The sequence below is a fragment of the Oncorhynchus gorbuscha genome, linkage group LG08 (genome assembly GCF_021184085.1).
Source record: "Oncorhynchus gorbuscha isolate QuinsamMale2020 ecotype Even-year linkage group LG08, OgorEven_v1.0, whole genome shotgun sequence".
NCBI classification, from domain to species: Eukaryota; Metazoa; Chordata; class Actinopteri; order Salmoniformes; family Salmonidae; genus Oncorhynchus; species Oncorhynchus gorbuscha.
The window spans coordinates 69,336,174-69,408,262 of NC_060180.1; the positions used below are offsets into that span (position 1 = coordinate 69,336,174).

The 72,089-nt window shown below is 42.6% G+C and overlaps 3 protein-coding genes across 5 annotated transcripts in view; 1 reads left to right on the forward strand and 2 right to left on the reverse strand.

Annotated features, from left to right (window-relative positions):
* The first annotated feature begins 6,951 nt into the window (after positions 1-6,951).
* On the forward strand, positions 6,952-17,886 carry LOC124042118 (CMRF35-like molecule 3). The gene is made up of 10 exons (XM_046360467.1): positions 6,952-7,060; positions 8,837-9,060; positions 12,151-12,274; positions 12,837-12,918; positions 14,754-14,908; positions 15,998-16,069; positions 16,178-16,289; positions 16,380-16,471; positions 16,688-16,734; positions 17,486-17,886. The coding sequence occupies exons 1-10, from the start codon at positions 7,009-7,011 to the stop codon at positions 17,561-17,563; spliced, it is 1,038 nt and encodes a 345-aa protein (XP_046216423.1). The 5' UTR covers positions 6,952-7,008; the 3' UTR covers positions 17,564-17,886.
* Positions 17,887-39,040: 21,154 nt separating this feature from the next.
* Positions 39,041-54,914, reverse strand: LOC124042119 (translocation protein SEC62-like). 2 transcript variants are annotated; one of them, XM_046360469.1, is made up of 9 exons: positions 54,804-54,914; positions 51,120-51,228; positions 47,821-47,926; positions 47,379-47,499; positions 47,217-47,333; positions 46,962-47,057; positions 46,410-46,470; positions 44,815-44,934; positions 39,041-42,982 (listed from the first exon to the last, which is right to left on the reverse strand). In XM_046360469.1, the coding sequence occupies exons 1-9, from the start codon at positions 54,837-54,839 to the stop codon at positions 42,492-42,494; spliced, it is 1,257 nt and encodes a 418-aa protein (XP_046216425.1). In that variant the 5' UTR covers positions 54,840-54,914; the 3' UTR covers positions 39,041-42,491. The 2 variants fall into 2 exon arrangements, with proteins under 2 accessions (XP_046216425.1, XP_046216424.1); XM_046360468.1 differs by having other exon boundaries at positions 47,217-47,499.
* A 5,060-nt stretch (positions 54,915-59,974) lies between these two features.
* Positions 59,975-72,089, reverse strand: part of LOC124041022 (sterile alpha motif domain-containing protein 7-like) — a 13,456-nt gene continuing 1,341 nt past the window's right edge. The window contains exons 1-7 of one of the 2 annotated variants that reach the window (XM_046358178.1): positions 67,268-67,357; positions 64,667-64,802; positions 63,248-63,572; positions 61,638-62,278; positions 61,386-61,507; positions 60,974-61,084; positions 59,975-60,789 (exon numbers count right to left, since the gene is read on the reverse strand). In XM_046358178.1, coding sequence (XP_046214134.1) covers positions 60,541-60,789; positions 60,974-61,084; positions 61,386-61,507; positions 61,638-62,278; positions 63,248-63,572; positions 64,667-64,769 — 1,551 coding nt within the window. In that variant the 5' untranslated portion in view covers positions 64,770-64,802; positions 67,268-67,357 and the 3' untranslated portion in view covers positions 59,975-60,540. Of the gene's footprint in view, positions 60,790-60,973; positions 61,085-61,385; positions 61,508-61,637; positions 62,279-63,247; positions 63,573-64,666; positions 64,803-67,267; positions 67,358-72,089 lie in introns of those variants that run through there. The other variant, XM_046358177.1, reaches the window with a different exon arrangement.

Below are 72,089 nucleotides of genomic sequence, written 5' to 3' on the forward strand. Positions count from 1 at the left end.
GGGGGCAAGGCTGCCAGCACTACACACTCTGCCACCATCATTATGCACACCTGCTTCCCTCGTCACAGGCATCAGTGATTCATTGCACTCACCTGGACTCAATCACCTGTGTTATTTCTTCCCCTATATCTGTCTGTTCCCCCGCTTCAGCATTAATTGTCGTTTGTCATTTTGTTACCCGGTTCTGGTGCTGTTCCTGTCCTGTTTTATGTCTGTGCTATATTAAATATTCACTCTCCGTACTGCTTCTCATCTTCAGCGTCGGTTCTCTGTTCAGGATTTGTTTATAAAGGTGATGTTTGGTGCACAGGAGGATGGTGGTACCTTAATTGGGGAGAACGGCTCGTGGTAATGGCCGGAGCGGAATCAGGGGAATGGTATCAAATACATCAAACACATTGTTTCCATGGTTTTCATGTGTTTTATGCCATTCCATTTGCTCTGTTCCGGCCTCCCCTCAGCAGCCTCCTGTGGTTTGGAGACATACTGTAACACAAATATAATCTTTGTATATGATCCAAGAAGTTTGCACCAACATGTCTACAGTACATTGCACCTGTGAAAATATATATTTCAAAAGTAATTGAACATATAAAATGACACCAATTATAGAATATATTCTGCATGTTGGGTTATTTTACTGGAATCTTATAGCATCCTATAAGATTGAACCATATACAGTAGGATAGAAGCCCATTGGAGTCCAATAGGACTGGTTCCCGAAATCTGATAGGATTTTTCTATTGGATTCTAATTGGATCCTTGTGTTGGAATCCTATTGGGTTATCAACTTGGTTATGCACTATAGTTACCTTGGTTATGCACTATAGTTACCTTGGTTATACACTATAGTTACCTTGGTTATGCACTATAGTTAACTTGGTTATACACTATAGTTAACCTTGGTTATACACTATAGTTAACCTGGTTATACCCTATAGTTACCTTGGTTATACACTATAGTTACCTTGGGTATACACTATAGTTAACATGGTTATACACTATTGTTAACTTGGTTATACACTATTGTTAACCTGGTTATACACTATAGTTACCTTGGTTATATATAGTTAACTATAGTTAACTTGGTTATACATGGTTATACACTATTGTTAACTTGGTTATACACTATTGTTAACTTGGTTATACACTATAGTTAACTTGGTTATACACTATAGTTAACTTGGTTTTACACTATAGTTAACTTGGTTATACACTATAGTTAACTTGGTTATACACTATAGTTAACTTGGTTATACACTATAGTTAACTTGGTTATACACTATAGTTAACCTTGGTTATACACCTATTAACTTGTTACCTTAGTTAACCTGGTTAAACATGATAGTTAACTTGGTTTTACACTATAGTTAACTTGGTTTTACACTATAGTTAACATGGTTATACACTATAGTTAACTTGGTTATACACTATAGTTAACTTGGTTATACACTATAGTTAACTTGATTTACACTATAGTTAACTTGGTTATACACTATAGTTAACTTGGTTATACACTATAGCTAACTTGGTTATACACTATAGTTAACCTGTTTATACACTACAGTTAACTTGGTTATACACTATAGTTACCTTGGTTATACACTATAGTTAACTTGGTTGTACACTATAGTTAACTAGGTTATACACTATAGTTAACTTGGTTGTACACTATAGTTAACTTGGTTATACACTATAGTTAACTTGTCTGATTAGCATATGGAGCACCCACCCTCCAAACATCTTAGACAATTACCTATAAAGGTGTCCACCTTTGGCCACATGTGAAATATAATAACATCATAAGCAAACCATATTGAACTGCCACCCTTGCCACTTGAGATGGTGACCCTGGGGAAACGTCGGCAATGTCCCCCCAGTAGCTATCCTTTGACAGCCCCAAATCCCCAGAGGTCCAAGGGACACAACGTGAGTAAACATTTGCATCTGGTCTGATTATCTTTAGGTTTCTCTTTTCCTCTCCCTATCCTAACGTAAAGAGGGTCAAATAAAAAGTACTTTTGTGTTATGTACAGCTGACTATTATTTATGAAATTAAAGCAGTGCTCATATCTTTGTGTTACTCTACCTACAAATGTATTTTCCTTGTACTTTTTATTTGCATATAAGGTGAAACGCCCCCCCACCAAAAAAAAAACTTGTGTTATTGTAACATTGTATATACGTAGTATTGTATGTTTTATTGTGATGTCTAATTCGAAGACAAGAAGTTGTATGAATAAGAATCAAATCAGAGTGAGTGTTTTGTTGAAAAAGGTGTACTGTACCGGTGGACATGAACTTGCAGACTTTAATCAGTCCCATATTGTAGTGGTGAATAAAACCAAAATGAATATAGAACAGTTGTTTCCTATCAAAGAAAATGCTGTAATTAATGTTGTTGTATTGTACTGGAACAAATGACAAGAAACTCTAATTTATTGGGTTAATTTAAGAACAAAAGTTTTTAAAAGGATTCTGATTGGTGTGACAAAATCCTACAAGACGTATAGGATCCAAACGCATTGATTTAATCTCTTATCAACATTATAAACCAATAAATGCATTTAATAAATTAAATTGTATACTTCTAATTATCTTTCCCAAATACGTTTGTATATTGTCCCATACTATAATCTGTACTCTGTATATGAGTAACTTTCGGCGCCGACAGAGATGGCTGCCTCGCTTCGCATTCCTAGGAAACTATGCAGTTTTTTGTTTTTTTACGTGTTATTTCTTACATTAGTACCCCAGGTCATCTTAGGTTTCATTAAATACAGTCGAGAAGAACTACTGAACATAAGAGCAGCGTCAACTCACCATCAGCACGACCAAGAATATGACTTTCGCGAAGCGGATCCTGTGTTCTGCCTTTCACCCAGGACAACGGAATGGATCCCAGCCGGCGACCCAAAAAAACGACTTCGTAAAAGGGGGAAACGGAGCGGTCTTCTGGTCAGACTGGGCAGACTCCGGAGACGGGCAGACTCCGGAGACGGGCACATCGTGCACCACTCCCTAGAATTCTTCTCGCCAATGTCCAGTCTCTTGACAACAAGGTTGATCAAATCCGAGCAAGGGTAGCATTCCAGAGGGACATCAGAGACTGTAACGTTCTTTGCTTCACGGAAACATGGCTCACTGGAGAGACGCTATCGGAATCGGTGCAGCCAGCTGGTTTCTCCACGCATCGCGCAGACAGAAACAAACATCTTTCTGGTAAGAAGAAGGGCAGGGGCGTATGCTTCAAGGTTAACGTGACGTGGTGTGATCATAACAACATACAGGTACTCAAGTCCTTCTGTTCACCTAATTTAGAATTCCTCACAATCAAATGTCGACCGCATTATCTGCCAAGGAAATTCTCTTCGATTATAATCACAGCCGTATATATTCCCCCCCAAGCAGACTTTATTTGACTCTTTGCAAACTGGAATCCATTTATCCGGGGGCTGCATTCATTGTAGCTGGGGATTTTAACAAGGCTAATCTGAAAACAAGACTCCCTAAATTTTATCAGCATATCGATTGAGCAACCAAAAAACCTTGGATCACTGCTATTCTAACTTCCACGATGCATATAAGGCCCTGCCTCGCCCTCCTTTCTGAAAAGCTGACCACGACTCCATTTTGTTGATCCCTGCCTACAGACAGAAACTAAAACAAGAAGCTCCCACACTGAGGTCTGTTCAACGCTGGTCCGACCGATCTGATTCCACACTCCAAGACTGCTTCCATCATGTGGACTGGGATATGTTTCGTATTGCGTCAGACAACAACATTGACGAATACGCTGATTCGGTGAGCGAGTTCATTAGAACGTGCATTGAAGATGTCGTTCCCATAGCAACAATTAAAACATTCCCAAACCAGAAACCGTGGATTGATGGCAGCATTCTCTTGAAACTGAAAACCCGAACCACTGCTTTTAATCAGGGCAAGGTGACCGGAAACATGACCAAATACAAACAGTGTAGCTATTCCCTCCACAAGGCAATCAAACAAGCTAAGCGTCAGTATAGAGACAAAGTAGAATCTCAATTCAATGGCACAGACACAAGAGGTATGTGGCAGGGTCTAGAGTCAATCACGGATTACAAAAAGAAACCCAGCCCAGTCACGGACCAGGATGTCTTGCTCCCAGGCAGACTAAATAACTTTCTTGCCCGCTTTGAGGACAATACAGTGCCACTGACACGGCCCGTAACTAAAACATGTGGTCTCTCCTTCACTGCAGCCGAGGTGAGTAAGACATTTAAACGTGTCAACCCTCGCAAGGCTGCAGGCCCAGACGGCATCCCCAGCCGCGCCCTCAGAGCATGCGCAGACCAGCTGGCCGGTGTGTTTACGGACATATTCAATCAATCCCTATACCAGTCTGCTGTTCCCACATGCTTCAAGAGGGCCACCATTGTTCCTGTTCCCAAGAAAGCTAAGGTAACTGAGCCAAACGACTACCGCCCCGTAGCACTCACTTCCGTCATCATGAAGTGCTTTGAGAGACTAGTCAAGGACCATATCACCTCCACCCTACCTGACACCCTAGACCCACTCCAATTTGCTTACCACCCAAATAGGTCCACAGACGACGCAATCTCAACCACACTGCACACTGCCCTAACCCACCTGGACAAGAGGAATACCTATGTGAGAATGCTGTTCATCGACTACAGCTCGGCATTCAACACCATAGTACCCTCCAAGCTCGTTATCAAGCTCGAGACCCTGGGTCTCGACCCCGGGTCTCGACCCCGCCCTGTGCAACTGGGTACTGGACTTCCTGACGGGCCGCCCCCAGGTGGTGAGGGTAGGCAACAACATCTCCTCCCCGCTGATCCTCAACACGGGGGCCCACAAGGGTGCGTTCTGAGCCCTCTCCTGTACTCCCTGTTCACCCACGACTGCGTGGCCACACACGCCTCCAACTCAATCATCAAGTTTGCAGACGACACAACAGTGGTAGGCTTGATTACCAACAACGACGAGACGGCCTACAGGGAGGAGGTGAGGGCCCTCGGAGTGTGGTGTCAGGAAAATAACCTCACACTCAACGTCAACAAAACTAAGGAGATGATTGTGGACTTCAGGAAACAGCAGAGGGAACACCCCCCTATCCACATCGATGGAACAGTAGTGGAGAGAGTAGCAAGTGTTAAGTTCCTCGGCATACACATCACAGACAAACTGAATTGGTCCACTCACACTGACAGCGTCGTGAAGAAGGCGCAGCAGCGCCTCTTCAACCTCAGGAGGCTGAAGAAATTCGGCTTGTCACCAAAAGCACTCACAAACTTCTACAGATGCACAATCGAGAGCATCCTGGCGGGCTGTATCACCGCCTGGTACGGCAACTGCTCCGCCCTCAACCATAAGGCTCTCCAGAGGGTAGTGAGGTCTGCACAACGCATCACCGGGGTCAAACTACCTGCCCTCCAGGACCCCTACAACACCCGATGTTACAGGAAGGCCATAAAGATCATCAAGGACATCAACCACCCGAGCCACTGCCTGTTCACTCTGCTATCATCCAGAAGGCGAGGTCAGTACAGGTGCATCAAAGCTGGAGCCGAGAGACTGAAAAACAGCTTCTATCTCAAGGCCATCAGACTGTTAAACAGCCACCACTAACATTGAGTGGCTGCTGCCAACACACTGTCATTGACACTGACCCAACTCCAGCCACTTTAATAATGGGAATTGATGGGAAATGATGTAAATATATCACTAGCCACTTTAAACAATGCTACCTTATATAATGTTACTTACCCTACATTATTCATCTCATATGCATACATATATACTGTACTCTATATCATCGACTGCATCCTTATGTAATACATGTATCACTAGCCACTTTAACTATGCCACTTTGTTTACATTGTCTACATACTCATCTCATATGTATATACTGTACTCGATACCATCTACTGTATGCTGCTCTGTACCATCACTCATTCATATATCCTTATGCACATATTATTTATCCCCTTACACTGTGTATAAGACAGTAGTTTTGGAATTGTTAGTTAGATTACTTGTTGGTTATCACTGCATTGTCGGAACTAGAAGCACAAGCATTTCGCTACACTCACATTAACATCTGCTAACCATGTGTATGTGACAAATACAATTTGATTTGATTCGATTTGATTACTTGCAGGTTACATTATACATCACGGACGGCAAGGCCCATCATTACTTGCAGGTTACATTACGGGAAATAAAGAGCGTTTAATAAGTTATTTCCTTCTCATAAAAACGTAATAATGTTTTTAATCAAAGTTAGTAGGCTACATAATTTATTTAAAATATCTTGAGAGGTTATTGATAAGAGGGGCCATCTCTGTTGCAGAGGCAGTTGCAGTGTGTTCTGTGTGGTTCATACAGTATGTTGGATTTATGGAATGTATGCGATCAAACTGTATGCATAGACGGTTTGACAGTAATGGTAGCAGAAGGTGAATGTGAACTTTATTTGCACATATATCCAGATGATAATGCGTACAGTTTTGCACAATGACACTGTAGGTGTGAGCTGGGCAGCTGTGGGACAGACAGACAGACAGACATGTAAAAACAGGGTTGACATATAGAGCCTCACTACAACTCTAACACACACCAATTCTTTATGTGCAGCAAAATTACGCATTAAAAAAGAAACGTTTGATGCATTTTAAATGCTAAGTATGAGACTTCAACAAGAGATTAAATTATACAACTGTACAATTTTGGGCTTCATGTTGCAAAACAAAAAAGGAAAAACTAAATTTTTCATGTTATGATAAAGAAACACTGCATAAAATAGGTTATTAGTAATCATCATTGGAGGTGATAGGAACTAAAACAACAGAGAACTGAAACGGTTAAATGAAACATCTGTAACATCTGTAGGTCATGTGACCAGCAGGAAGTGAAAGCTAGGGAACGGGTTGTTTTAGGAAACATTTTTTTGTTGATGAACCACTTGTCACAGCGCCATAGACTCACATAGTCACAGTCTGGAACATGATGACTCCTCTACTCTTCTTCGCCTTCCTCCTCCTCTCTCATCTGCCAGGTAAGAACTGAACTCGGGTCTGGTTTCTCCTGAGACTCAGATTAACTCGTGCTCCACCTCCTCCTGGATTAACAACATTCCTGATGGAGAATCTCTAATGACAGTGTTATGGAGTCCCGGAGAAGGCTTAATCTGGGCCTGGAGAAACATGCTCTAACTTTTTAAACTCTGTAAAAGACACATTTGCTCCTCAGGATATAATGTATATAGTATATAGTGAAGTAAAGGGTAGCTAGTTATTGATCAAACTAATTTAAATGGCTGAGAAGCTCATGTTTTGTATTGTTGAATATGAAAACCATCCAAAAACCATTCTTTCATTTCTACTTGTATAAAAACACATTGTTAGAGCATTTTGATGTTATGATCAGTAAAGTGCTGAAGGGAAGCCATATTGTTTAGATTTTCTGTGTTTTCTTGCACAATATATATATATTTTTTTTTCAGCTTTCAAACATTTCACTGGCACAAGTGTCCAAATTCATGGCATTCTCTGACAGCCAGCGGAAGTAGAAAGCAACATTCTCCTGTCTCCGTCCTAAATCTGTATTACGCCCTCAAGCAATCGTGTCCTTCTGGGTTTGAACCTGGCTTGTCTGCACACCGCAAGACTGTGTTAGACCGCAGAGCTAAACTCTAGGAAATAATCTCAGGGAACTAACGGAATATTCAGGTCTCAGGCAAGGGAGAGGGAGAGTGAGAAGTGGCAGGAGAAGTGAGAAGGCAGAGGGGGAGGGAGAGGGGATAAGGGACAGGAGAAGAGAGAAGGCAGAGGGGGAGGGAGAGGGGATAAGGGGCAGGAGAAGAGAGAAGGCAGAGGGGGAGGGAGAGGGGAGAAGGGACAGGAGAAGAGAGAAGGCAGAGGGGGGGAGAGGGGAGAAGGGGCAGGAGAAGAGAGAAGGTGGAGGAGAAGAAGGGGGAGGAAAGGGGGAAAAGAGCAGAGCTGCCAAATCTCACTCATTGACCATGAGACACGCATTTGACCCTCTTCACGCTCTCAGAATAGGGAGTAGGAGGAGGAAAAAGGGAATAGGAAGATGAGAAGGAGAGAGGGAGGACTGAGGGATGTGAAAGTGACAGTAACTGTTTTTGAGAAAAACGAAACCTGAAGTGTCTTATGAAGGCGTGCTATTCAGGGTCACATTCTGTATCCTGCTTTTTTATAGATAGGACAGTTTAGGGCTGCTGGTTAAATATCAACAGTACCAGAGAGGAACCATGACTTTTAATATCATACACATTGACAGACATGTGTTAGGACTTAATGTCAGGGTTAATGACTTCTCTGCTCCCTGCCTGTAGTGTTTTTATGTAGGGTGACCTGGCAGTTGTAGAGGGGTTAGGGGTCAGGGGTTAATGAACTTCTCTTCCTGCCTGTAGGCTCTCTCTGTAGGGTGACCACCGTGGGTGATCTAAGGGTTCTGGAGGGGGTTAGGGGTTAATATTAGGGTGAATGACATCCCTGCTCGCTGCCTGTAGGCTCTCTCTGTAGGGTGACCACCGTGGGTGATCTAAGGGTTCTGGAGGGGGTCAGGGGTTAATATTAGGGTGAATGACATCTCTGCTCGCTGCCTTGTAGGCTCTCTCTGTAGGGTGACCACCGTGGGTGATCTAAGGGTTCTGGAGGGGTCAGGGGTTAATATTAGGGTGAATGACATCTCTGCTCGCTGCCTGTAGGCTCTCTCTGTAGGGTGACCACCGTGGGTGATCTAAGGGTTCTGGAGTGGGTCAGGGGTTAATATTAGGGTGAATGACATCTCTGCTCACTGCCTGTAGGCTCTCTCTGTAGGGTGACCACCGTGGGTGATCTAAGGGTTCTGGAAGGTCGATCGGTGATGATCCCATGCCATTACGGGCCGCAATACGCCAGTTATGTGAAGTACTGGTGCCATGGCAGTGTAAAGGACCTCTGTACCAGTCTGGTTCGCAGCGATGCCCCACGGGGACCAGCTGCAGCTGGAGAAGACAAGGTGGCCATGTTTGATGACCCGGTACAGCAGGTGGGAGGATCAGATAGTCTCTATTAATATCTATTAGGATAGATACGTTATTGTACATTTAATAGAATCGGCTGGTCAGTACGATGTCTAGTAGAATTAGCTGGTCAGTATGATGTCTAGTAGAATTAGCTGGTCAGTATGATGTTTAGTAGAATTGGCTGGTCAGTATGATGTTTAGTAGAATTGGCTGGTCAGTATGATGTTTAGTAGAATTGGCTGGTCAGTATGATGTTTAGTAGAATTGGCTGGTCAGTATGATGTTTAGTAGAATTGGCTGGTCAGTATGATGTTTAGTAGAATTGGCTGGTCAGTATGATGTTTAGTAGAATTAGCTGGTCAGATGATGTTTTAGTAGAATTGGCTGGTCAGTATGATGTTTAGTAGAATTGGCTGGTCAGTATGATGTTTAGTAGAATTGGCTGGTCATGAATTTAGTAGTAGAATTGGCTGGCTGATGTCTGGTCAGTATGATGTTTAGTAGAATTGGCTGGTCAGTATGATGTTAGTAGAATTGGTCAGTATGATGCTTTAGTAGAATTGGGTCAGTGATGTTTAGTATGATGTTTAGTATGATGTTTAGAGAATTGGCTGGTCAGTATGATGTCAGTAGAATTAGATCAGTATGATGTTTAGTAGAATTGGCTGGTCTGATGTTTAGTAGAATTGGCAGTATGATGTTTAGTAGAATTGGCTGGTCAGTATGATGTTTAGTAGAATTGGCTGGTCAGTATGATGTTTAGTATGGCTGGTCAGTATGATATGTCTAGTAGAATTGGCTGGTCAGTATGATGTTTAGTAGAATTGGCTGGTCAGTATGATGTTAGTAGAATTGGCTGGTCAGTATGATGTTTAGTAGAATTGGCTGGTCAGTATGATGTTTAGTAGAATTGGCTGGTCAGTATGATGATGTGGTCAGTATGATGTTTAGTAGAATTGGCTGGTCAGTATGATGTTTAGTAGAATTGGCTGGTTAATTGTTTAGCTGGTCAGTAGAGTAGAATTGGCTGGTCAGTATGATGTTTAGTAGAATTGGCTGGTCAGTGATGTAGAATTGGCAGTATGATGTTTAGTAGAATTGGCTGGTCAGTATGATGTTTAGTAGAATTTAGTAGAATTGGCTGGTCAGTATGATGTTTAGTAGAATTGGCTGGTCAGTATGATGTTTAGTAGAATTGGCTGGTCAGTGTCTAGTAGAATTGATGTTTAGTATGATGTTTAGTTGGCTGGTCAGTATGATGTTTAGTAGAATTGGCTGGTCAGTATGATGTTTAGTAGAATTGGCTGGTCAGTATGATGTTTAGTAGAATTGGCTGGTCAGTATGATGTTTAGTAGAATTGGCTGGTCAGTATGATGTTTAGTAGAATTGGCTGGTCAGTATGATGTTTAGTAGAATTGAATTGGCTGGTCAGTATGATGTTTAGTAGAATTGGCTGGTCAGTATGATGTTTAGTAGAATTGGCTGGTCAATGATGGCTGGTCAGTATGATGTTTAGTAGAATTGGCTGGTCAGTATGATGTTTAGTAGAATTGGCTGGTCAGTATGATGTTTAGTAGAATTGGTCAGTATGATGTTTAGTATGATGTGGTTATGATGTTTAGTAGAATTGGCTGGTCAGTATGATGTTTAGTAGAATTGGCTGGTCAGTATGATGTTTAGTAGAATTGGCTGGTCTGGTCAGTATGATGTTTAGTAGAATTGGCTGGTCAGTATGATGTTTAGTAGAATTGGCTGGTCAGTATGATGTTTAGTAGAATTGGCTGGTCAGTATGATGTTTAGTAGAATTGGCTGGTCAGTATGATGTTTAGTAGAATTGGCTGGTCAGTATGATGTTTAGCTGGTCAGTATGATGTTTAGTAGAATTGGCTGGTCAGTATGATGTTTAGTAGAATTGGCTGGTCAGTATGATGTTTAGTAGAATTGGCTGGTCAGTATGATGTTTAGTAGAATTGGCTGGTCAGTATGATGTTTAGTAGAATTGGCTGGTCAGTATGATGTTTAGTAGAATTGGCTGGTCAGTATGATGTTTAGTAGAATTGGCTATGATGTTTAGTAGAATTGGCTGGTCAGATGTTAGTAGAATGATGATGTTAGTAGAATTGGCAGTATGATGTTAGAATTGGCTGGTCAGTATGATGTTTAGTAGAATTGGCTGGTCAGTATGATGTTTAGTAGAATTGGCTGGTCAGTATGATGTTTAGTAGAATTGGCTGGTCAGTATGATGTTTAGTAGAATTGGAATTGGCTGGTCAGTATGATGTTTAGTAGAATTGGCTGGTCAGTGATGAGTAGAATTGGCTGGTCAGTATGATGTTTAGTAGAATTGGCTGGTCAGTATGATGTTTAGATGTTTAGTAGAATTGGCTGGTCAGTATGATGTTGGTCAGTATGATGTTTAGTAGAATTGGCTGGTCAGTATGATGTTTAGTAGAATTGGCTGGTCAGTATATGATGAATTGGCTGGTCAGAATTGGCTGGTCAGTATGATGTTTAGTAGAATTGGCTGGTCAGTATGATGTTTAGTAGAATTGGCTGGTCAGTATGATGTTTAGTAGAATTGGCTGGTCAGTATGATGTTTAGTAGAATTGGCTGGTCAGTATGATGTTTAGTAGAATTGGCTGGTCAGTATGATGTTTAGTAGAATTGGCTGGTCAGTATGATGTTTAGTAGAATTGGCTGGTCAGTATGATGTTTAGTAGAATTGGCTGGTCAGTATGATGTTTAGTAGAATTGGCTGGTCAGTATGATGTTTAGTAGAATTGGCTGGTCAGTAGATAGAGAATTGGCTGGTTGGCTGGTCAGTATGATGTTTAGTAGAATTGGCTGGTTAGTATGATGTTTAGTAGAATTGGCTGGTCAGTACGATGCTTAGTAGAATTGGCTGGTCAGTATGATGTTTAGTAGAATTGGCTGGTCAGTATGATGGCTAGTAGAATTGGCTGGTCAGTATGTTATTACATATTGACACATATGTTGAATTCTCCAGTCAGTGGCATAATAAAAGGGTTAATAGATGTGTATTTTTCATGTTGTCACAGTGAGCATGATGGTGGTGATGATGATGATAATGTGTTATATTTTATACCCAGGTGTTCACAGTAACAATGACAGAGCTGCAGAAGGAGGACTCTGGATGGTACTGGTGTGGTGTGGAGGTGGGAGGAGTCTGGAGTGCTGATGTCACAGCCTCCCTTTACATCAATGTTATCCAAGGTGAGAGGACACAAGTCCCCCCTTCTCCCTGAAGTGTGTACTCATTTGTGCACTCGTTCACGCACAGAGTCACAGTCCCACTCCCCATTCTAACCCCTTCTCCCTGAAGTGTGTACTCATTTGTGCACTCGTTCACGCACAGAGTCACAGTCCCACTCCCCATTCTAACCCCTTCTCCCTTAAGTGTGCACTCGCTCACGCACAGAGTCACAGTCCCACTCCCCATTCTAACCCCTTCTCCCTTAAGTGTGCACTCATTGGCTGTGTTCTGATTGGCTGTGTTCTGATCTTATTCACTCCCCCTTTATGCATTTAAAAGCATTAGATTGGTGCAGGCACGGCTGGAGGGAGTGTCCACTGAACGAATGCACACTTCGTCAGAAGGGTAGAGAATTGGAAGGTGGCCATTCACATAATGTGTGCACTCGTTTGCTCCTCCTCCTTATCTGAAGCATTGGAGTGGTGTGCTGGTCTGGTGGTTGTTATAGTATGCTGTGGTAGTGAGTTGGTATGGCTAAACTACATGTTAATCGTAGCGTGTTGTTCTGGTGGTGCTGTACAGGTATGTCTGTGGTGAACAGCATGGTGAGTGGACAGGAAGGGACCAGCGTCACTGTCCAGTGTCTCTACAGCCAGGGATACAGGTACGACTTGACATCACCTCTGTAGCAGGGCTGGAGAACTGCTGTCCCTGGAGAGCTACTGTCCTGTAGGTTTCACTCCAATCCTCATCTAACGCACTTGATTCATATATTTATAAGCTGAATCAGGTTAGTTACAACTGGGGGTGGAGTGAAAACGGACAGGAACGTAGCTCTGCAGGAACAAGGTTGGAGTGAAAACGAACAGGAAGGTAGCTCTCCAGGAACAGGGTTAGAGTGAAAACCTACAGGAGGGTAGCTCTCCAGGAACAGGGTTGGAGTGAAAACCTACAGGAGGGTAGCACTGCAGGAACAAGGTTAGAGTGAAAACCTACAGGAAGGTAGCTCTCCAGGAACAGGGCTGGAGTGAAACGAATAGGAAGGTAGCTCTCCAGGAACAAGGTTGGAGTGAAAACGAACAGGAAGGTAGCTCTCCAGGAACAAGGTTGGAGTGAAAACGAACAGGAAGGTAGCTCTCCAGGAACAGGGCTGGAGTGAAACGAATAGGAAGGTAGCTCTCCAGGAACAAGGTTGGAGTGAAAACGAACAGGAAGGTAGCTCTCCAGGAACAAGGTTGGAGTGAAAACCTACAGGAGGGTAGCTCTCCAGGAACAAGGTTAGAGTGAAAACCTACAGGAGGGTAGCTCTCCAGGAACAAGGTTGGAGAGTTCTGCTCTATAGAGTACATAACCAAATCAAATCAAAGTGAATTCATTGTGCAGTTTAGCAGATGTTATAGTGCAGTGAAACGTTTATGTTTCTAGCTTCTAACAACGCCGTAAAAAGTAAAACAAGTACACAAATAATACAGTAAAGCATTTAAATCCTGAAATGTCAGAACAAATCCAATTAACCCAAATAGCCCTGTAACAGTAATCAAGATGCAGATGAATTTACACAAGATATACTAAGAATGAATGATATGTACAGCAGTAGATATACTAGAATGATATGAACAGCAGTAGATATACTAGAATGATATGAACAGCAGTAGATATACTAGAATGATATGTACAGCAGTAGATATACTAGAATGATATGTACAGCAGTAGATATACTAGAATGATATGTACAGCAGTAGATATACTAGAATGATATGTACAGCAGTAGATATACTAGAATGATATGAACAGCAGTAGATATACTAGAGAAATATGAACAGCAGTAGATATACTAGAATGATATGAACAGCAGTAGATATACTAGAATGATATGAACAGCAGTAGATATACTAGAATGATATGAACAGCAGTAGATATACTAGAATGATATGAACAGCAGTAGATATACTAGAATGATATGAACAGCAGTAGATATACTAGAATGATATGTACAGCAGTAGATATACTAGAATGATATGAACAGCAGTAGATATACTAGAATGATATGAACAGCAGTAGATATAATAGAATGAATGATATATAAGAATGATATGTACAGTAGTAGATATACTAGAATGATATGTACAGCAGTAGATATACTAGAATGATATGAACAGCAGTAGATATACTAGAATGATATGTACAGCAGTAGTAGATATACTAGAATGATATGAACAGCAGTAGATATACTAGAATGATATGAACAGTAGATATACTAAGAATGATATGTACAGCAGTAGATATACAGTATATAGAATACCCTAGTATTAGAACTCCTGCTCCCAATGTGCCTTGTGACAGAGAGAGTACATCTACAGTAGGCCTGGGATTTTGGTGCAGTTACCAGTAGGATTGTGGGTCTGTGTCTGTCTGTCTGTGTGTGTGTTGTCAGGCAGAGTGAGAACTGCTGGTGTCATAGTGACTTGTGTGTGTGTGTGTGTGTGTGTGTGTTGTCAGGCAGCATGAGAAGCGCTGGTGTCGTAGTGGTGACTGGAGCTCCTGTCTGGTGACAGATGGTGAAGGGCTGTATGAAGACCAGGCAGTAGAGATCAGAGATGACCTGACCAAGGCTTTCACTGTCACCCTGAAGGGACTGGCCCGGAGAGATACAGGTCTGGAGAATATAACTCATAATAAATAATATACCATGGTGCAGTTATGTGGATTTTGATGATGAAGACAATTATCTATATATTATACTGTATCTGCAGGCTGGTAATGGTGGTGGTTATTATTACCATGGTAATATTCTAATGTATCTGCAGGCTGGTAATGGTTATAGTTACCATGGTGATATTCTAATGCATCTGCAGGCTGGTAATGGTTATTGTTACCATGGTGATATTCTAATGTATCTGCAGGCTGGTAATGGTTATTGTTACCATGGTAATATTCTGATGTATCTGCAGGCTGGTACTGGTTATTAATATTCTCATGTGTGTGCAGGCTGGTACTGGTTATTAATATTCTCATGTGTGTGCAGGCTGGTACCGGTTATTAATATTCTCATGTGTGTGCAGGCTGGTACTGGTTATTAATATTCTCATGTCTGTGCAGGCTGGTACTGGTTATTAATATTCTCATGTGTGTGCAGGCTGGTACTGGTTATTAATATTCTCATGTATCTGCAGGCTGGTACTGGTTATTAATATTCTCATGTCTGTGCAGGCTGGTACTGGTTATTAATATTCTGGTTATTAATATTCTCATGTCTGTGCAGGCTGGTACTGGTTATTAATATTCTCATGTGTGTGCAGGCTGGTACTGGTTATTAATATTCTCATGTCTGTGCAGGCTGGTACTGGTTATTAATATTCTCATGTCTGTGCAGGCTGGTACTGGTTATTAATATTCTCATGTCTGTGCAGGCTGGTACTGGTTATTAATATTCTCATGTGTGTGCAGGCTGGCACTGGTTATTAATATTCTCATGTGTGTGCAGGCTGGTACTGGTTATTAATATTCTCATGTCTGTGCAGGCTGGCACTGGTTATTAATATTCTCATGTGTGTGCAGGCTGGTACTGGTTATTAATATTCTCATGTGTGTGCAGGCTGGCACTGGTTATTAATATTCTCATGTGTGTGCAGGCTGGTACTGGTTATTAATATTCTCATGTGTGTGCAGGCTGGTACTGGTTATTAATATTCTCATGTGTGTGCAGGCTGGTACTGGTTATTAATATTCTCATGTGTGTGCAGGCTGGTACTGGTGTGCTGCAGGACAGCAACAGGTGGCTGTCTACATCCTGGTCACTCCTCCATCCACAACAGGTATATGATTAGATATGATTGGCTGAATCAGGAGTTAGAACAAGCAGGATTAAGAAACCTGTTTTGTGTGTGTGTTTGCGTGTGTGCGTGTGTGTGTGTGTCCCGCAGCGCCTGCTCCTACAGTTACATCCCCACCAGAAGAAAGCCCTCAGTCTGTTCCTGTGTCTCCGTCTGTGTCTCCTCTTCCCAGACACGTAGCTAAAGGAGTAGACCACCACAGGTAACACTGCAGACCAGAGAGGGATAGGTAACCATGGGTAGAAATTACCACAGCTATAGGTAGCCCTGTGTGTGTGTGTGTGCATTGCAGGCCACTATGGGAGTTTCCTCTGATGGTGTGTGGAGTTTTGTTCATCTTGATGGTTCTGGTGCTGCTGCCATGGAAGATACTGGACCAATACAGTGAGTCCTCTCCTGGGTATAGTAGGTTTATAAACACACAGAAGGCATGACATGGATATCACATTGGAGGTTTCTAGTGAACAAAATGCAGGCCTTATTCATAACTAGTTCATGGAAATGTATCCTGTTACAAGTTACAATGACGCCGTCTGCTGGTATACACTGGAATGAGCATATTATATTGCTCCTAAGTTAAACCTCACCATATCTTTCCAGACAAAACCCACAGGACAAGACAGGCAGAGCTGGAAGCCAGAGTCAGTGTAAGTCCACGACAACTATCAGCTGATCCAGAGTCAGTGTAAGTCCACTACAACTATCAGCTGATCCAGACTCAGTGTAAGTCCACTACAACTATCAGCTGATCCAGACTCAGTGTAAGTCCACGACAACTATCAGCTGATCCAGAGTCAGTGTAAGTCCACTACAACTATCAGCTGATCCAGACTCAGTGTAAGTCCACTACAACTATCAGCTGATCCAGAGACAGTGTAAGTCCACTACAACTATCAGCTGATCCAGACTCAGTGTAAGTCCACGACAACTATCAGCTGATCCAGAGTCAGTGTAAGTCCACTACAACTATCAGCTGATCCAGACTCAGTGTAAGTCCACGACAACTATCAGCTGATCCAGAGTCAGTGTAAGTCCACTACAATTATCAGCTGATCCAGACTCAGTGTAAGTCCACGACAACTATCAGCTGATCCAGAGTCAGTGTAAGTCCACTACAACTGTCAGCTGATCCAACACACAAGGGGTGTATTCATTGCACCAATTCCGTTGCAAAATGTTTAGTCTGTTGCGAAACGTTTTGCAACATAAACCATTTACTCCAAACAGAAAATGCAAATGAGTTTCTATTGTACAAGGTCCCTCCTCGTTTAATTTGCTTCCGTTTGTTTCCTAAACAGTAAACAGTTTCCATAATGAATACATCCTTGGTCCCCTTGTTTTAAACACCTGTGAGTTGACTGACTGAACCCCCCCTCCCCCTCCCCTCCCCCTCCCCAGGACCCCCCAGGTGACGACTGGCAGAACACCTCTGTCGTCTTCCTCAACTCTGCCTCACAGAAGGTGTACGGTTTCTGACCCCGCCCACCCTCCAGTCACCTCTGACCTCTAACTTCCACCTTCAATTTCTGGGCACCTTTCTTCAGAGCTGGACGCCATGTTGCTGCCTCTAAATATTCCATCCATCCAACAATATGTTCAGTACCATGCTGTATGATCCTGCCCTTTGGTACAGACCTACTAAGTACCACAAATGGTAATAATGTTAGTTATTGTGATCATTACCTGACATGTTAAATAATGTTACAATGTTTACTGAAATCAGTGTGTATATAATCTACTGCAACTATTTGTTTTGTGTTACATATTTACATTTTCTATAAAAACATTTTATGAAAGAATTACAGGAAAGGAACTAGTTATTATGGTTCTCAGTATACTGGTTGGACAGGTTGGTATAGAAAGGAACTAGTTATTGTGGTTCTCAGTATACTGGTTGGACAGGTTGGTATAGAAAGGAACTAGTTATTGTGGTTCTCAGTATACTGGTTGGACAGGTTGGTATAGAAAGGAACTAGTTATTATGGTTCTCAGTATACTGGTTGGACAGGTTGGTATAGAAAGGAACTAGTTATTATGGTTCTCAGTATACTGGTTGGACAGGTTGGTATAGAAAGGAACTAGTTATTATGGTTCTCAGTATACTGGTTGGACAGGTTGGTACAGAAAGGAACTAGTTATTATGGTTCTCAGTATACTGGTTGGACAGGTTGGTATAGAAAGGAACTAGTTATTATGGTTCTCAGTATACTGGTTGGACAGGTTGGTACAGAAAGGAACTAGTTATTATGGTTCTCAGTATACTGGTTGGACAGGTTGGTATAGAAAGGAACTAGTTATTATGGTTCTCAACTGGTTGGACAGGTTGGTATAGAAAGGAACTTTATTATGGTTCTCAGTATACTGGTTGGACAGGTTGGTACAGAAAGGAACTAGTTATTATGGTTCTCAGTATACTGGTTGGACAGGTCGGTATAGAAAGGAACTAGTTATTATGGTTCTCAGTATACTGGTTGGACAGGTCGGTACAGAAAGGAACTAGTTATTATGGTTCTCAGTATACTGGTTGGACAGGTCGGTACAGAAAGGAACTAGTTATTATGGTTCTCAGTATACTGGTTGGACAGGTTGGTATAGAAAGGAACTAGTTATTATGGTTCTCAGTATACTGGTTGGACAGGTTGGTACAGAAAGGAACTAGTTATTATGGTTCTCAGTATACTGGTTGGACAGGTTGGTATAGAAAGGAACTAGTTATTATGGTTCTCAGTATACTGGTTGGACAGGTTGGTACAGAAAGGAACTAGTTATTATGGTTCTCAGTATACTGGTTGGACAGGTTGGTATAGAAAGGAACTAGTTATTATGGTTCTCAGTATACTGGTTGGACAGGTTGGTATAGAAAGGGACTTGTAAGACCCTACTTATTTTCCCACGAAGGTTGAATAGGCAGAGAGCTCTGTAAATATTGTACAACATTTTGTTATTCTTTTGTGTCTTTTTTGTGTTGCATTTAAATATAAAAGTTGTTTGACTGCTCTGGGGGATAATCAGTTACATCTCGTGGTCTTGAGTCCGAGTTGCAGAATTGGCAAGCTAGCTGGCTGGCTGTTTGGATTCCAATAATGCAGCCCCTGATTTATGGTTTCATCTATCGGGAAGAATTACAGCAAGTACTGCATACTGTGTCTAGAGATGACAGAAGAGGCTCAGGTACTGTTCATAAAGTTACTGGGTCAACTCCCCTGTGTCAAACACTTGGGCTTTTTAAAAATCCATTCTCACCTCTCTTCCATATATAATTTTTTCAAAAGGTCAAAGTTCATAGAGGAGAATAGAGAGAGTAGAGTGACCGTGGATGGAAACGCGTTTGCTTGAAACGTGACGGCCCTCCTCCACTAGCGTGTCATTAGGCAAATGGCGTTTTCACGGGTGGATCCCAAAATAAGTGTAAAGGACACAAAACAAATTAAGTTATTTTTGCAAGACATTTCATAGATACAAAAATAAGTAGAATATTGTTTAGAAAACATGTGCTGGTTTTTCTCCTGACAAAACAAAAGCTGATTCACAGGGGGTGTGGCAGATGTCAAAACTCTTCTGTGGTAGGATAAACTTGTTTCATTACCAAAAGGAGGATATTGAGGAGGGGAGCATGACAAACTCTTCAACCACTTATGGAGTAGCAGAACAACTGGATGGGGGAAACCGCATGGGTCGCATATAATGGGATATAACCTTGCAGATAAAGTTTGGAAGTTGCGGATAAAGGGAGATTGCAAAAAAAGTGTCTGGTGATTTCTAAAACATGCCATTTGATATAAAGTGAACTTCCTGTTTAACGGATCGACGGGAAGAAAGCCTAATGTTCCAAGTTACTTCATGTTTCTTAGCGCACCCAAATGTCAATGATCAGCCATACATATACACCCTGCCTTTCATGAGGCAAAACTTAGAGCGACATCAGCTTTTGATTTAAAGAGAGATCAGTAGTCTTCAACCGTCAACAGGCTCAAGAACACTAATGGAAGATTTACTTATTCCCCACCTGCAATATGGGCACAGCTGCTAAAATGTCACAATTAAAAAGTTAGTCCGTTATTAATTACAGCCATGTCCTTTTTGTATATTTTCCCAGAAACTGAATGTCCTTGTTTGAGCAGAAAGGAAAACAGGTCGTCTGGGTAGAAAAAAAATCAATACATACATACTGAGTGCACAAAACATTGACACCTTCCTAATATTGAGTTGCTACCCCCCCCCCCCCACCCATACAAAAAAATGTATCCCAGAAATGTTCCATAAAACAAAAACCTCTTTCAAATGTTTTGTACACATTTGTTTACTTCTCCTTTTCCAAGATAATCCATCCAGTTGACAGGTGTGGCATATCAGCAAGCTGATTAAACAGCATGCTCATCACACAGGTGCACCTTGTGCTGGGGACAATAAAGGGCCACCCTAAAATGTGCAGTTTTGTCACACAACAGAATGCCACAGATGGACGCATACGACAGCGTGGTCCAGTGACTTCTCACAGCCATTGAAGAGCAGTGGGACAAGATTCCAAAGGCCACAATAAACAGCCTGATCAACTCTATGCGAAGGAGATGTGTCGCGCTACATGAGGCAAATGGTGGACACACCAGATACTGACTGGTTCCAATCCACGACCCTACTTTATTTTTAAGATATCTGTGACCAACAGATACATTTTTGTATTCCCAGTCATGTGAAATCCATAGATTAGGGACTAATTGATTTATTTAAATTGACAAATTTCCTTATAGGTGCTGCAAAATCTTTTAAATTGTTGCATGTTGCATTATATTTTTGTTCAGCGTGTGTTCCAAAATGTGACAAAAATCCAATATTGAATATCAAGAAATAAGGTTGGTTAAGACAGATTTGAGGTTATACACACAAACATGTCTAAAACATGGGTTATGAGGACTCATCATACATGAATGGCATGTCTAAAACATGGGTTATGAGGACTCATCACATCATACATGAATGGCATGTTTAAAACATGGGTTATGAGGACTCATCATACATGAATGGCATGTCTAAAACATGGGTTATGAGGACTCATCATACATGAATGGCATGTCTAAAACATGGGTTATGAGGACTCATCATACATGAATGGCATGTCTAAAACATGGGTTATGAGGACTCATTACATCATACATGAATGGCATGTCTAAAACATGGGTTATGAGGACTCATCATACATGAATGGCATGTCTAAAACATGGGTTATGAGGACTCATTACATCATACATGAATGGCATGTCTAAAACATGGGTTATGAGGACTCATCATACATGAATGGCATGTCTAAAACATGGGTTATGAGGACTCATCATACATGAATGGCATGTTTAAAACATGGGTTATGAGGACTCATCACATCATACATGAATGGCATGTCTAAAACATGGGTTATGAGGACTCATCATACATGAATGGCATGTTTAAAACATGGGTTATGAGGACTCATCACATCATACATGAATGGCATGTCTAAAACATGGGTTATGAGGACTCATCACATCATACATGAATGGCATGTTTAAAACATGGGTTATGAGGACTCATCATACATGAATGGCATGTCTAAAACATGGGTTATGAGGACTCATCATACATGAATGGCATGTCTAAAACATGGGTTATGAGGACTCATCATACATGAATGGCATGTCTAAAACATGGGTTATGAGGACTCATCACATCATACATGAATGGCATGTTTAAAACATGGGTTATGAGGACTCATCACATCATACATGAATGGCATGTTTAAAACATGGGTTATGAGGACTCATCACATCATACATGAATGGCATGTTTAAAACATGGGTTATGAGGACTCATCACATCATACATGAATGGCATGTCTAAAACATGGGTTATGAGGACTCATCATACATGAATGGCATGTTTAAAACATGGGTTATGAGGACTCATCACATCATACATGAATGGCATGTTTAAAACATGGGTTATGAGGACTCATCACATCATACATGAATGGCATGTTTAAAACATGGGTTATGAGGACTCATCACATCATACATGAATGGCATGTTTAAAACATGGGTTATGAGGACTCATCACATCATACATGAATGGCATGTTTAAAACATGGGTTATGAGGACTCATCACATCATACATGAATGGCATGTCTAAAACATGGGTTATGAGGACTCATCACATCATACATGAATGGCATGTTTAAAACATGGGTTATGAGGACTCATCATACATGAATGGCATGTTTAAAACATGGGTTATGAGGACTCATCACATCATACATGAATGGCATGTCTAAAACATGGGTTATGAGGACTCATTACATCATACATGAATGGCATGTCTAAAACATGGGTTATGAGGACTCATCATACATGAATGGCATGTCTAAACATGGGTTATGAGGACTCATCACATCATACATGAATGGCATGTTTAAAACATGGGTTATGAGGACTCATCATACATGAATGGCATGTTTAAAACATGGGTTATGAGGACTCATCATACATGAATGGCATGTTTAAAACATGGGTTATGAGGACTCATTACATCATACATGAATGGCATGTTTAAAACATGGGTTATGAGGACTCATCATACATGAATGGCATGTTTAAAACATGGGTTATGAGGACTCATCACATCATACATGAATGGCATGTTTAAAACATGGGTTATGAGGACTCATCATACATGAATGGCATGTTTAAAACATGGGTTATGAGGACTCATCACATCATACATGAATGGCATGTTTAAAACATGGGTTATGAGGACTCATCATACATGAATGGCATGTTTAAAACATGGGTTATGAGGACTCATCATACATGAATGGCATGTTTAAAACATGGGTTATGAGGACTCATCATACATGAATGGCATGTTTAAAACATGGGTTATGAGGACTCATTACATCATACATGAATGGCATGTTTAAAACATGGGTTATGAGGACTCATTACATCATACATGAATGGCATGTTTAAAACATGGGTTATGAGGACTCATCACATCATACATGAATGGCATGTTTAAAACATGGGTTATGAGGACTCATCATACATGAATGGCATGTTTAAAACATGGGTTATGAGGACTCATCATACATGAATGGCATGTTTAAAACATGGGTTATGAGGACTCATCATACATGAATGGCATGTTTAACACATGGGTTATGAGGACTCATCACATCATACATGAATGGCATGTTTAAAACATGGGTTATGAGGACTCATCATACATGAATGGCATGTCTAAAACATGGGTTATGAGGACTCATCATACATGAATGGCATGTTTAACACATGGGTTATGAGGACTCATCATACATGAATGGCATGTTTAAAACATGGGTTATGAGGACTCATCATACATGAATGGCATGTTTAAAACATGGGTTATGAGGACTCATCATACATGAATGGCATGTTTAAAACATGGGTTATGAGGACTCATCATACATGAATGGCATGTTTAACACATGGGTTATGAGGACTCATCATACATGAATGGCATGTTTAAAACATGGGTTATGAGGACTCATCACATCATACATGAATGGCATGTTTAAAACATGGGTTATGAGGACTCATCATACATGAATGGTATGTTTAAAACATGGGTTATGAGGACTCATCATACATGAATGGCATGTTTAAAACATGGGTTATGAGGACTCATCATACATGAATGGCATGTTTAACACATGGGTTATGAGGACTCATCACATCATACATGAATGGCATGTTTAAAACATGGGTTATGAGGACTCATCACATCATACATGAATGGCATGTTTAAAACATGGGTTATGAGGACTCATTACATCATACATGAATGGCATGTTTAAAACATGGGTTATGAGGACTCATTACATCATACATGAATGGCATGTTTAAAACATGGGTTATGAGGACTCATCATACATGAATGGCATGTTTAAAACATGGGTTATGAGGACTCATCACATCATACATGAATGGCATGTTTAAAACATGGGTTATGAGGACTCATCACATCATACATGAATGGCATGTTTAAAACATGGGTTATGAGGACTCATCATACATGAATGGCATGTTTAAAACATGGGTTATGAGGACTCATCACATCATGAATGGCATGTTTAAAACATGGGTTATGAGGACTCATCATACATGAATGGCATGTTTAAAACATGGGTTATGAGGACTCATCATACATGAATGGCATGTTTAAAACATGGGTTATGAGGACTCATCATACATGAATGGCATGTTTAACACATGGGTTATGAGGACTCATCACATCATACATGAATGGCATGTTTAAAACATGGGTTATGAGGACTCATCACATCATACATGAATGGCATGTTTAAAACATGGGTTATGAGGACTCATCATACATGAATGGCATGTTTAAAACATGGGTTATGAGGACTCATCATACATGAATGGCATGTTTAAAACATGGGTTATGAGGACTCATCATACATGAATGGCATGTTTAAAACATGGGTTATGAGGACTCATCATACATGAATGGCATGTTTAACACATGGGTTATGAGGACTCATCATACATGAATGGCATGTTTAAAACATGGGTTATGAGGACTCATCACATCATACATGAATGGCATGTTTAAAACATGGGTTATGAGGACTCATCACATCATACATGAATGGCATGTTTAAAACATGGGTTATGAGGACTCATCATACATGAATGGCATGTTTAAAACATGGGTTATGAGGACTCATCACATCATACATGAATGGCATGTCTAAAACATGGGTTATGAGGACTCATCACATCATACATGAATGGCATGTTTAACACATGGGTTATGAGGACTCATCATACATGAATGGCATGTTTAAAACATGGGTTATGAGGACTCATCACATCATACATGAATGGCATGTTTAAAACATGGGTTATGAGGACTCATCACATCATACATGAATGGCATGTTTAAAACATGGGTTATGAGGACTCATCATACATGAATGGCATGTTTAAAACATGGGTTATGAGGACTCATCATACATGAATGGCATGTCTAAAACATGGGTTATGAGGACTCATCATACATGAATGGCATGTTTAAAACATGGGTTATGAGGACTCATCACATCATACATGAATGGCATGTTTAAAACATGGGTTATGAGGACTCATCATACATGAATGGCATGTTTAAAACATGGGTTATGAGGACTCATCATACATGAATGGCATGTTTAAAACATGGGTTATGAGGACTCATCACATCATACATGAATGGCATGTTTAAAACATGGGTTATGAGGACTCATCATACATGAATGGCATGTTTAAAACATGGGTTATGAGGACTCATCATACATGAATGGCATGTCTAAAACATGGGTTATGAGGACTCATCATACATGAATGGCATGTTTAAAACATGGGTTATGAGGACTCATCACATCATACATGAATGGCATGTTTAAAACATGGGTTATGAGGACTCATCATACACGAATGGCATGTTTAAAACATGGGTTATGAGGACTCATCATACACGAATGGCATGTTTAAAACATGGGTTATGAGGACTCATCACATCATACATGAATGGCATGTTTAAAACATGGGTTATGAGGACATACATGGAAATCTGTTGACAGCAACAAGCAGAGTGCAGGTGCAGCAGTTCGTGGGAGAAGGGTGCAGCAGTTCGTGGGAGAAGGGTGCAGCAGTTCGTGGGAGAAGGGTGCAGCAGTTCGTGGGAGAAGGGTGCAGCAGTTCGTGGGAGAAGGGTGCAGCAGTTCGTGGGAGAAGGGTGCAGCAGTTCGTGGGAGAAGGGTGCAGCAGTTCGTGGGAGAAGGGTGCAGCAGTTCGTGGGAGAAGGGTGCAGCAGTTCGTGGGAGAAGGGTGCAGCAGTTCGTGGGAGAAGGGTGCAACAGTTCGTGGGAGAAGGGTGCAGCAGTTCGTGGGAGAAGGGTGCAGCAGTTCGTGGGAGAAGGGTGCAGCAGTTCGTGGGAGAAGGGTGCAGCAGTTCGTGGGAGAAGGGTGCAGCAGTTCGTGGGAGAAGGGTGCAGCAGTTCGTGGGAGAAGGGTGTAGCAGTTCGTGGGAGAAGGGTGCAGCAGTTCGTGGGAGAAGGGTGCAGCAGTTCGTGGGAGAAGGGTGCAGCAGTTCGTGGGAGAAGGGTGCAGCAGTTCGTGGGAGAAGGGTGCAGTGTGTCGCAGGGATGAGCAGTGTGGCTCTCTCTTATTGCAGGACTTTTGAGAAGAATCACCTTCCCAGGCAGTTTATTGGGTGTATTTGGACATTCATATTGCAATGTACAGCCTTATCTATGAAGTGTGCACCCATGATATGGGGGTATCCACCTACTGAGTGACACCAACAGATTACAATTCTGATGAGTTGATAAATATTAGTGGCGTAGCTCTTATTGCGGATCTTTAACTGTGGGAAATCACTTCACCCCATTGTGCGCATTGAGCATTCGTTTTGGACTGTGAAGTCAGGCCATAATAGCGATGGACGCTAATATTTGTGTAAACTTTTGGAATTGACATATGTGGGCGTCACCGTGTAGGGTTGTAGGCTGACATCCCATTTCATGGGAGCATACTCGATGGGTGTCGTCAAACTTGTTCCATGGAGGTCTGAGTGTTTGCAGGGTTCACACTCCTCCTTTGTACTTGAATGAAGGGCACTAAATTAGTAAGAAAGTCCACTAACCTGGTTGTCTAGGTCTTAAATTGGAAGGAAAACCCAGCAGACACTAGGCCCTCTATGGAATGAGTTTGACACCCCTGCTCTATAGGCAAGGCTGTGTCGTTCAATAAGAACAATGACCAAATGACCCCTGACCTCCTGCTGGACCTTCTGATATGGTGACACATCTTTTCATATGCCACCATAGCATTTTAAAGTGGCCTTTTGTCCCCAGCACAAGGTATACACCACATTAAAAATATACACACACAACAGTGTGTAGAGCAATATTCAACTCTTAGCCTACAACATCCAGAGCCAGCTGGATTTCTGTTCTACCTGATAATTAAATTGCACTGGTCACGTCTAAAGCAGTCCCTGATTGAAGGGAAACAATTAAAAAATGGAGTGGAACTGGCGTTGAGGTCAAGAGTTGAGTTTGAGGGGTGTACAATCACCCCTTCCCCTCTCCCCTTTTATTGTGAGATCCCTCACTGTTACAACCTCTATAATTAGAAGTTATACTGAACACAGTTCATATTAGATGAGAACCATGGTGGATTGGTAAATGAACAGATGGAAATAAATGCTGGATAGGTTGAGGGATGGACCAGTTTTAATATTTTGACAGATATTTTATCTTTAGTTTTAAAATACCTTTTAGTCTTAGTCTCATTGGTCATTTCATCCTTCGTTAGTTTTAGTTATCAGTCCACGGAAACCGTGGACAATGTGTAATTTTGTTGTTGTTATTATCAGTCGAATAAAACCCTGGACAAGTTGTCTAATTTTAGTCACAAGTCAAAGCATTTTTCCCCCTATTAAATAATGAATATTTCAGTGCTAAAGGTGTACAAAGCAAAAACAGCCTACATAAAAGTAAGAGAGGGAGTAAACATTGTTTCTCGTTGAGATTAGTTACAAGTCATGTGTCCTGGTGCCTTGCTTCGCAGTCAGTTGAAAAGAGTTAGGAGTGAAGTGGGAGCTGTGTGGGAGGATAGCCAGGCAGATCAGCTCAATCAGACCGTGCAACTGAAAGATATCAATTCTGCAAACAAATGTCCCACTTTTCTCCAATCCTAAGCATGCAGAATATTTCATACAATCCTCTTATTGGAGAATTTACATCTAATCTTGGCAAAGGACAAAAGCTCACTAACGGGGATGCAAACAAATGTGGACAAAACGAGAGAAATACGCTTTTTTGTGAGTATGGAACATTTCTGGGGTCTATTATTTCAGCACATGAAACATGAAACCAACACTTTACATGTTGAGTTTATGTTTTTTCCAGTGTAGAAACAATACTGTTTATTCCCTCTCTTACTTTCACGTAGACTGTTTTTGCTTTGATCACATCAGAAGCCCCATCTTCCCAAGTGTGGCATTATTCATTCTTCCGTGTTGCCAAGCGCGCGCCGCATGTCATTAGCCTCAAGGTGGAATTCTCTAGTCATTTTCGTAGACTAAAATGAAAAGTACATTTGTAATAGTTATCATCCCCCCCTCTCGTAATCATCATTATTTTAGTCAAGAAAATAGGTAGTTTACGAAATGAACACATGAAGGATGGATTAAGGTTGAGTGTTTAGGTATATTGCAACTTTAGCAAATGATGCCGATTTTGTGTTGATAGCCACCTATTGTAATCATTACTGAAGCAAAGGTATTGATACTCACGTTTGCACTTCAGTCCCTGCCACCTTAAGAGGTGAGAATGGTCCTCGGCAAAGACACACTTCTCTATTCCAATTTTGGTTTCAACGGTGTCATGCTTTGGGCACTGTGGAGAAAATACAATTGGGAAATCGATTATTCAGAAAATATCAAATCTTCAAGAACTATCCCCACTTAAAAATAGTGAATGCATCACTTTACCCCACCCCCCTTTACATTTACATTTACATTTAAGTCATTTAGCAGACGCTCTTATCCAGAGCGACTTACAAATTGGTGCATTCACCTTATGACATCCAGTGGGACAGTCACTTAACAATAGTGCATCTAAAACTTAGGGGGGGTGGGGTGAGAGGGATTACTTAACCTATCCTAGGTATTCCTTAAAGAGGTGGGGTTTCAGGTGTCTCCGGAAGGTGGTGATTGACTCCGCTGTCCTGGCGTCGTGAGGGAGTTTGTTCCACCATTGGGGGGCCAGGGCAGCGAACAGTTTTGACTGGGCTGAGCGGGAGCTGTACTTCCTCAGTGGTAGGGAGGCGAGCAGGCCAGAGGTGGATGAACGCAGTGCCCTTGTTTGGGTGTAGGGCCTGATCAGAGCCTGGAGGTACTGAGGTGCCGTTCCCCTCACAGCTCCGTAGGCAAGCACCATGGTCTTGTAGCGGATGCGAGCTTCAACTGGAAGCCAGTGGAGAGAACGGAGGAGCGGGGTGACGTGAGAGAACTTGGGAAGGTTGAACACCAGACGGGCTGCAGCGTTCTGGATGAGTTGAAGGGGTTTAATGGCACAGGCAGGGAGCCCAGCCAACAGCGAGTTGCAGTAATCCAGACGGGAGATGACAAGTGCCTGGATTAGGACCTGCGCCGCTTCCTGTGTGAGGCAGGGTCGTACTCTGCGGATGTTGTAGAGCATGAACCTACAGGAACGGGCCACCGCCTTGATGTTAGTTGAGAACGACAGGGTGTTGTCCAGGATCACGCCAAGGTTCTTGGCGCTCTGGGAGGAGGACACAATGGAGTTGTCGACCGTGATGGCGAGATCATGGAACGGGCAGTCCTTCCCCGGGAGGAAGAGCAGCTCCGTCTTGCCGAGGTTCAGCTTGAGGTGGTGATCCGTCATCCACACTGATATGTCTGCCAGACATGCAGAGATGCGATTCGCCACCTGGTCATCAGAAGGGGGAAAGGAGAAGATTAATTGTGTGTCGTCTGCATAGCAATGATAAGAGAGACCATGTGAGGTTATGACAGAGCCAAGTGACTTGGTGTATAGCGAGAATAGGAGAGGGCCAAGAACAGAGCCCAGGGGGACACCAGTGGTGAGAGCGCGTGGTGAGGAGACAGATTCTCGCCACGCCACCTGGTAGGAGCGACCTGTCAGGTAGGACGCAATCCAAGCGTGGGCCGCGCCGGAGATGCCCAACTCGGAGAGGGTGGAGAGGAGGATCTGATGGTTCACAGTATCGAAGGCAGCCGATAGATCTAGAAGGATGAGAGCAGAGGAGAGAGAGTTAGCTTTAGCAGTGCGGAGCGCCTCCGTGATACAGAGGAGAGCAGTCTCAGTTGAATGACTAGTCTTGAAACCTGACTGATTTGGATCAAGAAGGTCATTCAGAGAGAGATAGCGGGAGAGCTGGCCAAGGACGGCACGTTCAAGAGTTTTGGAGAGAAAAGAAAGAAGGGATACTGGTCTGTAATTGTTGACATCGGAGGGATCGAGTGTAGGTTTTTTCAGAAGGGGTGCAACTCTCGCTCTCTTGAAGACGGAAGGGACGTAGCCAACGGTCAGGGATGAGTTGATGAGCGAGGTGAGGTAAGGGAGAAGGTCTCCGGAAATGGTCTGGAGAAGAGAGGAGGGGATAGGGTCAAGCGGGCAGGTTGTTGGGCGGCCGGCCGTCACAAGACGCGAGATTTCATCTGGAGAGAGAGGAGAGAGAGGTCAGAGCACAGGGTAGGGCAGTGTGAGCAGAACCAGCGGTGTCGTTTGACTTAGCAAACGAGGATCGGATGTCGTCGACCTTCTTTTCAAAATGGTTGACGAAGTCATCTGCAGAGAGGGAGGAGGGGGAGGGGGCGGAGGATTCAGGAGGGAGGAGAAGGTGGCAAAGAGCTTCCTAGGGTTGGAGGCAGATGCTTGGAATTTAGCGTGGTAGAAAGTGGCTTTAGCAGCAGAGACAGAGGAGGAAAATGTAGAGAGGAGGGAGTGAAAGGATGCCAGGTCCGCAGGGAGGCGAGTTTTCCTCCATTTCCGCTCGGCTGCCCGGAGCCCTGTTCTGTGAGCTCGCAATGAGTCATCGAGCCACGGAGCGGGAGGGAGGACCGAGCCGGCCTGGAGGATAGGGGACATAGAGAGTCAAGGGATGCAGAGAGGGAGGAGAGGAGGGTTGAGGAGGCAGAATCAGGAGATAGGTGGGAGAAGGTTTGAGCGGAGGGAAGAGATGATAGGATGGAAGAGGAGAGAGTAGCGGGGGAGAGAGAGCGAAGGTTGGGACGGCGCGATACCATCCGAGTAGGGGCAGTGTGGGAGGTGTTGGATGAGAGCGAGAGGGAAAAGGATACAAGGCAGTGGTCGGAGACTTGGAGGGGAGTTGCAGTGAGGTTAGTGGAAGAACAGCATCTAGTAAAGATGAGGTCGAGCGTATTGCCTGCCTTGTGAGTAGGGGGAAGGTGAGAGGGTGAGGTCAAAAGAGGAGAGGAGTGGAAAGAAGGAGGCAGAGAGGAAAGAGTCAAAGGTAGACGTGGGGAGGTTAAAGTCGCCCAGAACTGTGAGAGGTGAGCCGTCCTCAGGAAAGGAGCTTATCAAGGCATCAAGCTCATTGATGAACTCTCCGAGGGAACCTGGAGGGCGATAAATGATAAGGATGTTAAGCTTGAAAGGGCTAGTAACTGTGACAGCATGGAATTCAAAGGAGGCGATAGACAGATGGGTAAGGGGAGAAAGAGAGAATGACCACTTGGGAGAGATGAGGATCCCGGTGCCACCACCCCGCTGACCAGACGCTCTCGGGGTGTGCGAGAACACGTGGGCGGACGAAGAGAGAGCAGTAGGAGTAGCAGTGTTGTCTGTGGTGATCCATGTTTCCGTCAGTGCCAAGAAGTCGAGGGACTGGAGGGAGGCATAGGCTGAGATGAACTCTGCCTTGTTGACCGCAGATTGGCAGTTCCAGAGGCTACCGGAGACCTGGAACTCCACGTGGGTCGTGCGCGCTGGGACCACCAGAGTAGGGTGGCCGCGGCCACGCGGTGTGGAGCGTTTGTATGGTCTGTGCAGAGAGGAGAGAACAGGGATAAACAGACACATAGTTGACAGGCTACAGAAGAGGCTACGCTAATGCAAAGGAGATTGGAATGACAAGTGGACTACACGTCTCGAATGTTCAGAAAGTTAAGCTACGTAGCAAGAATCTTATTGACTAAAATGATTAAAATGATACAGTACTGCTGAAGTAGGCCAGCTGGCAGTGGGTGCGTTGTTGACACTACACTAATCAAGTCGTTCCGTTGAGTGTAATAGTTTCTGCAGTGTTGCTATTCGGGGGCTAGCAGGCTAGCTAGCAGTGTTGTTTACGTTACGTTGCGTTAAAAGAACGACAATAGATGGCTAGCGAACCTAGAAAATCGCTCTAGACTACCCAATTATCTTTGATACAAAGACGGCTATGTAGCTAGCTAAGTAGCTAGCTACGATCAAACAAATCAAACCGTTGTACTGTAATGAAATGAAGTGAAAAAGTGATACAACCTGTGAATGCGACCGGGTAGTTGAGTTCTATACAGAAGACGTTGGCTAGCGTTGGCTAGCTGTTGGCTAGCTAGCAGAGTTGGCTAGCTAGCAGAGTCACCTACGTTAAGGACGACAAATAGCTGGCTAGCTAACCTCGGTAAATTAAGTTAATCACTCTAAGACTACACACTCTAAACCTAAACAACACAATTATCTTGGATACGATGATACGATGATACGAAGACAGCAAAGACAGCTATGTAGGTAGCTAACACTAAACTAATCAAGTCGTTCAGTTGAGTGTAATAGTAATAGTTTCTCAGTGCAGCTAATCCATACCTTCAACTGAAGGATGAGCATCATGACATTTGATAAACCTCTTATTTGATCATCTTATCCACAGTTCCCACTGCTCAGTGTTGGTGGTTACACTTTCCCAACCTCATCAAATTACACCACCCTGCCTCCACATCATTACAGTGTCATAATGATGATTTGAAATGTTACCTAAAACCTACGTTCAATTTGTTACCTTGTGCAGGGCCCTATAAAATCTGCATTGTGGAGATTAAAATGGATCAAATAATTTTTTTAAAAAGCTGTAGGAAAGCAACTAAATGTATTGAATTAATCAGCTTGTTAATCATTAGGAACAAAATGAGTCAGTGACTTATTTTCCTGCAGCTTTCTTAAACGGCACAGGAATACCTGTGTGCGTACGTGCGCACACGCACACGCACACATATGGTGTTGAATTACATGAGTACATGTTTAGAAAAATGTTATGACATACATTTCAATCACACTATAACTCCTGCTTTCACTAGCCTCTCACCTTTGACCCAGACTCCCCATCTAGCTCATCCTCCATGTTGCTGTGCAGTAAGGGGTCCCTCTGAAACAGATGTTGAGGGGGGTCCTCTGAAACAGATGTTGAGGGGGGTCCTCTGAAACAGACGTTCAAGACGTCACCTGATGGTCCCCCCCCCAAAAAATGCATTGCATATCACCCCTTGTTACTGTTGCCAAACCCATCAAGGCCCTGATTGGTGAAACACTGATCCATTCACATACCTTTTTGTCTGGCCAGGTTAGGACACACACACACACACACACACACACACACACACACACACACACACACACACACACACACACACACACACACACACACACACACACACACACACACACACACACACACACACACACACACACACACAATGCTTTTAATATATTTAACATAAAAGCCAGACTACAGTTTGCAACTGCACATGGGGACAAAGAACGTACTTTTTGGAGAAATGTCCTCTGGTCTGATGAAACAAAAATAGAACTGTTTGGCCATAATGAACATTGTTATGTTTGGAGGAGAAAGGGGGAGGCTTGCAAGCTGCAGAACACCATCCCAACCGTGAAGCATGGGAGTGTGGGTGCTTTGCTGCAGAAGGGACTGGTGGACTTCACAAAATAGATGGCTTCATGAGACAGGAAAAGTATGTGGATATATTGAAGCAACATCTCAAGACATCAGTCAGGAAGTTAAAGCTTGGTCGCAAATTGGTCTTCCAATTAGACAATGACCCCAAGCATACTTCCAAAGTAGCTCATTTGTGGGCAGAACTGAAAAAGTGTGTGAAAGCAAGGAGGCCTACAGACCTGACTCAGTTACACCAGCTCTGTCAGGAGGAATGGGCCAAAATTCACCCAACTTAAAGTGGGAAGCTTACGGAATTCTACCCGAAACGTTTGACCCAAGTTCAACAATTTAAAGGCAATGCTGCTAAGGTGTATGTAAACATCCAACTTCAACTGTGCATGATTACATTGTACATGTTCATTTATATTACAGTTATCTTCACCTGGGATTTGAACTCACAACCTCTTGGTTCACAGCATTCAGATCATCCTGCTAGGCCACCATGTATGTGTCAGTAATCAGTAAATTTGACTATTTACTTTTTTATTAAATATATATTTTTTACTTTTATTAACTTGGCAAGTCAGTTAAGAACAAATTCTTATTTACAATGACGGCCTACCTCGGCCAAGCCCTAACCCGGACGACGCTGGGGCATTTGTGCGCCGCCCTATTATGGGGCTCCCAATCACGGCCGGTTGTGATACAGCCTGGAATCGAACCAGGTCTGTAGTGACGCCTCAACACTGAGATGCAGTGCCTTAGACTGCTGCGCCACTCGTCATTGATTTGATTTACTTATTTGAACAATGTAAGGGCTTCTCAGTTGTTGTCTAATGTTGGTGGGGCATATTAACCTGTTTTAATAATACTCAAATCAAATGTTATTAGTCACATGCGCCGACTACAACAGTAAGTGTGCATAGCGCATTCAGAAAGTATTCAGACCCCTTCCCCTTATCTATATTTTGTTACGTTACAGCCTTAATCTAAAATGGATAAAATAAATATAAATATTCTGCAATCTACACACAATACCCCATAATGACAAAGCAAAAACAGCTTAGACATTTTTGCTAATTCATTAAAAATAAATAACAGAAATACCGTATTTACATAAGTATTCAGACCCTTTGCGATGAGACTCGACATTGAGTTCAGGTGCAACCTGTTTCCATTGATCATCCTTGATGTTTCTCCAACTTGATTGGAGTCCACCTGTGGTAAATTCAATTGACTGGACATGATTTGGAAAGGCTGAGGGGGGAGGTTGAGGGAAAGATGAACGGAGCAAAGTTCCCGAGAGATCCTTAATGAAAACCTGCTCCAGAGAGCTCAGGACCTCATACTGGGGCGAAGGTTCACCTTCCAACAGCACAACAACCCTAAGCACACAGCCAAGACAACACAGGAGTGGTTTCAGGACAAGTCTCTGAATGTCCTTGAGTGGCCCAGCCAGAGCACGTACTTGAACCCGATCTAACATCTCTGTAGAGAGCTGAAAATAGCTGTGAAGCATTGCTCCCCATCCAACCTGACAGAGCTTCAGAGGATATGTAGAGAAGAATGGGAGAATCTCCCTAAATACAGGTGTGCCAAGCTTGTAGTGTCATACCCAAGAAGACTCAAGGCTGTAATCGCTGCCAAAGGTGCTTCAACAAAGGTTAAAGGGTCTGAATACTTATATAAATGTGATTTCTGTTTTTTATTTTTTAATAAATTAGCAAAAATTTCTAAACCTGATTTTGCTTTGTCATTATGGGGTATTGTGTGTAGATTGATGAGAGAAAAAAACAATTTAATTCATTTTAGAATAAGGCTGTAACGTAACAAAATGTGGAAAAAGTCAAGGGGTCTGAATACTTTCCAAATGCACTGTATATACAGCCTGAGACTTGTGCAAAAATAAATGTTCCTTCCAAGGCAGAATTCTGATTAAAATTGCATTTAAACTTGCTCTACTGGTGGTCTGTGTGGTTTGTCCTTCTGCTGCTCAAAAATGTAGACAAAATATCAACAGAGTAGAATTATTAACCAGAATGTCAGTATGCTGGTCTGTATATCAGTTTATACTTCCGTTTTCAATTTCAATACTGATGCAATTTGCACATGACAAACACTTGCACAATATGGCAGAGCCTGACCAAACAGCAAACACTCCCAGCTGATTGCAGGAAACGTGCCTCGGTCACTCACTACAATCGGTTACATTTGGCTATTGTTTACATATTGTGCAACACCTGCAACGAGTCAAGAGATTGAAAATAGAAGCGGCAGAATACAGTACATACCAGTACCGGTACAGTAACAGTAAATACCAGTACTGGTACAGTAAATACCAGTACCGGTACAGTAAATACCAGTATCAGTACAGTAAATACCAGTACCGGTACAGTAACAGTAAATACCAGTACTGGTACAATAAATACCAGTATCAGTACAGTAAATACCAGTATCGGTACAGTAACAGTAAATACCAGTACTGGTACAGTAAATACCAATACTGGTACAATAAATACCAGTATCAGTACAGTAAATACCAGTACTGGTACAGTAACAGTAAATACCAATACTGGTACAATAAATACCAGTATCAGTACAGTAAATACCAGTACTGGTACAGTAACAGTAAATACCAATACTGGTACAATAAATACCAGTATCAGTACAGTAAATACCAGTATCAGTACAGTAACAGTAAATACCAGTACTGGTACAGTAAATACCAGTATCGGTACAGTAAATACCAGTACCTGTACCATAAATACCAGTACTGGTACAGTAACAGTACAGTAAATACCAGTATTGGTACAGTAGATACCAGTATCAGTACAGTAACAATAAATTCCAGTACTGGTACAGTAACAGTACATACCAGTACTGGTACAGTAAATACCAGTACTGGTACAGTAACAGTAAATACCAGTACCTGTACCGTAAATACCAGTACTGTTACAGTAAATACCAGTATCAGTACAGTAGATACCAGTATCGGTACAGTAACAGTAAATACCAGTACTGGTACAGTAAATACCAGTATCAGTACAGTAAATACCAGTATCAGTACAGTAAATACCAGTATCGGTACAGTAACAGTAAATACCAGTATCGGTACAGTAACAGTAAATACCAGTACTGGTACAGTAAATACCAGTATCAGTACAGTAAATACCAGTATCAGTACAGTAGATACCAGTATCAGTACAGTAACAGTAAATACCAGTACTGGTACAGTAAATACCAGTATCAGTACAGTAAATACCAGTATCAGTACAGTAAATACCAGTATCGGTACAGTAACAGTAAATACCAGTACTGGTACAGTAAATACCAGTATCAGTACAGTAAATACCAGTATCAGTACAGTAGATACCAGTATCAGTACAGTAACAGTAAATACCAGTACTGGTACAGTAAATACCAGTATCAGTACAGTAAATACCAGTATCAGTACAGTAAATACCAGTATCGGTACAGTAACAGTAAATACCAGTATCGGTACAGTAACAGTAAATACCAGTACCAGTTCATACAATCTTGGCTGAAGCAAAGGCAAAACCCATACAATTTTCCCTCCTCTGTGATTTTTCACTTGATTTTTTCACTGTTGACAAGCAATTGAGGCTACAGATTGTCCCTGTAATATTCCCCCCCGGGCTTCTCCCTCCATCCAATGTGTACAATATGAACAAGCTGATCTCTGTGTGCATGTCAGACAGGGCTCCACAACCCACCTGGCAGCAGTGGAGAGAGACATTACTGAACAAAGCAGCACTATTTCTCTCAATATGCTGGTATTCATAATTCCATAATAAAACAGACAAGTATGTACACACCACAAACACTCACACCAAAGGCTGTGGCAAGGGGACTGGTGCTAGAAGGCCAATATGTGACGTTGGCTTCATCTAGTGGCCAAATAGGGAAACAGCAGCCTGGCTTCCCAAAACACCTTTAGTGTCTTCACCTAATTGCCTCCACACACCTGGTTCAGCTTTGTTATTGACCGAGTGTACAAAATATTAGGAACACCTTCCTAATATGGTGTTGCGCCCCCCTTTTTGCCCTGAGAACAGCCTCAATTCGTTGGGGAATCCACAAGATGTCGAAAGCGTTCAACAGGGATGCTGGCCCATGTTGACTCCAATGCTTCCCACAGTTGTGTCACGTTGGATGGATGTCATTTGGGTGGTGGACCATTCTTGATACATATAGGGAAATGTTAAGCTTAAAAAACCCAGAAGCATTGCAGTTCTTGACACAAATCGGTGCGTCTGGCAACTAGTACCACAACCCATTCAAAGGCACTTCCATTTTTTGTCTTGCCCATTCACCCTCTCAATAGCAAACATACAGTCGAGGCCAAAAGTTTTGAGAATGACATAAATATTAATTTTCACAAAGTCTGCTGCCTCAGTTTGTATGATGGCAATTTGCAAATACTCCAGAATGTTATGAAGAGTGATCAGATGAATTGCAAAGTCCCTCTTTGCCATGCAAATGACCCGAATCCCCCAAAAACATTTCCACGGCATTTCAGCCCTGCCACAAAAGGATGTTTTGAGTCCATGGCCAGGAAAATCCCCAGACCTTAATCCCATTGAGAATTTGTGGTCAATCCTCAAGAGGCGGGTTGACAAACAAAAACCCAGAAATTCTGACAAACTCCAAGCATTGATTATGCAAGAATGGGCTGCCATCAGTCAGGATGTGGCACAGAAGTTAATTGACAGAATGCCAGGGCAGATTGCAGAGGTCTTGAAAAAGAAGGGTCAACACTGCAAATATTGACTATTTGCATCAACTTCATGTAATTATCAATAAAAGCCTTTGACACTTATGAAATATTCGTAATTATACTTCAGTATTCCATAGTAACATCTGACAAAAATATCTAAAGACACTGAAGCAGCAAACTTTTGGCCATGAATGTACACAATACATGTCTCAATTGTCTCAAGGCTTACACATCCCTCTTTAACCTCATCCACACTGATTGAAGTGGATTTAACAAGTGACCTGGTCAGTCTGTCAGGGGTATCAAACTCTGCCTAGTGTCTGCAGGTTTTAGTTTTATCCTTTAAATACCTAAACAACCAGGTGAGGGGCGTTCCTTACTAACTAGTGGCCTAGTACAAGGGAGGAGAGAAAAACATGCAGATTCTGGGACCTCGGTGGAGAGTTTGACACGTGGTCTTTGTCATGGAAAAAACATGTTCTGTCCACTCAGTGTATAAAAGGCTAAGTAGAGCCAGGTGGCAAGAGTCAATTGTGTGTTGCTGTCAGTAAGATGGAGTGGATTATCGATGTAAGATGATCTTTTTTTGGAAGAGGACCTATTTATGTAATTGACACACTAAGCTTGGGGTAAATGAAAAACAGGTCATTTGAAATGCAACATTTCATTCAAGCACCAACAATTCATGCAAATAAGACCGGAAACTCAACTGCTTTCTATATTTTTATTGCAATAAGATACAGATATACTTCCAGACATTCAATTAATGACATTATATTGAAATATTGCAAGAGACAGTCCTAAATGATATCGATTCAAATATGAACAACTAAGTGACTAATGACATTTAACAGATAAAACCTTCCAGAAATGTAATGGAATAAAGCAGTATAGATTAATACTACAATATACAACCGACTGGTAACTGTGCAAGAAGAAGACTCAAGAACAATGAGATTTTCATGAAATAGTTCATAATACAGCTACTGGCAACTTTGGGGCACGTTCGTAAATTCACTCTGGCGATCTACTCCTATTTCAGAGTACTCTCGTTTGACTGTGCCAGAGCGCATCAGTTAGATGCATTTACGAACGCTCAACACCTGTTGAATATGGCCGGTGTCAGTAAACGTCGGCAAAAAAAGAAAAGCGTAATAAAATTGTTTCCAGCAGCAGTTAGTCACCAACGCTCTGGATAACATGAAAACAGGCTAAATCAGTTCTGCTAGGACGAGACATTTTCAGTGGGGTTTGTGTCTGGAAGTAGCTTGCAAGCTAAGCCAACGTTAGCTTGGGTGCTTGACTACTGTTGTGAGGTCAGAACGCTCGGATCAACCCTCCTCGGTCAGAGTGTCTAGTGTGCATCCTGAATACTCCGAGATGAATGAAAAACGCTCTGAATTTACCAACGCCCAGAGGCCACTCTGGAACTCCTGACTGAATTTACGAATGCAGTCTTGCTCTCCAAAAGACATCATCAGGAAACAGAAAAGCATTGAAAATGAACACACACAACAACAACAAAAAATACTAAAAAAAGAGACCAACTACACAGTGTGCAGTTGTAAGTAGTACACTTGTAATTGTACAAGAGCCACGCACAGTTGAATAAAGTTCAGGGAAACACGACAATGAAGAAACAAGCTGGAGATCTACCGAGGTCAACAAGCTCTGAGAACAGGGAAAGCAAGAGGTGCTTGTACCCTTTTTCACACTACTGACCAGTTCACGCCTGGTTACGCATACAAGCATAGTTCCAGGAACCGGCCAGCACTACCGTTTGGGTTGACAAGATTGTGTGAAAAGAGTCTGGAAGATACTCCCCAGTCTAGACATTAAGTCCATCTGTGTAGAGTGTGGGATATCCAAATCATCAAGTGACTTCTTTCCCTTTGCTCTCACAAGCTCCGCTCTACCATTCCACAGCGGGTTGAACTTTCTTCCCAGAACATTGTGTTGTGGAACAGCAATATAAAATATTACGCAATCCACTGCTAACGGGTTTCTCAACCACAAGTTAATCATTCACTTATGGCAAGAAGCAAACATGTGTGGGACTTGCTGTAAGTAGCCACATAGCTAGGTTTTCTATATACATTCCTCTACCACAAAATAAATGACAAAATCGATCAATATCAACTAGATCAAAAATAGGTAGTCCATCTGATCATATATCCACACATTAAATATTAAACATTTCTGGTGAGAGTCCCCAATAATGAGAGTACAATACACTCTTGACAATATGCCTATTGGTGGTCAAAATTATAGTAAATAAAAGAAAGAAAAAAAGAGCAAAATAAACATTACTGAAAATAAGTTGATACCCACCAAAAAAAGGATTCTGTTCAAGTTGAACCAAGCGGGCTCATAATTTATCAATTCAAAATATATTTGATATAGAATTCCTTATATAAATGACATCTTTATGTTTTTAAATATCGTCCTCACTAGCTTCTAAAACAACTCCAGCCAAAAAGAATGCAACCTTACGAACAGACAGTATTGGACCACAGCCCCCATAATGCAACACTACAGAGAATTGGACCTCGACCACATTGTTTTCCAATGAAGTCCCCATGCATTCACATGGGTCTCCATCGTTGTCAGCTAGCATGACTAGAATACCAATGAAGGCAACACAACAAAAGCTATCATGAAAGTATGGGCATCCGAGTTGAACTGACAATACTATTACAAGCGATCGTAGAATGAGTATAGTAAGCTTCAGGACAGATTGCCTGCTTTGCATGGCTTAGATAGAACTGAAGGGAGAAGGGGATTGATGTCTACACACTAATGTCTTGGCTCCTATACTGCGCTGCGTTTCTAAGGTGCAAAAGGTTTGGAATTTGACACAATCGTTACAAAAATGAATAAATGTACCAAAATCCCTTGCTGACACTTTTGACATGTCTTCCTGTATGAAAACAGCATGCTTTGTAACAACAATTAACGTGTTTGGCACTTTAATTTTGATGTCCAATTCTAAATGATGAATACAAAACTTTAAGAACAGGTTTCCCATTCCATCTTTGCTGTCTGCATGTGCGTGGCCTCAGAATACATTTCTTCTAGAAAGTGGCATCACAAACGACCCGTTTTATTTTTGTTGTCCGACTGCTTGTAATGGACATGACTCTTATAAGCTCTGGTTTTACGTGTGTGTGTGTTTGTGTACAGAACCGATAGTTATCAACCAAACATTTCTCATTGAAAATAAGTACCGCAAAGAACCACAAGGCTGTTAATTGTTAATGATGTTCATCTGCCGCCGCCATTTTTTTTCTCATTCTTTTGTTCTTTCGCCAGACATATTTCAGCAAAACCCCCAATAAGTGAGGTCTTTGTGGTGGGGTAAACTATGGATTTTGGTCCATCCACATTAGTTATAGTGGCATAGCCAACGGTTGGTCAATCGTAACGTCCGATGGCTGCCGAGGGGAGATCAGACTCATAAAAAACAAGAGTTGAACTGTGTACAGAGGGCCAGATGCCACTGCTAGTACAGGACCTTGGCCCAGTTGGGTGACAATAGACCAAAGGGAAATGGTGAAAATGTGTATATTTTGGTTCCCATTTCAATTTAGTTACTGTGTTTTGCAGCTACTGGACACAACACTGGGCTTAGCCTAACCATGATTGTACAAATCGCACGTTGTTCATAAAACAGGGGGTAGGTAGACAAGATGGCAGTACTTCCCCAAGTAAAAACGATTCCATAGCTCCAATTCCCTCACCTGTGGAAATTGACATGAGACATACAAGGGAAGCATTGTAGCAATGGTAAACACAGAGTGGATGAGTTAACTAGAATGATATGGGATAACAGGCATAACGTGAGTACCGAAAAATAGGGGAAAAGTCGGGAGTACTAACATGACAACTTCCTCAGACAAACATCTGTTAAGTTAGTTTGCATTTCTCAGTTTAAATAAGCTGGGGACTTTAGAACCACAATAAGGCTTCTCTTTTCCAATGTTATAGCCATTTAACACCAGTGTCGATACTCAGGCGTGGCATCTGTATAGTTGGTGGAAGATCGGAGCAGGCAAGATGGAGTTGTCTCCTCAGCGAGGTTGACAAGACCTGGAGGAGGTGGGAGGTTGTCCTTGGAGAACGAGGGTGGAGGAAGAGGAGGAGGTGGCAGTGATAGAATGTTTATGTTTGAACAGGTACGGGCTCTCTCTCACCGTCTCCTTCCTGCTCTCCTTCATCCCCCTCTCCTTCTTCCTCCTCCTCCTCCGTGTGCTGCTCCAGCTCCTCGCGGGTGATCATCTCAAAGTCATTTCCATTGCTGTGCTGCGAGCCCTCGTCCTCACGCCGGTCGCTGTCTGTGTCAGAGCGCTCAGCGGTACTCGCTGACGTCCCCGTCCCCTTCGCCACCTCGCCTTCTTCCATCCCCTGTGGCAAGGGGCCTTCGTCTCCTTCCTCCTCTTCCTCCTCACCGTCACCCTCCTTCTCATCGCTGGTCTTGCCCTCAGTCTTGTCCAGGCTCTTCTTGCTGGAGTCCCGCGGGCCCTTGTACTCGTGCGTGTAGAGCGGGCGGAAAGAGTCGATGAAGCCCACGTCAGCCGTGAGGTTGGGCAGGAACCAGAAGTGGTGGCGTCCGCCCGTCACCAGCCAGATGATCACAAACAGGATGCAGCGAGCTGAGGGGAGATAAACATTTGTCAAATGGCATTGTAATGTCAAAGCAAAGGCCAGCAACTAATGTCAAAGGTGCTGAGGGGAAGTAACGCAACCCGGTGACATCAGCTTTGGTGCCGTGTCACCCAGTTTGACTCAAGTCTTTAGGTAAACACACAAGATAAATTATAAAAAGGTAAAAGAACAAAACAGAATTTTAACTTTACTGGAATTCCCTGTTAAATGGTTACTGCAAGATTCCGGCATTTAATTGGCTCGCAAAACTAACACTTAAGTTCTTGCATACTGCACACAGAGACATAGAAATGGTATCCACGAGTTCATCCGACTCTGTAAGTAGAACAAGGGCTTAATGTCAGAATCTGGCAGAATCCCTTTAAGGGTATTAGCAATATGGCGATGTGGGCGGGACTATTCAGCTGTGTGGAGAACAGGCCGTAGCTCAGGTGGCCGAGTTCCCTGATGATCTTCTTGTCCTTCCTGCGACACCTGGTGTTATAGGTGTCCTGGAAGGCAGGAGGCGTTGCTGTCAGCGGTAGTGGAGTTGCCGTACCAGGCTGTGATGCAGCCCGACAGTATGCTCTCGATGGTGCTCCTGTAGAACACAGAGTCCTCAGAGACGGGATACATTTCCTCAGCCTCCGGAGGTTGAAGAGTTGCTGTCGTGCCTTCACCACGGCGTCTGTGTGGTTTGACCATTTCAGGTTCTCGGAGACGTGTACCCCGAGGAACTTGACGTTTTTGACTGTCTCCACGGCGGCCCTGTTGACGGGGAAGGGGCGTGCCCAGCCTCGTTCCTCCTGAAGTCCACAATCAGCTCCTTTGTTATGCTGACGTTGAGGGAGAGATTGTTTACCTGGCACCACGCCAGCAGGGTCCTACCTCCTCTCTGTAGGCCGTCTCGTTGTTGGTAAACAGGCCTACTACTGTCGTGTTGTCAGCGAACTTGATGAAGGAGTTGTAACTGTGTGAGGCCACGCAGTCATGGATATACAGGGAATACAGGAAGGGACTGAGGACACACCATTGTGAGGCCCCCCATGTTGAAGATCAGTGTAGAGGTGGTAATGTAGGCTGCATTTGTCAAGAAGTTGAGGTGATGTGGTGTTTGACTAGCCTCTTGAAGCACTTCATGATGACAGCAGTGAGTGGTACGTACATCCCCCGTGGAGACCATCAGCACGTAGCCCTCGCTGTCCTCGGTGGCTCACCCTTATGCTCCAAGCGTGAGAAAAAGGGGTTTAGCTCTTCCGGTGTCTGTGACGCGATTGGCTTTCTTTTTGTAATCCGTGATCGTTAGAAGCCCCTGCCACATATGCCTCGTATCCGACCCGCTGAATTACACCTCCATTTTGTCCCTACACTTGTGTCTCGCATTTTTGTCGATCTGCGTGGGTCGTATTTGTGCTGTTTAACCATACAGTTATCCCAGGCCACTTTGCCCTGTTTATAAGCAGCATGTCTTTCCTTCAGTTTCACAACAAGGCTGCCATCAATCTACGTTTTTGGATTCCGGTAAGTTTTGAAAGATACCATCGGTATCACATCATCTCTTTATTTTTGTCGGTGTATTCAATGATGTTATCCCCAGATGCGACCTGGAACATATTCCAGTCCGCGTGATCTAAACAATCTTGGAGCATGGATTCTGATTGGTCAGAACAGCGTTGTACAGACCTGACCACCGGAACATCCATTTTAAGTGTTTGTAGGCGGGGAGGAGCAAAATGGAGTCGCAGTTTGATTTGCAGAAAGGAGGACGAGAGAAGGCTATTCGTTACACTATTTTTTAGTTGTACACAAGTGTCAAGAGGTTGGGTGTTTTCTTTCTTACCAACAGCCAACAGCAGTATACTGGCCACGAAACAGCCTGCTGCCACGCTCAGGTAGTACACACCCACACGCATCTCAGCCGGCCACAGCGGGAAGAGAGTGGCCGCGATCACTGCAATTACTGGAAACAAGAGACGCAGGCCTTAGTACAGTGGAAAATAAGCATTGTTATTCCCTTTACCAATTCATAGGGATGGGCATCTGAAATGTTGACTGTTCGAGTAATAGCATTTTTCCCCCGTAGTCAAATAAAAAAAGTGACTTTTAGAACACAAGGACTGCACTGGAAAAAAAATGGAGCATTTATCTGTATGCTAACAGTGCGCAACAATGCCCGATTTATCATAACCACGACAGATAACAAATCCTAATTGCCCCATATATACGCACACACGTCAATAAAAAAAACAAGTGCTGTTTTAAGATTAATTTATTGAAACCGTAAAATCAACTAATTATATATAATCTCCAAATAAAATAATCACCAAAAAAGGCACTAACATCAACGTGACGCTTGCTTGTAAAAGTTTATGGCTGTGCAACGGCCTAGCCTTGTTTAGTTAATTTCCCGAGCCCATACCACAGTCAAGAGGCTCCTATTTTATAGTATAAATCATGATGTAACATAACAGAATAAAATAGAACAGAATATTTTTCCAAATTGAAAAAAAAGTTGCCAGTGCTAATTGATGCGCGCCTGGAATAGTTATTCTCCGAGTGCTTGCTTGAAACTGGGCTCAATATGTCGAGGCGAAAACTTTTCTGGGTTACAAAACAGAATTTTCGATTGAGACGTTCGATTTAGTTTATTCTGTTATTCTTTGGAATTTCAAAAAATGTATTAACAATTCCACATTGAACGATGCTGATGAACTGCAGCCACTACATCTGTTAGGTGATTAGACATAGGCTTAATGATTGAAAATACACGCAGTCTTTATCAAACTCACGTTTGATAAACGTGGATAGTGAATTTTTTTCACTATCCATGTTTAAAAGTGTTATAGCCTAGGCAAATCTATTCTAAATGGCACAAGCAGTTCGCAGAGTAGCCTAAGCAGGAACAATTACGTGATGCAATTATTCCAAAACAGCTCATTGCCGGAACCACCCATCCCCCCTACTTCGGTCAACAAGTCCATTTTGAACGCGATAAAACTGTAGTCATTTGGCAAGGAATGTAGCTTGTGTATCCCATCAGTTGGATATGTTTTTATAGGCATTTATTTCTGTAGGCCTAACGGGAGCTTGTGTGCTCATTTAGCCTGCATGTGTAGAGGGAGTGATCAGAACGCAATTGCGTTAGTGAGACACGGAGGGGAAAGGGAATTTAGGGACTGAGTGATGCTTGGCTTGGTTTCTTTTTTTATTGTGCCTAGTAAATGCACATGTACAAATGGAACACTAGAATAAAACACTAGAATCTTTAAGACAACGTTTCGACCTCTGGTTAGAGATGGAGTTTTGCCGTCCATTCCGACTACTCATGACCATCCCTACCAATTCGGCCGCAATTAGCAGTTATTTGTCAAAGACAGTTTAATTAGTTATCAAAAATGGAATATTCCAGGTAATTAATACTACAATTCCACTCACCCAGAATCAGTCCCATGGCAAAGGTTTTAAAATGGACTGGGTCGTAGATCCAAACAAATACCTGGAAAGTGGAGTAAATATGATCATTTTAAATTTCACCTTAGAAATTGTTTTTAATTTATCACAGCGATTCACCGTTTTTTACACATCACATGGTGAACTCCGTGCAACTCACATTGAACCTTTTGCCATCATATCATCATGTCATGCTTGCATGGCAAACGGACGCCACAAAGAATGTCTCTCATGGAGAATGTGCCTCATTACGTGCACCCCCTCAAATAGGTATCTTGTGAAAGTAAATTCGTTTGCTCTGGAATTCTCTCAAAATGCCACAGGGAAACACAAACACCAATGTGCTGAATTCATGCCACAAAGATCAGAATCTTCACTGTCTTTCAAAGTGAATAAATTTGAAATAAATTTGATTTGGCTACACGCCAACTGAAACATGCTCACTTTTCCAGAAAGTCCTGCTTTCATATTTTTTACCCATCCTAATCTTTGGAGAGGCGGAGCCCTTTTCCCAGGACTCCTTGTGTTCCAACTCACCTCATTGCCATCCAAGAAGAGCTGATCCTCATGAGGCTCCAGTTTGAATTTCTTCTTCACGTCTTTTTTCTTCTTTGGCGTTCCGGGGCTATCGTCCTGAGCACAAAGAAACAGTATGGACATATGGCCTTTATAAAAATTTAAAAAATACAATTGATCTACATTCTATGACCAAACCACTTCAGTGGTCTAACCTGTTACAAACTATTAAAACATGTTCATAGCCTATATATTCAGTTCATTCAATTTACATACACTCTTCTCCTTCTTTACATCTGAAGCCTCTGCATCCTTCTTCTTCTCTTTCTCCTTCTTTACATCTGAAGCCTCTGCATCCTTCTTCTTCTCTTTCTCCTTCTTTACATCTGAAGACTCTGCATCCTTCTTCTTCTCTTTCTCCTTCTTTACATCTGAAGCCTCTACATCCTTGGAATCCTTCTTCTTCTCTTTTTCTTTCTCCTTGTCTTTCTTGATGTCCTTCTCTGGCTTCTTCTTCATGACTTTCAGAGCACGGTGGAAGAATTGCTTCTTCAGCAGCCTGGAGGAGGAGAGCAGAAACACCGGAACACATAATTAAGATCAACCATGGTCAAATATTGTTCAGTGCTTCATCATATTGTTTCAGATGTTGTTGGGAGCCGAGCCCCTGAAACCATTGGGAGCCCGTATAAAGTCCTTGTAGAACCTTTCACACTACACACATTTTGCCCCAATATTCTTATGCCTCGAACTTCCTAATTACATAGGGACAACATACACACATGAAAGATGTAGTGAACAATGTGTAGTGTGAAAGCAACTTCTGTTCTAGTGTAGGGTGGTAGTTAGACAACTTCCAGCACTCCCACATTAGACTAACTTGTTGCAGTAGTCCACCACAGAGTCTCGGGTGGTGAACACGGCCTCCTCTCCCTTCTTGGCTTTGGCCCACTTGGAGTCCAGCAGACAGTCCACCGCCTTGGAGGCTGACAAAGGGAAACAGACAACCATGTTCAAAATTACATTAAAGGTGGTAGAGTGACACAGTACGTTGAAACTCAATGACTTGCATGCTATGAAAACATTCTGTAATCCTGGTCCCTGGGGATGTGTACAAAAACTCCTCTCCAACAGACAGCACGTCACAGATATTTAAATATATAAATAATATATGCCATTTAGCAGACGCTTTTATCCAAAGCGACTTACAGTCATGTGTGCATACATTCTACGTATGGGTGGTCCCGGGGATCGAACCCACTACCCTGGCGTTACAAGCGCCATGCTCTACCAACTGAGCTACAGAAGGACCACTGAAACACTAAAACAACGACTGTGCAGCATTTACTGACACTGTTGACAGAATAGGTCTGCTATGGGGCTAAAGTCATTGGGCAAATGTAAACATTGGCAGGTCAACAGTACTACTATGAGATATAGTGAGAGATTCTGGGTCAGAGGTTAACTCTATTCCAACCCGCAACTCAGCAGGACCGGAAGAAATAACAAATAAACGCCAATTGTCATCTCTCACACCAAGACACCGTCGTCATTAGTTGCCTTACTACCAAGACACCGTCGTCATTAGTTACCTTACTACCAAGACACCGTCGTCATTAGTTACCTTACTACCAAGACACCGTCGTCATTAGTTACCTTACTACCAAGACACCGTCGTCATTAGTTACCTTACTACCAAGACACCGTCGTCATTAGTTACCTTACTACCAAGACACCATCGTCATTAGTTACCTTACTACCAAGACACCGTCGTCATTAGTTACCTTACTACCAAGACACCGTCGTCATTAGTTACCTTACTACCAAGACACCGTCGTCATTAGTTACCTTACTACCAAGACACCGTCGTCATTAGTTACCTTACTACCAAGACACCGTCGTCATTAGGCCTACTACCAAGACACCGTCGTCATTAGGCCTACTACCAAGACACCGTCGTCATTAGGCCTACTACCAAGACACCGTTGTCATTAGTTACCTTACTACTAAGGCCCAGATTTATCCTGACCAAGAAAAACTTCAGGCCTCAGGTAAAGATGCACTACACAGAAAACGCTCTGCCATTTCCTGGTTGCTTAAATTCTAATAGTTCGCCCAAGTTTATGTGACAAAACAAGCAAGTATAGTGCAGAAAATTACAGGAAGCATAGAAATTGCGCACATAGAACAGATCTACAGCTTCTCAGACTTGCATTCAATGTGATCTGTCATTGAATAAAGACATATTTCTATGTGAATTGGGTTGGGTCGGTCCAAAAATTATATATTGCAGCTTTAAAGTCTAAAATTGGGGTTTTACTTGTCAAGTGGTCAAAAAAACAAACCCACTTCTTTAATCCCCAAAAAGTGTTTCTCAAACCAGTCCCCACAATGATAGCCTATTTGAAGCAGAGATATTCCAACTAGAGGTCGGCCGATTAATCGGAATGGCCGGCCGATTTCAAGTTTTCATAACAATCTGTAATCGGCATGTTTGAACCAGATCATGACAGATTACATTGCACTCCACGAGGAGACTGCGTGGCAGGCTGACTACCTGTCATGCGAGTGCAGCAAGGAGCAAAGGTAAGGTGCTAGCTAGCATTAAACACATTTTTATAATTAAAAATCAATCTTATCATATTGGATGTTCTTATAGGCACTTTAGTATTGCCAGGGTAATAGTATAGCTTCCGTCCCTCTCCTCGCCCCTACCTGGGCTCGAACCAGGAACACATCGACAACAGCCACCCTCGAAGCAGCGTTATCCATGCAGAGCAAGGGGAATAACTACTCCAAGTCTCAGAGCGAGTGACGTTTGAAAAGCTATTAGCGCGCACCCCACTAACTAGCTAGCCATTTCACATCGGTTACACCAGCCTAATCTCGGGAGTTGATGGGCTTGAAGTCATAAACAGCGCAATGCTTGAAGTACAGCAACACACACAAAAGTGCTGATTGAATGAATGCTTACGAGCCTGCTGGTGCCTACCATCGCTAAGTCAGACTGCTCTATCAAATATCCAATCATAGACTTAATTATAACATAAGCCGTAGGTCATTAATATGGTCGAATCCGGAAACTATCATCTCGAAAACAAGACGTTTATTCTTTCAGTGAAATACGGAACTATTCCGTATTGTATCTAACGGGTGGCATCCATAAGTCTAGATATTCCTGTCACATTGCACAACCTTCAATGTTATGTCATAATTACGTGAAATTCTGGAAAATTAGGCGCCCAAACTGTTGCATATACCCTAACTCTGCGGGCAATGAACGCAAGAGAAGTAACAATTTCACCTGGTTAATATTGCCTGATAACCTCGCTTTCTTTTCGCTAAATATGCAGGTTTAAAAACATATACTTCTGTGTATTGATTTTAAGAAAGGCATTGATGTTTAAGGTTCGGTACTCATTGGAGCAAGGACAGTCCTTTTGCGCGAATACGCACCGCATCGATTATCTGCAACGCAGGGCAGGCCAGATAAACTAGTAATATCATCAACCATGTGTAGTTAACTAGTGAAAATGATTGATTTTTTAGATAAGTTTAATGCTAGCTAGCAACTTAACTTGGCTTACTGCATTCGCGTAACAGGCAGGCTCCTCGTGGAGTGCAATGGAATCAGGTGGTTAGAGCGTTGGACTAGTTAACTGTACGGCTGCAAGACTGAATCCCCGAGCTGCCTGTGGTTCTGCCCCTGAACAAGGCAGTTAACCCACCATTCCTAGAAATACAGATTTCCGATTTGTTATGAAAACTTGAAATCAGCCCTAATTAAAATCGGCCATTCCGATTAATTGGTTGACCTAAAAAAAATATATATATATATATATATTAGGGTGTCGACCGAATATGATTTTTTGATACTGATTATTGCTGATATATATATATAAATGTTTTTAAATGGGCCGATGAATTGGTATCAGCTTTTTTTGGTCCTCCAATAAACAGTATCGAAAAATCATATTCGGTCGACCTCTAATTCCAACAGTATAAACCTGATTCAACTAGGCCTAGTCACAGCTTGATGATAGTTGACTAATTTAAGAACAGTGTGCTAGTACTGAAAGATCAAATGCTGTGGGGACAGGCACCAACTGCCGCTGACTGGTTGGAGAATCAATGTCCTAAATGAGTGAACGAACGAGAGCGTATGAACGGAGCACTGACCGATGAAGTAGTCCACCCGGTGGCCCATCATGTTGGTGGACTTGGTGGGGCAGTTGAAGCGGAGGTACTTGGCCACCGCCTTCTCCTCCTTGGTGGGCTCACTCACCTCCTACACAGTGAGGAAAAGGGGAAATCACAAGTCTGTGTGCTACAATGCCATGTTGAGTTGAATACCGTCAATACTTACTCTTCTGCTGCGCCTGCCCCTTTATGTCATTTAGCAGATGCTTTTATCCAAAGAGACTTGCGTGCATATATTATGCGCATGGGTAGTCCCAGGAATCAAACCAAATACCCTGGCGTTTCAAGCACCATGCTCTACCACCACCTGAGCTACAGGGGCACCATGCTCTACCACCACCTGAGCTACAGGGGCACCATGCTCTACCACCACCTGAGCTACAGGGGCACCATGCTCTACCACCAACTGAGCTACAGGGGCACCATGCTCTACCAACTGAGCTACCCGGGCACCATCCTCTACCACCAACTGAGCTACAGGAGCACCATGCTCTACCAACAACTGAGCTACCGGGGCACCGTGCTCTACCAACTGAGCTACAGAGGCACCATGCTCCACCAACTGAGCTACAGGGGCACCATGCTCTACCAACTGGGCTACAGGGGCACCATGCTCTACCAACTGAGCTACAGGGGCACCATGCTCTACCATCTGAGCTACAGGGGCACCATGCTCTACCAACTGAGCTACAGGGGCACCATGCTCTACCAACTGAGCTACAGGGGCACCATGCTCTACCAACTGAGCTACAGGGGCACCATGCTCTACCAACTGAGCTACAGGGGCACCATGCTATACCATCTGAGCTACAGGGACACCATGCTCTACCACCATCTGAACTACAGGAGCACCATTCTCTACCACCATCTGAACTACAGGGGCACCATGCTCTACCACCAACTGAGCTACAGGGGCACCATGCTCTACCAACTAAGCTACAGGAGCACCATACTCTACAAACTGAGCTACAAATGGATTAGGGTGAAGTTGCAACTAGACTCTTATCTTGGGCCAGTTTAGCATTTTCCCTACTAATGGTTCAGGTTAGAATTGGAGAGAGGGGGGCTGCCATCCAGCATATGACCACGTGGTGTTGAATGACATTCATGAATTGAAGCGGCAGGGTAGCCTAATGGTTAGAGCATTGGACTAGTAACCGGAAGGTTGCAAGTTCAAACCCCCAAGCTGACAAGGTACAAATCTGTCGTTCTGCCCCTGAACAGGCAGTTAACCCACTGTTCCTAGGCCGTCATTGAAAATAAGAATTTGTTCTTAACTGACTTGCCTAGTTAAATAAAGGTAAAATAAAAATAAATAAATATGATTTCTAAAGAAGCATTTATAAAATCAACAAAATGGAATGATGTAACAGGCTATTTCACTGGGAAATCCAGAAATAGTCGTATTATGGTGATATATGGGACTGTAGTTCTTGTTTTGGACATTACAGACAACGAACACAAACTATCATTGGTCAATTCCCTCACACCCGCCTCCATTTTGCTCAGTTTCATAATCTCCTGCTCCATGCCTACTGACTGAATATGGCCCTGGTCATACACTGAAGCCAGTACTGCCTGCTAACATGGAGGGGAATGAGAGAGCATCAGCACAATGAGATTCAGTCCTGCCTGCTGCTGCCTCTGGCCCAGCTTGCTCGCTTCACGCTATACAGTACATGATGAAGCAAGGAGGGCTTAGAAACAGGGGTTTGGTTCAGGTATGGGCATCATCAGTCACAAAATATAGACACACGAGGCCCCACGAAATGGAAAAAACTCCCGTCTTTACCTGAGCCTATCCTATGAATATGAGGAGAGGGACTTAGGCCACCCTCGCTTCCCCTATGAAAGACAGTTCTGTTCAGTAGGGCCCACCATAACAAAAGCATTACGCAATAGGCAAACTAAAACCTGTGTTCTTCTTGGAAATATCAGGCAGTAGATTATCTCCTCATTTCACAACGTTGTCTTGATAGTCCCTACTCTTTCAGGCACAGCTGCCCCCTCTCTCAGCTGCCCACGTCGTGGCCAAATAAAATTAAAGTCCAATTCTGGTTACAGTCAAATAGTTGATGAGGATAGCATAGCCACTGCCAGCAATCAAACCTGGGTAGTGTTTTGTTCAATGTTTATGCTCACCGAAAGTTCACATCACTCATCATAGTAATAAAGCAACATAGTAATCAGTTATTCAAAACATGTGTTTTTCCCTTACCATCTCATGAGACAGAGCTCAAGAGAATAAAAAGAGAGCAAACTGGATATAAAGGAATAGATGTCATTTCAACTATTGCATAATAACATACCCTGTTCCTGCAGCCAGGAGAAGGACATATGGAATATTAGGCCATTTTTCACCACTGACAGCCAAGGTGTCGCCTATCAGCTGTTGTTGATGCATGTCAAGGTGATGTGAACCTGTTGCGTAATTTGACAATGACCAGAAGGCCTGAATTGTGTGTAATCCATTCGATTAACTTCCATTACACTACAGTAAGGTATGTTATTGTCATCAGGTTGTCGAGTTGCATTTCGTGTGTTGGCATGACTTTGAGGGTGGGTATAATTTGCAGAATGTTCCAAAAGGAATCGGTTCCAGAAACTTGGTTAAGTACAAGGTTGTCAACAAACAACGCATACAAATTTGCATGATCAATTCAACTAACTAGATGCCGAATAGGAATCAACTCACCACGTAGCTTATTCTTAATGTTTGTCCATAGGCTACCGGAGACATTTTTCGGTATAAACGTGGTGAGTGAAAACAAAGTAGCCCACTCCCTACCCGGTATCTTATTCTACCGCTATACAACTTTGTATGAGTTGTTTATTGGCAAACTTGTTATTTACGAAGTTTTTTGGAACAGATTCCTGTTGGAACGTAACAAAATTATACCCACCCGGAGTTTGTCTCAAACAACTGAGAGGGACTTACCCCAAATTGCAAAACTATAGCAATTTGTACAATGACCAAATGCACCACGTCAACGTAGTTTTAAATTAAGAATATTCTCGTGTGGCCATCAAACATTAATTAATGAGGATGTGCTTGCGCATCAGTGGCATTTGGCTTGCCAAAACAGTAACATTAGTTAGCTATTTATATATTCCAAAACACGTCTTGGCTTCACATCTGGTTGCCCGCCATGAAACCGCAACTTGCTTTCCTATCATTGTGATGGTAACGTTAGCTGGCGAGTTTTGCTAGTAGCTGGTAGCAAAGCTAGTTGGCTACGGGGTTGCGCTAGCTTTCTCTACCTGGTTTCTGAGATATCCTGGCTAACTAGCAAATTGTACATACCTAATGTTACTGTAACGTGACCTACCTAATATCTACCTCCTCTTCAGCAAAATGTTGTATTATCCGGTAACGTTCGCTAACTAGCTAGGTAATGTTCTGAAATAGCTAGGTATTGCTATTTGAAATATTCGTGTTACAGATAAACGTTATGCAAAATGACTTCCTGCAAAATGAAATATTTCAGTCGTTAGCTGCTAGCACAGCTTTTCGCCTATTATCAACAACATCGAATCGCTAGCAACAATAACATACTAGAAAACTAGTCTGTTGCGGGAAATAGTTCAATCTTGAAAATAAATTATCTGTGATACATCCAAGCAAAAACTAACTTCTTCCAGTTAGCGTTAAAATGATTTTACCTGGATCCGTTTCTTATGCCTCCTGCGCTCCGCCATGATTCTCCAACACAGCTCCTTTGACGTGTAATCACGTAGTACGTACGGGGAATATCGCGAGAGCAAAATGCCCCCCCCCCCAAAAAAAATGTTACGTTCCAAACAGGTTCCTGCAATAACTTCCCTTTGTTATTTTTTGGTGGGGTTTATCGGCGGTTGACATCCAACGTTATAGTGCATTACCGCCACCTACTGTACTGGAGTGTGGGCCAGAGACAGGGAGAAACTAAATCCTACCTGCCAGCCCCGTTGCTCATAAAAAAAGTGAACAAAATATTTGAGACTATATCTAATGACGTTCTACTCAATATACTCTTTAAACTCATTTCCTGTATCCCTTTCTCCCTGATTCAATAATTCATGCCAGCTGCTGTCTCCTAATCTGCAATGGCATTTCCCCCATCTCCATCTGTAGTGCAGCCACTGGGGACGTCCAACACGCCCCCACTACATATTCTGAGTCCTTGTCCCTGTATGACATCGAGCCATTCCTATGATGTCCGGGCTGCTGAACTATACGCTATACTTCTATAGTCTATTACAGATCAGATCAATGCAACATACATGGTCCTGAATGAGGAACGCCCAGCCCCCCCACTCCTTCCCTGTCAGACAGCGCATCACATTTAGCACCTTCTTACACTTTCCCACCACTCTCTCAATGTGTTCTGCTCAGGTCAGTCTAGTGTCAAAGTTTACCCCAAGTTTCTCCCATATAACCTCAAGCATACCTCATCTCCCACCTTCCTCCTGGTAAAGAACACTGTCTGAGTTTTCTCTACAGAGAACCTAAATCACCACATTAATGCCCACTGCTCTACCTTATTAATTGCATCCTGTACCTTCCTGACTATATATGGCACATTTCTTCCTTTTTTCCATAAGTCCCCATCATCTGCAAAGAACGACCTCCCAATATCCGGCTGTACCTGAGAGTAAACATCATTGATCAGGATTGAGAACAACAGAGGACTAGTTACACTCCCCTGTGGTGGGTCATTATCCACCATGTAGCTGCCTGAGAGAGACTTCCTGACCCTCACCTGGGCAGACCTTCCAAACAGGAAATCCTTTATCCAGTTGTACGTTCTTCCTCCTATCCCCATAATATCAAGCTTGATTAACAAGCCCCATTATCATACACCCCATAATCTTACATACATGTGATGTTAAAGCTATTGGCCGATAGCTTGTTGGCCTCATTGGGTCCTTCCGCAGATTCCAGATTGGTAACACTACTGCTTCCTGCCAGCTGCCTGGTAGTTTCCACTCCTCCCACACTCTGTTATACAACACCAAAAGCTTATTCAGTGCCTCATTACTACAATGGGCCAACATAATATAGCACACCTCATCTTTCCCAGGTGAAGTTAACAAGGCCTTACCTATTGCCATTTTCACCTCTGCCATGGTAAATGGTGCATTCAACACATCCTTTACGTCCTCCCCCCTATCCAGCTCTCCAAGATGCTCCTCTCTCATTCCCTCTGTCCCTCCTCTGACCAATTTGCTGAGCAATGCACTTGGACTAACGCTTTGGCCATCATCTCTGCCTTCTCCTCATCTGTTACTGCCACATCTTTCCCACTTGTCAACACTGGATAATCCCACTCCCTTCTGACCCCACTCATTCTACTCATTCTAGGAAAGGGACTGCTTTCCTCATCCCTCTGGCTTCTCCCACTGGTGTCACCCTTCCACTGGTGTCACAGAACCGACGCCAATATGACCTCTTTACCTGACGTATAGTTCTCCTCACCAGAGCCTGGGCCTGCTCAGATATTTGAAGTTATGTGTCCTTTTCAGTACTCTAAATTCCCTGTTCCTACTCCTCACCATTTCCCCACACTCCTCCGTCCACCACGGGACTGCTTTCCTCCTCCTCCTCTTCCCTGAACTCCTAAGTATCACCTCAGTAGCTGCCCCCACTAAAGCTGTTCTCAGACAGTTATTCATACTATCCACTTCCCCTCTCATATCCACCCGAGCCATCACCTGCTCACTCAGCTCCTGAAACTGATCCCACTTTGCCCTTTCAAACACCCACCTGCCTACTCCATCCACTGACACCTCCTCCTCCCTCTGGCCATCTGTGCATACTATGGGTAATGATCACTCCCTACTGTCAACTCCTCCCATAACTCCCACTAACAGATTCCTGTCATCACACTAAATACCAGAGTGAGGTGCAAGGCAGACTCTTTCCCTGTGTCTGCATCAATCCTGGTCCCTCAGCCATCATTCAGGTACACCAGATCTTTAACTTCTATCAGATGTTCCATCACTTGGCCATTTCGATCCATCCATCCCCCCATCCGTCCCCCCAGAGCGTGTTGTGGGCATTAAAATCCCCACACCACCTGACCGTACTTCCATCCTGGCCCTCCACTCTCTCCAACTCTTCTATGTCCAATACTTGACACGGATTATAATAGTTCACTACCACTATCATCCCTCCTCTCATCCACACCTCCATCCCACAGATGCCTCACAAGTCCTCAACTGGCAGCTTCATTAAATAGTACTCGCAAAACACCAGTCTTAAGGTCAACAGTGAAGAGGCGACTCTTAGATGCTGTAAAAAAGTTTCTCTGTCCAGTGTCTGTGTTCTTTTGCCCATCTTAGTCTTTCTTTTTATTAGTCAGTCTGAGATCTGTCTTTTTCTTTGCAACTCTGCCTAGAAGGCCAGCATCCCGGAGTCGCCTCTTCAGTGTTGACGTGGAGACTGGTGTTTTGCGGGTACTATTTAATGAAGCTGCCAGTTGAGGACTTGTGAGGCGTGTTTTCCTCAAACTAGACACTCTAATATACTTGTCCTCTTGCTCAGTTGTGCACCGGGGCCTCCCACTCCTCTTTCTATTCCAGTTAGAGCCAGTTTGAGCTGTTCTGTGAAGGGAGTAGTACACAGCGTTGTATGAGATCTTCAGTTTCTTGGCAATTTCTCGCATGGAATAGATTTCATTTCTCAGAACAAGAATAGACTGACGAGTTTCAGAAGAAAGTGCTTTGTTTCTGGCCATTTTGAGCCTGTAATCGAACCCACAAATGCTGATGCTCCAGATACTCAACTAGTCTAAAGAAGGCCAGTTTTAATTGCTTCATTAATCAGCACAACAGGCCTCTGTACGCCTATGTAGATTTTTCATTAAAGATCTACTGTTTCCAGCTACAATAGTTATTTACAACATTAAACATGTCTACAATGTATTTCTGATCAATTTGATGTTATTTTAAACGGACAAAACATGTGCTTTTCTTTCAAAAACAGGGACATTTCTAAATGACCCCAACCTTTTGAACGGTAGTGTAGATATCACTTGCTGGTTTATCCCTCGGTACTGGGACAGATCTACTAGTCACACCACTCCTCTCAGGATCCCTCCCCCTTGACTCATCTTACTCTACTTTCTTCACTGCTTCAGCATATGACAACTTTTGCACTACTGTGACCCTGGAAACCTCAACCTGCCTCTCTCGCACTGGACATTTCTGAGCCCCAGCCCCATGGGCACCTCTACAATTAACACATACCACTACTTTCCCCAATGCTACACATTCATTTGTCTCATGCCCTTCTGCACATGTATCACACCTAGGAACCTCCCTCCTACACACTGCTGCCACATGTCCATAAGCCTGACACCTGTAACAACGTAATGTATTCGGCACAAAAGCTCATACAGGATAACTTATATATCCTAACATCAATTTGTCAGGCTAAAACTCAACATCAAAACTCAAAAGAACAGACAATGACTCTTCTGTTCCACCACTCACGCCACCCTGTCTGTGTCGCACCAAACGACGAGCATCACAAACACCGGGAATCTTCCCTTCAGTCGGTCATCATTCACATTTACCGCTGCCCCAGTAATCACTCCTTTCAATGGCGCCCTTTTCATGAGAGCAAAATCACATCTCGGTGCCTCCATTCATTTAACATGGAGCACTTGCTCCTTCTGACCAGCAGAAACACAAACAATTATCACAAGACAACTTCTGGTTACCCTCACTGATTCCACAGCACCCAACTCGGTTTTCTCCCACACCTGAAACCACAAATGGATCAGCCAAAAAGCAAGGGTTGTAAAACCTTAAATCCTACCCTTAGCCTAACCTTAACCGTAAACCTTTTGAACCATTTAACCATTTTAAACTTCAATGGGGTAGGGACGTCCCTAGGATCCCGGGTAGCATGGACCATTCCAGATACCCCTTTTCTATCTTGAAAGGTGAGTTTCTTCAACAAGAGACCCTTCTTCGAGAAATCATATTGAATGAATCACCTTGTAATAATAATGTTATCTCATGGTAATTATATTTGGCTTCTGTTAGTATCAAAGCATGTGATTTGAATTTGAAATAGCCTTACCACCACGGTATCTCAAACGACGGGGTCAAAGTGTGTTCATTCTAATGTGCTCCAATGGGTCAAGGGTGTTCATTCTCATGTGCTCTAATGGTTCAAGGGTGTTCATTCTAATGTGCTCTAATGGTTCAAGGGTGTTCATTCTAATGTGCTCTAATGGTTCAAGGGTGTTCATTCTAATGTGCTCTAATGGTTCAAGGGTGTTCATTCTAATGTGCTCTAATGGTTCAAGGGTGTTCATTCTAATGTGCTCTAATGGTTCAAGGGTGTTCATTCTAATGTGCTCTAATGGGTCAAGGGTGTTCATTCTAATGTACAAAGGTGGACTGGCCCTCTGGCATTTCGGGCAGATGGGCTGATAAAAAAAAAAAGTGCCCAGTGGGCCTGTCTAACTTGATCATTATCTGGCTAATAATCGGGGGGCCTCAAGGTAAAAAAATAGGCCTGTGTTTTAGAAATGCCAGGGCCGATTTCTGGTCCCAGTCCGCCCCTGAATGCAGATAAACTGGATGAGTGCCAACTGTACAAATTCAGATAAAGTGTAGCTATCGACATATACATTATTTATATGATTGATGTTCAGTGTACATTACTACATTACAAATGTTTCAAAACTGAACCAGAAAACATAGAAAAATGATTTTAAAAAACAGTGATTTGATAGGCTACATTGTGACGTTAAAATCAATCATTTATATTCATTAAAACTGATAATATCACTCATATTCATTGGAAAGCATTATGCTACAAAAACACAATAAATGCATTAATATTTACATAATACAGTTTATTTTCTCCCCAAACACAGAGGTCATGTGTATATTCAGTGTTCTTCCCATTCTTCATCAAGCCATCTATATTTCTAACGGCTTGGGGTTTAATGCCTCCATCTTGAATCTGAAACATGGTGGAAAAACAGTACCAAACATTTCAACTGTAACTAAATACATACAAAAATGCCATCATACACCTAGCAGTTTAAACACTGCAGGGCACACACTAGAAAACTGAACACCATTGCCTGACGGAAATGGTTAGCAGCTTAAAAGCAGCTCTTTGGGCTGAATCGCTTGCTGAAATCCTAATCGAACCCTATTTCCTACTCCCTGTGCACTTCTGAAAGTTGGACAGGTGTATCCAACACAGCAACAATTCCATCTAGCCAATCAGAGGGCAAGATGCAGCTGTTACTATATCACTTATACCCATCCAATGCTTAAAAATCTACATGAAGTCCTTAGAGGGTATGTGTCTATATGTATGTGGTAGGGGCTAGTGGTCGACTTGGATCTGAGCCACTGGCTGACGACTCTTCTCCCACACACTGATGCCTCAGGCAGTTCCACTGCTGGCCAACGGGGGAGAGGGGTTGTCAATCTCTGGGAGGGAGTCGGTTGGTTTCAGGCCCTCTGGGTCTCTGGTGCACGGGCTGCCCATCATCTCCACACTGTTACAGTTAACAGGGGAGCTGATCTCTGACGATCGGCCTCCTCCTGCCTTCTCAGGGGCAGCCTGCAGAGCGGCGGCGGCGGCGAGCGGGAGGTTCATCATATAAAACATGCTGCCTAGCCGTCGAGACACCTGGGTGGGACAGAGATAGAGATGCCAAAAGGTATTATAATAAACAATGTGCTGAAACTATGTGCATCAATACTTTTTTTCTCCGAAAATGGTTTGCAAAATATTTAATCCCATTGAAAATTAAATAGACAGCACTTGAAAATCTTTTGGTCTGCTGTCCGAATTTGTTTGATGGTTTGTCTACCTGTGATCGTATCTTGAGTGCAGGGCCCAGCTTCAGTCCCATGGTGTCCAGTAGATGTTCTTCTGTCAGGAGCGGCAACGTTTCCCCATCTATCACGTGGTCCTTGAACGTCTGCAGGGAATAATCAGGTAATATGAGGAGGAGGGATACAGGAACGTTTAACCGGTTAGAAGAACATCCTTTAAAAGGCAGGTGCAGCAGTATGACACTATATACAGCGAGGCAACTTTCTGTTTACAAAAATCACCAACAACAGAATTCAAACCTGCAAAGTGGGACTGTCTCGGGGGAGGGTGCAAACTGTTAAGAAACAACAGCGACAGTCCTGGCAGATTTCAATTCTGTTGTTATTGATTTTTGTAAGCAGGAAGTCACTCTACTGTTTTGATGATGACCAGGAAAAGACACCAACCTGAGCATATTCAGAGCAGCTGGGTATGTTGTTGATGAAGTTGTAAACGTCGTCCACTGTCCACTTCCTGAGGTCTTGGATAGAGGACATATCTTCTCCGTTGAGAAAGAGATTGGGGTGCCCTGATCAAAACAACACACATACGGCTCACATCTATCCTTGGTCAAATAAATGATACAAATCAAATCAAAGACAGCAGGCACAAACCCCTGAGAGTTTTGATCAAAATAAGACTGTAGAAAGTAGACCCACCATGAGGGAACATGTAAGGCATGCCTGGGATAGGCCCACTGGCGGAGGGATACTGGAACGCAGAGCATTGGCCAGGCATGTCTTTCTCGCTGGCGCCACTGTTGCAGTTGGTAACGTCAGGGCAGCCATCTTGACTGTTTATGCAGGCCTTGCGCAGGCCCTGCTCCTCCTCCTTGTAGCTCTTCCTGCTGCCCGCCGAGAGCTGTGCGTCCATTTTGGTTTGATGTTGTTTGCTGGCCGCCTCCCCTCCCATGTCCATTTTCCCCTCCGCCTCTTTCTCCTCTCCCGAGGCACCGCCGGGACTCTGCTCCACGCTCTTGTCTTCCGATTGGCCCTTCGGGCCCGACACGTGGCTCTCTGTGCTCTTGTGATTAGTTGCCCTGCGACCGACCCTGCGGCTCCTCTCCCTCTGCAGCGTGCTGATTGGTGGATAGGGGCTGGAGGACATCAGGAGGCTGTTGGCCTGCATTTCCTCCAGGGTGGTGCGGTGGACGAAGACGTCGTGGCCGTCTGGGAGGCGTTGGCGCCCTCGGAACGCCATGGCATTGGACTGGTACATCATGGGCGCCTCCATACCCATCAGACCCTTCTGATGTGCGTTCTCCATCTCCTTCTGATGGAGGATGGCATTCATCTCCATCCTGAAAAAACAACCAATACAAACCAGTTAGACGTAACAATACTCCAATCAGACGTAACAATACACCAATCAGACATAACAATACACCAATCAGACGTAACAATACACCAATCAGACGTAACACACCAATCAGACGTAACAATACACCAATCAGACGTAACAATACACCAATCAGACGTAACAATACACCAATCAGACGTAAAAATACACCAAGCAGACATAACACACCAATCAGACATAACACACCAATCAGACGCAACACACCAATCAGACATAACACACCAATCAGACATAACACGCCAATCAGACATAACAATACACACCAATCAGACATAACACACCAATCAGACGCAACACACCAATCAGACATAACACACCAATCAGACGCAACACACCAATCAGACATAACACACCAATCAGACATAACACGCCAATCAGACATAACAATACACACCAATCAGACATAACACACCAATCAGACATAACACACCAATCAGACGTAACACACCAATCAGACGCAACACACCAATCAAACGTAACACACCAATCAGACGTGACAACACACCAATCAAACGTGACAACACACCAATCAGACGTGACACACCAATCAGACACAACACACCAATCAAACGTGACAACACACCAATCAGACATAACAATAAACCACTCAGACGTAACAACACAAACCAGTTAGATATCACAATACAACAATCAGACATAACCGAACACTACATATATATATATATAACAATACACATTTGTAGGTCACATGGGCTCTGTGTATGGGCTCTGTATTTAATCAAATCATATCTGCCAACTGTTCTGTAATGTAGTGCATGAAACAGGCTCTTGGTATTAAGGTGAAGGGGCCCGTAAAAGGGAGGGCTATGATTTCCAAAGCCCTAGAGTCCATGACGTGTACTTTGATATGTCCTGTAACATGCAGCTGCAGATCAATGTCAGACCGTACCTGGCAATGTTCTGCTTGTGGATGAGCTCCTGTCGCCGGGCAACTGTCTCCATGGGCTCTGAGGGCATGAAGCTATAGCCAGCTCCAGGGAAGCCCCTGCCAGGCATACCAGGATGTGGGGGCATGGGCGGACCGAGGTGACCCCCCATGTGCATCTGCCTGACCTCAGAAGATACCATCTCAGAGGGAGGAGCTAGCTCTCTTTCCATGAAGCGGGGCTCAAACTGGGTGGGCACCCCCTGTAACCTTTGCTGTCCCTGGGCCAGAATCTGTGGAGTCATGGTCATCTGGTTTCTCATCATCATCTCCTGCCGCTGACGTAGCTCTGCGACGAAACACAACGCAACACGATTCAGATTCAGAGTGTTTAACAGTCACGTGTACAGGGTTGCAGGTGTGATTGCAGGGTACAGTGAAAATCTTAGGCTTCGAGCTCCAACATGCAGGACTAGTGAAATACCTAACCTTCTGAAATACCTAACCTTCTGAAATACCTAACCTTCTGAAATACCTAGCCTTCTGAAATACCTAACCTTCTGAAATACCTAACCTTCTGAAATACCTAACCTTCTGAAATACCTAACCTTCTGAAATACCTAACCTTCTGAAATACCTAACCTTCCTAACCTTCTGAAATACCTAACCTTCTGAAATACCTAACCTTCTGAAATACCTAACCTTCTGAAATACCTAACCTTCTGAAATACCTAACCTTCTGAAATACCTAACCTTCTGAAATACCTAACCTTCTGAAATACCTAACCTTCTGAAATACCTAACCTTCTGAAATACCTAACCTTCTGAAATACCTAACCTTCTGAAATACCTAGCCTAGCCTTCTGAAATACCTAGCCTTCTGAAATACCTAACCTTCTGAAATACCTAGCCTTCTGAAATACCTAACCTTCTGAAATACCTAACCTTCTGAAATACCTAGCCTTCTGAAATACCTAGCCTTCTGATATACCTAACCTTCTGAAATACCTAACCTTCTGAAATACCTAACCTTCTGAAATACCTAACCTTCAGAAAAACCTAACCTTCTGAAATACCTAGCCTTCTGAAATACCTAACCTTCTGAAATACCTAACCTTCTGAAATACCTAACCTTCTGAAATACCTAACCTTCTGAAATACCTAGCCTTCGATGGTGGATGTGTCACGCCACTTAGAAGTCGATACAAAACTAGGGCCCAAAGTTTCCACTGACTATGTGACCTGATCAGCTAAAGTTCTGGGCCCCAGCAATTGCGTAGGTCAGTGAAAAGCTCCTGGTTCTAAGGTATGTAGGAGTATGAATGCTCTTGGTTAGTTTGAGGGAATTTTCTAGGCAAGGATGAACGAGCTAATACCTAGGACTTTAACTCAGCAGGCTAACAGAGAGACATGCAGATTCAAGCCAGGTGGATCAGCCTTTACCTCCAGCAGACATGCCATTGACCAGGCGGTACCAGTGTTTCTCATCTAGAGCCCCCTGCTCCCCCATCGCTGACATCTTTCTCAGCTGCTCCCTCGGGGTCATGGCCTGACCTCTGACCTCTAGGAAACTGCCTCTCTGTGGAACCGAGATGAGGAGATTAGTATTTAAGACCAGTGTTTGTCAACCTGTGGCCCGTGGATCAGCATTGGTCCCTGGGATATTGCTGATTGGTCCCTCAGATGGTTAGCTAACAGTGATTTAGTCTGTTTTCAAGTACTTGTTTTAATCTAATTGGTCCTTTAAGAAGGAAGGAACCTTGCTTACATATACCTGGTCCAGGAAAGACCGCACTTGCCCAGTATAAAAAAAGGTAAAGTGGTGTTGAGCAGATTAGTGTTAATTAGTCTTAGTTAAGTCCCCTTTTAGCAACCTTCTTTAAATTGCTTGTCATTTTCATATTTCACCACTAGGAGGCAACCATGACCTATACATTGAAAGGCCCTCTATGATTAAAATGATGGCACACAGTTACTGTGTGTAATGTAACTGAACAGATAGATATCAAACATGGGTGGCTAGTGTGACTCAAGACCGTGTTAGCCCAATTAACTAAGTTATAGCCCAAGAGGGATGCAACATAAGTCCTCAGGACTCAGAATAGATTAGGCTACTACTCGTCAGTGATCACGTGTGTACTGTCCATCAATAAACCCTTACGTTACAATACTACCATAACTAGTACACTTAATAGGCATGTGAGGATTGCTAATCGTTGCTAAGCATGTTTTCATCAATGGTCTGTTAAGGGAGAGAGAGAGAGAGACAAGACTGATGACATTGAGATATAAAAAAAATAAACTGTTGTCAAAAGTTGACAATGAAGTTTCGGTGGAGCAACCAAAGCTATATTGAGGATGGAGGAATACTGTCTAGACTCTAAATTCACCTCAGAGCAGAAAGGAACATTGGAACATTTTCTGCCTCCATATACCTCACACACACACACACACACACACACACACACACACACACACACACACACACACACACACACACACACACACACACACACACACACACACACACACACACACACACACACACACACACACACACACACACACACACACACACACACACACACACACACACACACACACACACATAGCGCATATCATTGCTATGTGATTAGCATCTAATGAATAAATATAACACTGAACAGACAAGTGCTTTAATCCAGGACCAGTATGGGCTGTAGATTTATATCCATAAAAAATTTTACTTTTTTAACCCATACTACAGGAAAATATTATGTCAGAGGTGGCTCTGAAATAACTCATGGCGTTACTGAAATGACTGGGTATCTCTCCTTTATGGTGTGTGTGTGTGTGTGTGTGTGTGTTTGCATGCATGTGTGTGTGTGTGTCTAGATACACCTATGGGGTAACCTATGACAACACACCCCTGACAAAATATACTTGCCTAAATAATCCCCCCCATAAAATCCAGCCTATCCCTAACCGTTAGCAGCCTTTATCCTCAGTCAGTGGTGTACCGTACTACCCCACAGTCCCCTAAAGTTCCCTCACAGACCCATCTAATCCTCCTGTTAGTCCCATCTAGTCTGCCAGGCCCCGAGAACATCTGCTGACCCGTGTGTCTTCCAACCTGGCCCTCCCTCCCCCCACTATCCGATTAGCTAAATCCTGACTATACAGCACTTTAAAGGGATGTGTTGGAGGTAATCCGGGCGTTTAGGAGTTTTACCTCAGCAAACCTTGCCTGTAAGCACACCAGACAATACACCTTGAGTGATAATCTTATTAGCCTCCATTAGCCCCTTGAGATGTCCTGAAAACACCTTGGGGGATAAATCTGGTGGAGGGAAATTGGTTTATGGGGAAATTTGTGGCGCCACACGCAAGCATGGTCACCCTGGTCCCTGCTACCAATGTCACTCTCCACACAACCTTTTATCTTTCATCTATTACATTCAGAAAATATACAAAAGGGATGGATAGAGGTAAGAAGAGAGAACATTTAAAAATATGACATACACCATAGTGGATTAATAGATGGACGGCTCAAGGTTTTATCTGTCCTCCTCAGGTAGCCTGAATGTAAATTTACATAAGTGTTTTTTTGGGGGGTGGGGGGGGGGATCTGTGTTGAGTACAGTATATTGTGTGTAAAGAGTTTGCGTGTAAAATGTCTCCATAATGTGAGTGTAAGGAAAAATCTATTGCATCATAGTGTCATTTTGCCTGTCTGAATGTCAGTATAAATTAAATCCCATTTTATTTGTCACGAGCCGAATACAACAGGTGTAGTAGACCTTGCCGTGAAATGCTTACTTACAAGCCCTTAACCCAACAATGCATTTATAAGAAAATAGAGTTAAGAAAATATTTACTAAATAAACAAAAGTTTTTAAAAAGTAACAATAACAATAACGAGGCTATATACAGGGGGTACCGGTACCGAGTCAATGTGCAGGGGTACCGGTTAGTCCAGGTCATTTGTACACGTAGGTAGAGGTAAAGTGAGTATGTCTATGAGTATAAGTATGTCTATGCATGTATAAATAAATGAAAACTCACCCGGTTACTGACCAAACCAACGCTACGGAAACAACAGACTACTGTACATTCAAGCCTATCCCTACTATTATCACTGAACCACCAGTCAGAAGAGGGGACACTAGTCTTTGAGGTATAGCGCTCAGCTGGAAAAACAGCTTGTACTCAGTAATTAATCTTTTACAGGAAGAGTAGGGCTTGTATGAACTTGAACCAAGAAGAGTCCGAGGGAAGCCAGAGAGGCCTGGCCCCTATTGCAGCACACACTAGGACTTGCCATACAGCTGAGCAACTACTGTACAATTCAGTAAAATGCCTGTTGTAATCTGGTTCAGGTTTTCAGTCAACCCACCAGGGTATTTACAAACAGAACGGGAACTAAATCATCCACGTGTATTGATCACATCTTTACTAACGTTACAGAAATCTGCTCTAGAGCAGTATTCACACCCATCAGATGTAGCGATCATTAAAGCCTTAACTAGAAAAAACAATGTTCCAAAAACCGGACCTAAATTTGTGTTTAAACGATTATAATTAATATTATATACAATAGTTTTTTTTACAATGACTCCAAAGTTAAAGATGTGAAAAATATTTGTTGGTCAAACAACAAATTCTGAGCCTTCAAATTTAATGCACAATGGACCAAACAATGAAAGACAAGCACTGTAGTTTCAAGTTCTACAAAGTGGGTGTGGAAGAGGTGAAAGAATTGTTGCTATCTATAAATAATTATGGTACATTGCTGAGGTTGGTAGCGGAATACAATTTAAGCCTAGAAGACGATGTGCGCCCTCAGATGTGGAGGGGGGCAAAGGTCATTCCGCTATCCAAGAATAGCAGAGCACCCTTGAAATGGTTCAAACAGCCGACCAATCAGCCTGTTAGTTGGTCCAGAATCAGCCAATCAGTTGGTCCAGAAGAAAGCAGCACATATTGCACTTAGATGTACACGGAGGGAAAGTGTCAGTACCATGCATGTCAGTCTCTCCTGGCTCAAAGTTGAGGAGACATTGACTGTATCACTATTGGTCTTTATGTGAGGTATTAATGTGTTGAAGGTAACAAACTGTTTGTTCAAGCAGCTGGCACACAGTTCAGACACGCATCTGTACAACAATAGACATGCAACCAGAGGTCTCTTCACAGTCCCCAGGTCCAGAACAGAGGCTGGGAAACTCATTACTACATGGAACTCTCTGCCACCACAGGTAAACTCAAGCTAGTGATAAAACCAGTTTCAAAAATCAGATAAAAGAACAACTAACTGCACAAAGTGGGCTGTGAAGAGACACAGCCATTTTATATATCTTGTTTTGAAATTGCACTGCACTATGTATTAGACCTAGATATTGTGTGTATGTACTGATATGTAACGTTTTGAAATGATGCATTTCAGTGCTTCACTAATAATGTTCCGTACTATGTATGATGTCATGTTTCATGTGGACCCCAGAAAGAGTAGCTGATGCTTTTGCACTGGCTAATGGGGGTCCTTATACAATACCAATACCAATTTTATGGCTGGCTATGGCACCTAAACAAGAGTGTCAAAACTCATATTTTTCAAATTAGTTTTTCCCCGCCTAGAAGTTTCCTTTCATTTGAAGTTTGTTTCATAAATCCTTTATTGTATGTTGTAATTAATCATATTTCAAATAACTTGTAGAAATTCACCTTATGACATTGTCATGAAGCATTATGACCATCCTGTGTCACTTTACTTAGACTAAGAAAATACCCTTTATGAACATCATAATCATACAAAGGGGCAAAAAAGTATTTAGTCAGCCACCAATTGGGCAAGTTCTCCCACTTAAAAAGATGAGAGAGGCCTGTCATTTTCATCATAGGTACACTTCAACTATGACAGACAAAATTAGAAAAAAATCCAGAAAATGATATTGTAGGATTTTTAATGAATTTATTTGCAAATTATGGTGGAAAATAAGTATTTGGTCACCTACAAACAAGCAAGATTTCTGGCTCTGACAGACCTGTAACTTCTTCTTTAAGAGACTCCTCTGTCCTCCACTCGTTACCTGTATTAATGGCACCTGTTTGAACAGTTGAAGTGTACCTATGATGAAAATTACAGGCCTCTCTCATCTTTTTAAGTGGGAGAACTTGCACAATTGGTGGCTGACTAAATCCTTTTTTTGCCCCACTGTATAAGCCAGATAGGCCTATCAAGTAAGGGCCTTATAAGAATTTGTTCTTAACTGACTTGCCTAGTTAAATAAAGGTTTAAAAAAAATATATATATATATATATATCAGTCATGAGTCAAAAAAGAGGGTGTCTTGTCCTGCTCCTGAAATCTGCTCCTGCATTCATCCCAGTCAGCAGCAACAACAGAGCATTACGGTGGATGTATGTGTGATATCAATGTGTGCGCAATTACAACGATAATTTAATATGGGTTGTTTCTCCCAAAAATGATAAAACATAAACATACTGTTGACACGTAGGCTATGGTGTAATGGAATGTTTTGCCTTGTGTGGTAGGTTTTGTGGGGGTTTTGGCTGTCTTATGTAGGTGTCATAACCAGCCATAAAATAACACAATATATGTCACAACAGGTGTAAATATATGGGTCATAACATGTTATGATGCTGGGTGTCAAGTAAAGTGTTACGGAATATACTAAAGTCAATCAAATGACCACATTGCGTATTTTGAAGGGATAGTTAACTCAAATATTGAACTATTATCGTCACCTCCAAAATGTAATAGATGACCTTTAGATGGAGTCCTAAACATTAGACTAAATGACACCCAGTTAATCAATCCTCACTAACTGACTTACTAACTAAGCTCCTACTGTAGCTGATTCTATGGTACATTTGAAATCAAGCCACTAAAGTAATGCCATTCATTTGGATAAACATGTACATTTTTAAAAACCTTAAAAACTTGAGGTTTTCGAACAGTGAGATTTGATCTGACATGTTTGCACACAGGAACTGGAGTTTTGGCCTGCATGTGACAAGTGGAAGCCTGTATCTAAGACTAGAGCTCCGGGTGCCTGGATTTGCGGCTGCCCGGGCTAATCTCATTACAAGAATGAATTAAATGAAAATTGCTGACGACTTACATGAAGCCTTGCATTTGGGGAGGTCATATCAGACAAGACAGAAGCATCGTCTGGAACGTTTATAATCCCCTTAAGTGACAAACAAATGCTAGACATATTTTTGCTGAGACCATCAACACGTTGTTAGCATGTTTGAATGAACCCGAGGTTTAGATATCGATGAGGTTGATATTTTAATTCGATTTTGATTTAATTAGATGAGCACATGTGAGTACAGACCAGGTTTGAGAGGTAAAGTTAAAAAAAAAATGTAAATATATATATATTTGTTTTTATCTGTCCGTGCTACCTACAACTGCATAGTTCACGGCATCATTACCTAAATATTTTACATAAATAAAATAAAATAACACAACAGACAAAAAGTTAAAGGGATAGTTCATCTACAGTATTGTACATTATTTATATTTATTTCCTTACCCTGAAAGTAGACTATAGACCGGGTTGGGGAGTAAAGAATGACATGTTATCTAGTTACAAAAAAAAAACGTTACTAATCAGTTACGCTGCAAAAAAAAATATTGTAATCAGTTAACAAATACTTTTGAAAAACAAATGGATTGGTTCTCTGATTACTTTTAAATTCAGAAATTATGTTTGAGGGAGAGAAAAAAAACATTATGACACCTTTCCATTTTCTCAATGACAATCAGCATTGAAAAAAAGACGCAAGTTTAAGTTTGTTCCTACCTAAGCCAGTCTGATCACAAGTCAGATACCACTATGATGACACACCAAATGATGACCACCAATCAGAGACCACTATGATGACACACCAAATGATGACCACCAATCAGAGACCACTATGATGACACACCAAATGATGACCACCAATCAGAGACCACTATGATGACACACCAAATGATGACCACCAATCAGAGACCACTATGATGACACACCAAATGATGACCACCAATCAGAGACCACTATGATGACACACCAAATGATGACCACCAATCAGAGACCACTATGATGACACACCAAATGATGACCACCAATCAGAGACCACTATGATGACACACCAAATGATGACCACCAATCAGAGACCACTATGATGACACACCAAATGATGACCACCAATCAAAGACCACTATGATGACACACCAAATGATGACCACCAATCAGAGACCACTATGATGACACACCAAATGATGACCACCAATCAGAGACCACTATGATGACACACCAAATGATGACCACCAATCAGAGACCACTATGATGACACACCAAATGATGACCACCAATCAGAGACCACTATGATGACACACCAAATGATGACCACCAATCAGAGACCACTATGATGACACACCAAATGATGACCACCAATCAGAGACCACTATGATGACACACCAAATGCGTTTGATAGATCCTTTTTTGTCTTGTTCTAACGAGGAAAGTAATCCAAAAAGTAAATAAAAGTAAAAAGATTAGGTTGATGAGTTTGGGTAATCCAAAAGTTATATTACTGATAATCATTTTAGACGGGTAACTGAAACGGATAACATTTAGAAAGTAACCTATCCGACCCTGGTGCTGAGCTAGGATCAGTTTAGCGTTTAAGATCCTAATGAATAAGATGAGAAACCTACCCAACCCTGGTGCTGAACTTGGATCAGTTTAGCCTTTAAGATCCTAATGAATAAGATGAGAAACCTACCTAACCCTGGTGCTGAACTAGGATCAGTTTAGCCTTTAAGATCCTAATGAATAAGATGAGAAACCTACCCAACCCTGGTGCTGAA

Excerpts from the sequence above, each read along its gene's own strand:
- LOC124042118 (XM_046360467.1), top strand. The coding sequence starts at position 7,009 with ATGATGACTCCTCTACTCTTCTTCGCCTTCCTCCTCCTCTCTCATCTG. Across the intron at positions 7,061-8,836 it reads CCTCCTCTCTCATCTGCCAG|GCTCTCTCTGTAGGGTGACC; the intron begins GTAAGAACTGAA and ends CACTGCCTGTAG. Across the intron at positions 9,061-12,150 it reads TTGATGACCCGGTACAGCAG|GTGTTCACAGTAACAATGAC; the intron begins GTGGGAGGATCA and ends TTTTATACCCAG.
- LOC124042119 (XM_046360468.1), bottom strand. The coding sequence starts at position 54,839 with ATGGCGGAGCGCAGGAGGCATAAGAAACGGATCCAG. Across the intron at positions 47,058-47,216 it reads ATGTAAAGAAGGAGAAGAGT|GACGATAGCCCCGGAACGCC; the intron begins GTATGTAAATTG and ends CTTTGTGCTCAG. Across the intron at positions 46,471-46,961 it reads TCTTCTTGGATGGCAATGAG|GTATTTGTTTGGATCTACGA; the intron begins GTGAGTTGGAAC and ends TCCACTTTCCAG.